The 64,933-nt window shown below is 31.8% G+C and overlaps 3 protein-coding genes across 3 annotated transcripts; all 3 read right to left on the reverse strand.

The window, feature by feature from the left end:
* Positions 1-19,217: 19,217 nt before the first annotated feature.
* LOC121209490 (transcription factor ORG2) lies at positions 19,218-20,937 on the reverse strand. Its single transcript, XM_041080204.1, has 2 exons — positions 20,414-20,937; positions 19,218-19,632 (listed from the first exon to the last, which is right to left on the reverse strand). Exons 1-2 carry the CDS (start codon positions 20,714-20,716, stop codon positions 19,249-19,251), a joined length of 687 nt encoding a protein of 228 aa, XP_040936138.1. The 5' UTR covers positions 20,717-20,937; the 3' UTR covers positions 19,218-19,248.
* A 3,592-nt stretch (positions 20,938-24,529) lies between these two features.
* LOC107925920 (kinesin-like protein KIN-7O) lies at positions 24,530-40,737 on the reverse strand. The gene is made up of 34 exons (XM_041080205.1): positions 40,493-40,737; positions 40,303-40,392; positions 39,142-39,260; positions 37,963-38,076; positions 37,802-37,883; positions 37,315-37,382; positions 37,154-37,234; positions 36,862-37,007; positions 36,680-36,782; positions 35,773-35,853; positions 35,524-35,592; positions 35,379-35,438; positions 35,138-35,299; positions 34,217-34,273; positions 32,629-32,874; positions 32,483-32,548; positions 32,210-32,401; positions 31,969-32,073; positions 31,280-31,366; positions 30,918-31,064; positions 30,638-30,751; positions 30,420-30,506; positions 30,123-30,326; positions 29,871-30,044; positions 29,167-29,373; positions 28,950-29,039; positions 28,721-28,861; positions 27,162-27,259; positions 26,255-26,333; positions 26,022-26,165; positions 25,783-25,905; positions 25,556-25,681; positions 25,402-25,473; positions 24,530-25,200 (listed from the first exon to the last, which is right to left on the reverse strand). Exons 1-34 carry the CDS (start codon positions 40,614-40,616, stop codon positions 24,970-24,972), a joined length of 4,089 nt encoding a protein of 1,362 aa, XP_040936139.1. The 5' UTR covers positions 40,617-40,737; the 3' UTR covers positions 24,530-24,969.
* Positions 40,738-42,484: 1,747 nt separating this feature from the next.
* Positions 42,485-46,524, reverse strand: LOC121203545 (haloacid dehalogenase-like hydrolase domain-containing protein 3). The gene is made up of 6 exons (XM_041080206.1): positions 46,055-46,524; positions 45,830-45,936; positions 44,313-44,421; positions 44,050-44,211; positions 43,426-43,599; positions 42,485-42,759 (listed from the first exon to the last, which is right to left on the reverse strand). Exons 1-6 carry the CDS (start codon positions 46,343-46,345, stop codon positions 42,730-42,732), a joined length of 873 nt encoding a protein of 290 aa, XP_040936140.1. The 5' UTR covers positions 46,346-46,524; the 3' UTR covers positions 42,485-42,729.
* Between the last annotated feature and the right edge of the window lie 18,409 nt (positions 46,525-64,933).

Here is a 64,933-nt window from a genome sequence, read left to right on the forward strand (position 1 = left end):
TTTGGGGCTTGTGAATTGGGCCCGGGCAATAATTGGGCTGTACAGTTTAACCTTTGAAAACAGATGTTCGATAGGCAAGGAGAGCAAATGATAATTTCTCATGCCAATCCTTGTAGGTTTCAGTCATTTTCCCCACAATCATTTTAATGTTTTTATTGGCCGCCTCCACTGCACCATTTATTTTTGGACGATACGGCGATGAGTTATGATGCTTAATTTTAAATTTGCTACAAACCTCAGCTATTGTGCTATTATTCAAGTTCATCGCATTGTCGGATATGATCCTCTCAGGCATTCCATATCGACAAATGATCTCCTTCTTCAAGAATTTGCTGACTACTGCTTTCGTGACATTTGCATATGAAGCAGCCTCCACCCACTTGGTAAAGTAATCAATTACTACGAAGATGAAGCGATGCCCATTAGAAGCCTTTGGTGATATTGACCCAATAACATCCATACCCCACATGGAAAACGGCCAAGGAGAGGTCATGACGTGAAGAGGTGAAGGAGGCGCGTGTATTTTGTCTCCGTAAATTTGGCATTTGTGGCACTTCCTGGCATGGTCAATACAATCTCCTTCCATGGTGGGCCAATAGTACCCAATCTCATGATTTGTCTGGCCATCGTGAAACCACTGGCGTGCGTCCCACAAATACCCTCATGGACTTCTTCCAAATTTTCTTGGCTTCCACAGCATCCACACATCTTAACAGTACTTGATCATTCCTTCTTTTACATAACACTTCTCCATCTAAGACATATTCAATGGCTATCTTTCTCAGAGTTCTCTTGTCATTCTCTGTTGCTTGATCAGGGTATTCCCGATTCTTCACATATTGTAGGATACTTTGATACCAAGGACAATCATCTTTTCCCTCCTCCTCAATATTGCAGCAATTAGCCGGGGTCTCAGAGATACTCATCTGAACAGGCCTCATTGCCTCAAGTCTATTCACCTGAATCATCGAAGCTAGAGTAGCTAATCCATCAGCCATTTGGTTTTCCTCTCGTGGGAGGTAATAGAAGGTGATATCGTGAAACTCCTCAGCCAATTCGAGAACTAGTTTTCTATAACGATTAGCTTAGGATCTCTAGTCTCCCACTCCCTTTGAGTTGGTATATCACCAACGCTGAATCCCCGTATACTCTCAGCACTTTGATGTTCCGTTCAATGGCTGCACGAATGCCCATAATACATGCTTCATATTCTGCCATGTTATTTGTACTATCGAAGTCCAACTTGCTAGCAACAGGATAATGATCTCCACTTGGGGATACCAATACTGCCCCAACTCCATTACCCGTAGCATTTGAAGCTCTATCAAAATTTAACTTCCATACGTGATCCATTTGAGGATTTTCTTCAGTATTCGCCACATACATCAAGTCCTTGTTTGGAAAATCAAAATTCAAAGATTCATAGTCCTCCAAGGCTCTACTAGCTAGGAAATCGGCTATTGCACTTCCCTTTATGGCCTTCTGACTGACATATACTATATCAAATTCTGATAGCAAGATCTGCCATCTAGCCATTCTCCCGTTCAAAGCAGTCGATTCCATCATATACTTTAAAGGATCTAACTTTGAAATCAGCCAAGTCGTGTGATACAACATATACTGCCTCAGTCTTCGGGTTGCCCAGATTAGAGCACAACACAACTTCTCAATTGATGAGTACCTCATTTCGCAATCGGTAAATTTCTTACTGAGGTAGTATATTACCCTTTCTTTCTTTCCCGTCTCATCATGTTGGCCCAATACGCATCCCATGGAATTCTCCAACACTGTTAGATACAATATCAATGGCCTATCTGGACTTTGAGGTGATAAGACTGGGGTATTAGCCAAGTGCTGCTTTATCTTATCGAAAGCCCTCTGACACTCTTCATCCCATTCACCCGGATTATGTTTCTTTAAGAGCCGGAATACTGGATCACATTTCTCTGTCAGTTGTGAGATGAACCGAGCAATGTAATTCAGCCTCCCTAGGAAACCTCGAACCTCCTTCTGAGTGCGCGGGGGAGGTAAATCTCGTATTGCCTTTACTTTGTCTGGGTCAACCTCGATCCCCTTTTTGCTAACTATGAAGCCTAATAACTTCCCTGATCTGGCTCCAAACGTGCATTTGGCCGGGTTAAGCTTGAGCTGAAATTTCTTTAATCTCAAAAATAACCTTTTCAAGACCTGAACATGCTCTTCTTCCGTTCTAGACTTCGCGATCATATCGTCAACATAGACTTCGATCTCCTTGTGCATCATGTCGTGAAACAAAGTCACCATAGCTCTTTGATATGTTGCTCCCGCATTCTTCAATCCGAAGGGCATTACCTTGTAACAGAATATTCCCCATAAGGTAATGAATGTGGTTTTCCTCATGTCTCCAGGATGCATCTTTATTTGATTGTATCCAGAGAAACCATCCATGAAAAAAAACAATGAATAGCCCGCCGTGTTATCTACCAAAGTATCAATGTGAGGCAGTGGAAAGTTGTCCTTTGGACTAGCCTTGTTCAAATCCCTATAATCCACACACATTCGTACCTTTCCATCTTTTTTGGGAACAGGGACGATGTTGGCTACCCAATCTGAATACTTGACCTCTTGTAAGAATCCAGCGTCGAATTATCTTTTGACTTCTTCTCTTATTTTCAACACAATGTCAGGTCTCATTCTCCTGAGCTTCTGTTGAACGGGTTTACAATCCTCCTTTATGGCAGACGATGCACCACAATGTTAGTACTTAGCCCAGGCATATCTTGGTACGACCACGCGAAAACATCCTTGAACTCTCGGAGCAAATTAATAAGGTCTTGCCTTGTCTTTGCGGTGATTTCAGTTCCAATTTTCACCTCCTTTCCATCCTCTAGGCTCACTATTTCTAACGATTCCCTATGAGGTAGGATATGTTTATCCTCTTGTTCCATCATTCTTAACAAGTCCGGAGATGCATCATAATCTTCGTCATTTTCAAAGTCGTGGGATCCCTCTGAACACACTTCTTGCTCAAAATAGGCTCCGTGTTTGAGGCAGCGTCACTCATGTCATTGATATCTGAAGACCTATGAGGGCATATCAAAGAATATACCAAGAATATAAATTTATGAATATGTTTGTGCAAAAGAATTACAAATGAAAGAATTATTTGTAAGACAATCAACCAAATGAAAAATATAAAAGGAAAAAAGTGACTGATCGAGATGAACGTAGACACGTATTTCATTAAAATAATGATATTTAGGCCCAATGCCTATTTCACAAAAGATTTCATATCGTTTCTAGGCCAACAAACAACAGGAATGTTTTGAGCATTACTCTGAATAAGCCCTAAAGACTACAGGGATTTCTTCAGCAGTCCAATTGTTTAGCTCGCTTCCAGGCTCATAAGGGCAGATCTCCAACAAGGCCCTCCTTTCCGTTGCTTCTATGGCGTTGGTATAAACGTTTTCCAACATTCCTCCCATGCCGCTACCGGACACTCCACATTCAGAATGAATAAATCCTCCCGACACAAAAGATGTAGATATGTGGGGAAAGGTTAAAGGCTCACACTTAGCTTCATGTCCATTCAAACGCGCCCTTCTTCTCTCTTGTCTCTTCTCTACTTCTTTCTTCTTCTGCTTCATGTCTGGCTTGTACCCTAAACCAAATCTATCAAACTTTTCCTTCGGCATTGGTGCCTCAATCCTTCCCTGAAGATATTTTCCCAATCCTTTCCGGGCAAGGCTCCTCTTCTTACCATCAATCGCAATCCCATCTCAGTGGTCCTGGATATTTTCGGTACTGGAATTCTATTTCCCTCCGCAATAAACATCGCGTTCACAAATTCTAACGACCGAAAAGAACATTCTAGTGCCTCATCGTTGATGTCCACATAAGGTACATCGCTAGTCATCATTGCGATAATATCCTCCTCTGCATCTATTGTTACCAACCGATCCTCCGATACCAACTTCACCTTCTGATGTAATGATGAAGGTACTGCCCCTGCTGAGTGTATCCACGGTCTCCCAATAGACAGTTGTAGGAGGGTTTAATATCCATTACCAAGAAATCCACCTCATAAGTGACTGGGCCAATCCTTAATGGTACCTCAATTCTCCCCATAACCTTCTTTTTTGTTCCATCAAATGCCTTTACTATGCTCTGGCATGCTTTAATGTGCGAATTGTCTATTGGTAATCGACTAAGAGTGGACAAAGGCAATACATTTAGTGCAGATCCATTATCAACCAAGGCCCCCGGGAGTGTGTACCCTTTGCATCGGACAGTAACATGCAGGGCTTTAGTAGAACCTCTTCCTCCGGATGGTATTTCATCATCATTGAAGAAGATAAAATTGTCAGCACCAATATTGTTGATCAACCGATCCAGCTTGTTTACCGAAATATCGTCAGCCACATATGTTTCGTTTAGCACCTTTAAAAGTGCATTCCGATGTACTTCTGAGCTTAAGAGTAAAGCTAATACAGAAATGCGGGCTGGCTGTTTGTGCAGTTGCTCCACAACACTGTATTCACTGTGTTTCAAAAACTTCAAAAACTCCTTTGCCTCTTCTTCTTTTATTGGTTCATTTACCAATGGCTCAACTTCTACTGCTTTCCCTTTCCTCTGTTCTTTCTTCCAATTCTCTTCCCTGGACAACTCTGCTTGAGCGTCATATCTTTTTCCATTGCGCGTGTAAGAACCTACTTCCTGATTTCTTTCTGCTTCTTTTCCCAAAATGGTCACATTACACCCGTAATTCCACGGCACCATTTTGTTATCCCTATAAGAGAAATTTTATAGTTTCTGGATTACAATTTTCGGTGTTACCTGAGCCCTAACCTCATTACCCTTAGGGCGTGAGATAATGACCACAGGATGATTTATTTTTGGAGCCTTTGTTCCCAACTCTGTCGCGCATATGCTCCTCATTTCTTTCGCATCTTCGTAAAACCTCATCTCCTTGTTATCCATCATGCTTTGAACCAAAGCCTTGAATCCTTCACATTCTTGGATTTCATGCCCTGTTTTATGGTGAAATTCACAATAATTTCCTATCTCATGCCCTTCCTCAGAATCTGAAATAACCAACCCTTTTTTCGCCATTTCTTTCTAAACACGTTTCAATGGAGTTTTTACTTCAGCAATGTCAGTCTTGACTTCTTCTCCCGTACCTTCGCTAACCATATTCACCCCCTTATCTGCGTGATTAGGTAACGGATTCTTTGCGTTAGGTGAGTCGTCAAGTTTGACAACACCTAAATTGATAAGTCCTTCTACTACCTTCTTGAAGGCCGTACAATTTTCTATTGAGTGCCCAGAAATTTCCGCATGATAATCACATTGCGCGTTCGTATCATACCATTTTGGATACGGGGGTTGTAGAGGACTCAAGTAACGAGGAGCAACAACATGTGCATCGAATAAAGTCTGATACAACTCCTTGTATGACATCGGGATTGGCGTGAATTGGGGCTTTTCAGTAGTTTGCCTAGCTCCCGACTCTTGTCTTGATGATCCCTGTTGATTAGCAACCACTTTCTTTGGTTGATTCACGGTAATTGACCTACCATAAGCATTCACATTATTCACTTCATTTTCTCTTTTCCTCGAGGGTGCCCTCCTATTATTTTCTCCTCCATCTATTTTTCCACTTTTAATGGCATGCTCAATCATTTCACCATTCATGATTATATCCGAGAAATTTTTTGAAGCGCTTCCCAACATGTGAGTGATGAACGGGGCTTTCAAAGTATTAATAAAAAGCGTCGTCATCTCTTTTTCCAAAAGCGGTGGTTGCACCTGAACCGCCACCTCTCGCCACCTCTGTGCATATTGTCTGAAGCTTTCGTTCGATTTCTTCTCTAAATTTTGCAGAGTTATCCTGTCAGGCATCATTTCTGAGACATGATTGTATTGTCTCAGGAAAGCCTGTGCTAAATCCCTCCAAGTAGCAATTTTAGCTTGGCTTAGCTGATTGTACCACTTTGACGCCGCTCCCGTAAGACTTTCCTGAAAGCAATGTATTAATAATTGATCATTATTAATATGCCCCGTCATTCTTCTACAAAACATAGTAATATGGGATCCTGGGCAACTAGTCCCGTTGTATTTTTCGAATTCCGGCATCTTAAATTTGTAAGGGAGCACCAAGTCCGGAACCAGGCTCAGATCCTTTGCATCTATTCCATAGCTTTCGATGCTTTCTATTGCCCTAAACTTCTCTTCTATCCATTTCCATTTCTCCTCAAATTGTTTTGGAAATTCCTCCTTCGCCTTGTCCTTTTCAACCATCTCGTCTAGATCTGGGATAGCAATATTATTCGGGCTATCACCGGGATTAAAGCCCGCTCCGGGTTGAAAATTTATTGGGATTGAAGCATTGCCTTGGAACTGCTGGGGCCTAACCGACACAGAGGGTCTCCGCGGATGCAGCTCAGTCTGTACTTGCGCATGCGGAGGCGTGAAACCTGGAGGATAAAGTGGTTCACCATTGTTTTCTTCTTCACTAACAATCACAGGACCTTTACCCTTATCTACTCCCTTCAATAATTGCGTCATCTTAGCCACCAGATCATTTTGGGACTCCTCCATCTTTTGCACCATGTCACGCTGAATCTTTTCTATTTGCTCTTTCATTTGCGCCTGCAACTGGTCTTGCATTTCTTTTTGAAGTCGCTCTAGCTTCTCCAACCTTTGGTCCATAATTTTTGCCTTAGCTCGGGTGCCGTAACTTTGTTGGTTTTCTAGGTTAACTGAAATGATTTTATTCGATTAGGTTTTTTTAATGGTCATTAATGCATATGATGTGATGCAATGTATGAAGAGAATGCAAAGAAAAAGAGGCACTGATTCTAATTCAACTTCATTAGAAAACTTTACTAGATAAAGAGTTTCTTTACATAAAATAGACTACATATATGGCTTTGCCCCTACACTCAAAGCCTTAACCTTTCTAAGAAGCCAAGCTAATTCTCGGCCCCTGTCCGACTCTGACTCATACTTCAAACTTAATAGATCAGCCTAAACCGCTAGAGTCTGCAGATGATCAGCTACTTCGCGCACTTGAGCCACCGCCTCTCCCATAATATAATCTCTTTCTCTAATCTGCTCTTGAGACCGACGGAATTGTCTTTGCCACTGCTCATTATTTTCTTCCAGAAGCTCTATCCGGATTTCACTATTTTGCAATGCATTCTCTAGCCCTCTTATTTGTCCTTTTAATTCTTCAATCTTGTCTAAGCTCGCCCTTAATTCCACCGTAGCATTACGATTACAGTACTGGTGAAGCGATCTTTCTAGTTCAGTTATCCGAACCTTCAACTCCGTCTTCTCATCTTGGCAAACTAGTAGACTCTTTCCCAATGCGACTTCTCGAGCCCAAGTATCCTGAAATTTCTTTTCCCATTGATTAGCTTTCGTCTTTTCCTCCTGAATTTCTTGTCGCCATTGCTCTGGCGTTTTACCCAAGCCAACAGCTCTTACCGACCTACGTAACTTCTTGTAATCTGTCTTCAGGCTGTCCAAATCTTCTTCTGCTTTGTTCTTTCCTTTTCTCAATTTATCGGCCTCTAATTTTTGAATGTCCACATCCAGTCCTAACTGTATTTTTTCTTCCTCTAGTTGTTCTATCTTCTTCCCCAATTCTAAACTCCTTTTTTCAAATTCTTGTTTGATGATTTCCATCTCAGAAGGCAAAACTTGTAAGCGTTCCTCTAAAGATCGAGCAGTTTCTGAATTTGACGCCGGGATGTTGTCGTTGATCCTTTGATCACGCCACTGACTATACTCGGGGGTAATTGTCGGACCTACGGCTATGATCTTCATTCGACGAGTCTGGTTCCAGGCACTAGATATTTCTCGAACCTTCTTCTTGTAATTGTCCTCCCTATAGGAAAAATCACAATAGGCCAACCCCTGCGTTGCTGGTATGAATTGTCATGATCTATACTGTCTTGATACGAGTAGAGGAGCATATCCGATAGCTCCCCATATCCCGAGTAGCGGAACCCAGTCGAAATCTCCACATCGGTACAATATCTTATCAGGAATTAACCAAGGAGCCCTCCATTCAATATCTTCATCCTGGAGATTCTGGAGTATCTCTATCCATTTTTCTTCTGAAATATCATCCCGTCTTGGCGTGGCCACCGATTCTCCTAGAGGGGAGTAGCTATCAGAGAATACCCGATAAGAGACCTTTTCGACTTTCCAGAAGTGGCTATGGAACCATGCCAATAAGAGCTGCGCGCATCCAATAAACCTTCCCTCCCCTGCTTTTCGACACGCATTCAAGGATCTAAAAGTTTCAGCGAGTATTGCCGGAACCGGTGTAACCCCTTTACTAAGCCGATCAAACAAATCAGATACAGTCTCGTCTATGTGTCCTAAAGCTTTGGGGAAAACCACTAGTCCATAGATACCTAAAGCGAAGACATCGACCCTTTTCTTTAAGTCAGGATGTACAAGCACCAACTCTCGCAAACTTTTCCAAGGAACACATTTACTGTCGCCCTTCTGTTGGATCCGGGCAGCGACCCACTGCTCGCTCATCCCAGTGATATTCATTAATTTCTTTAACAACGGAGGGACACAAGCAGCTCTGGAATAAGCCTTGTCGACTTGAATCTTTGGGCACCGAAACAAGGTCGTATACTCCTCCACAGTAGGCGTCAAGTCTACTTTCCCAAAAGTGAAACAACTGTAGGCAGGATTCCAAAACTGAGCAAGGGCTCGGAATAAATACTTGTCTACTTTGACACTAAGCAGATAAGGTAGGTCACCGTAGTTACAATAGAACAGCTGCTTGGCCTCGACATCCCATTGATCCCAGACTTCTTTCATTTCTCGAAGGTCATTCTGGATTACACTGATACGGGTAAAATCCCACAATTCTGACACGTACCCTTCGGTAAGACTATCGCCTTTCTCTCGTTGTGTCGTTTCAGCCCATATTCGCACAGCCGCATTATCCTCTACTTTATCAACAAACCCCTTTTCCATGATAAGCTTTCTACCAAGAAACTGAACGTAAATCGACACCTCTTTTAGAATGAAAATGCCATGCAATCACAAACAAAGTAAATTAGCATTAAACACAGAATAAGATTTAAAATAAGCGACAATAAATACAACATTCATTTAGGTAAGCACTAAAAATTTGGAGTAGCTCTACCTAGGTCAGTTCTTATGGCTCATTACATGTGGTTTGGTTCTAAAGTAGGGTACCTGAACCAGCAGATTCCTCGATCCTCACCCATTATAGGCTCATGCGGACCGAGTTCGATTCAGGGGGATACATTTCCCTATGGCCATGCGGAGATGAAAATCTCACGAAGACATAGGTACGGATATATCCCGAAAGCGATTCACTATCCCATGCGGAGGTGAAAACCTCACGAAGGCGTAGCTTCTCACTCCCACTTAAAAAGGTGTGACCAACGGTCATGCAATGCAATGCGGAAAGATACCAAAATTTAAACAAACAGAGCAATTGTAAACCCCAATGATGATGATTATGATAAAGACAGATAAAATGCGATGAAAGGATCGTAACTTTAAACCGAATTTTCAATTTTTGACAAAAGACAAAAAGTAATCACCACGTGGCTTGACCCTCTTATCGGTGTCCCCAGTGGAGTCGCCAAGCTGTTGACACCATTTTTTTGATTGAAAAGCGGGGTCGACTTGGGTTTTGAAAATGAAAAAGGGAGTCGCCACCAATCCTTTTTGAGGTGTGATTGGGTCACCTTGGAAAAAGGTTGTTTTTAATAAATAATTTGATTTTATTAAAACAACGGTTTTGGTCTACGAAATTTAGAAAATGGGTTCGGGAGTCGGTTACGTACGAGGAAGGATTAGCACCCTCGTAACGCCCAGAAATTGGTACCTAGTTGATTATCTAATGTCTTGATGTCGAAAATTGAGAACTAGAAAGAATTAAAAATACGATCCTTGTATTAAAATGAAAATTTTTGGAAAAAGAAATATATTTTACGTTAATCGAGAAAGAGAATCATATCTAGTAAGTTAGGACACAATGTCTCGAATTCTCGATACGCGAATGAAAAGTGCTTAAAAAAAGGGATCACGACCAGTAAGTTAGGACGCAATAGTTTTTAATTCCCAATGTTGTTTAAAACTTGAGTTTGAAAAGATTCGTGTAATAAAGTTTAAAAGAATATTCAATTGTTTAAATCAAATGAAGAAATCGCAACCCAATACGTTAGGGCACAATTTTTCAAAATATTAAACATTGAATATTGTATTTATTTCGAAAAATCCTCGTCTCGAGAAAACAACATGTCACATCCAATGCGTTAGGACACAACATATTGAATTCTCGATAACGAGCTTTTTATCATTTTTAAAAAGAGTAATCTCGATTATTTAAATTCAACGAAGAAAGTCGGAACCCAATACGTTAGCGCTCGATTCTCTCGAAGATCCAAAATACCGAATATTACTTATTTTTAAAATTTTTCATTTTTTGATAAATTCGAGTAAAAAATAGAAGCAAAATAATGATGATGATGATGACAATGTAAATGAGATAATACAAGCACAACTAAAATGAGCACCAAGTAAAATACGTAATAAACAAATCAAAGATACATGAAATAATAAATGAATAAAAAATCTAAAGCGTTCCATAAAAATAATAAACGCTTCAATAAATGAATAAATAAATATCAAACATAACAATGATAACAATACGAATTATAAAAATGAAATATTTATGTATGTGCATCTATATATTTAAATTATAAATTATATGAAGGTATATACATATATATACATAAAAAAAACAAATATGCATATCTATGTATATATATATATAAAAATTATAAAGCATAAAAAACATAAGTATATACATATATGTAAAAACGTATGTTAATGTATGTACATATATAATAAAATATGAAAAATGGTATAAATAAATAAATAAAATGTAATAATAATAATGATAATAATAATAATAATAAATTCAATAATAAATAAAATGACAGGATTAAACTGAAAACAAAACAAAATACCAGGGGAGAAATCAAAATAAAATAAGGCCAAAGATCGATTTGCGATGCGCGCAGAAGAAGGGGGATCGATTGAGCAATTTTCCCCAACCTTATGCGCAGTGCTCCACACTGGACTAAATCGAAACGCATAAAAAGCAAATAGCCAAATTTAAAATTTTGAATGGGACCAGATCGCGCCATATTGCATGAACGGAGGGACCGGATGTGCAAATAGTCCCTCCGAGCCAGAACGCGCGGATCTTAGACCCGTTCGGGACGGGTTTTCGGGTCTTATAAAAATAAAAGAAAGAAAAAAAAAACTAAATCATTCATCATTTAAAAAAAACAGAGACACCCTCTGGTTCTCTCTCCCTGCCTCAGCCCTTAAACCCAGGCCACCGTCTCCGCCTCCATGGCCAGTGGCCGGAGTTACACGAGAACGGCCCCTTTGCCTTCCCCTTTTGAAGCGTCCCCGAAGGTTAAGCCTTCTTAACCGCGAGACCAAAAAAAAGGGATGGAACGCCCCTTTTGCTCAACCTCGACGGCGATGAAGACGGGCTCCGACGCCGGCCTCTGAAGTAAACAGGTATTCCTCCTTTCCCTTTTTTGTTTTGTTTAAAAAATGTAGAAAAGAAAGCAGAAAGAAGAAGAAAATAAATAAGAAAAACGTAAGAACAGAGAAGAAAATAGACTAAGTTCAACCTTTAAATTTTTTGATCTGCTCTTTTTTTGCCTTCCAAACGTTGTCAAAAAAACATGTACAGAGATATTGTTTGGCTTTTATAGCCAATTTACATTGTATTTTGGTTGTATTCTATTGCTTTACACTATCAGTTGCGTGCTCCGGCTTTTTTCTGTCATTTTGCAGGTGTTGATGAAGCTAGGCACGGTGGGTGGCGATGGGACAGGGCGAACGGCAGAGGGGTGGGTGCGGCGCTAGGTTTGGCTAGGGTTTCATTTTTCTGAAACCCTAGTTGGATTTTTGGGGGGAATTGGGCTCCGAATTTGGGCCTCGGGTTTGGGTTGTAATTGGGCTTGTGAATTGGGCCCGGGCAATAATTGGGCTGTACAGCTGCCCCTCTTTGCTCGTTGTCGAGTAACGATAACAGAGCAAAGACTAAGAAAGACCAATTTTGCCCGGTCTCGTCGAGTCTTGACTTCTTAGTGCTTCTATTCAAGTAGCTTCACTCCAGTCCACTGTGCCTTATTGCTTCAATCCATTCCAGTGCATTTCAGAGAGATGCGTCCTGTAGCCTTTATCTTCTTCGCAGCAACTTCAGGGGGGCGAGGTTTGTGGTTTAGGTCTACTCCACTGTAACGTCAGGGAGATAAGACTAGCTATGATAGATTTAATCTGACCTACTGCAGCTTCAGAGGGGTGGGTGCGGCGCTAGGTTTGGCTAGGGTTTCATTTTTCTGAAACCCTAGTTGGATTTTTGGGGGGAATTGGGCTCCGAATTTGGGCCTCGGGTTTGGGTTGTAATTGGGCTTGTGAATTGGGCCCGGGCAATAATTGGGCTGTACAAGTTTAACCTTTGAAAAACCATGACATGAACCTTGATCATGAAATTCTTTTTCAAGTATCATGAATGTTGAATGGAGAATTTGCTAGGGATATTGGTTAAAATAAACAAACAAAATAATGGAGTTTATAGAGCTTCTTAGTCATCAATGGCGTTCAATATAGAAACAAAAAAGAAACAAAAAAGAAATGCTGTATACATACATCAAACGAAAGTGAAATCAATGTTGGGTTCCAACGACGGCGAAAACGCCAATGATAACAGCAGCGCCATGATCAACACCGGAACCAGCAGCAGCATCCACGGCGGCGGCGGCAACAGCGGCAGCAACAGCGGCAACACCAGTAAGGATAACGTTAAAAGAACCAAGATGATGACTGAAGTTACGGTGAAGAATTTGATGATCATCAATGAATAATTATAATAATGCAAAAAACCCCTTTTTTTCTCAGAAGCCAAACAAATTAATCAATGATCATACAATATATATATATTCAGCATTGACGTATCGTCTGCTTGATAATATTTTCTATGGGATTAAACAGGAAATTGAGAGGAGTTGAAGGGTAATTATGGGATTTAAGAACAAAAGGGGATGCTAGGGCTATAGGGTCACTATCAAATCCCTACTTTGTTAATGTCTCAATTCAATTAACCTTAACCTAAAATCATATTTTTCTAAGTCCTATTGGGTTAAAGAAAATTATAAATTTTGGTACAGCTATGGCTACTTGAATGTTTTATATTGTATTTACTTTTAAAAAATAATAATTAATTAAATTGTTTATTTGAATACATAATATAAATAATAATTATCCCATAGTTTTTATTTGAATTTTTTTAATTAAAAAATATTTACTAATGAAGTCTTAATTTAATGACCATACGAGGATTCGGAATAGATTTGAGTCTCAGCTATTACAAATCACTTGTAAATCCTATTTAAATTTATTCTAATTTAAGTATGAATATATTTTATTTATTAGTCCGGTTTAACATTGTAATGTTGATTCTAATTGTGATTATTGATGTATTGATTTGTAATTTTAATTATGTTTGCACTATTTTTATTCATATGTTACTCTCTTTTTTTCTTTGTGAAAGAAATAAAATACAATGTAAATAAACTAGACTCTCAATAGAGGATCTTCAAACAGTTTTAAGCTTATTCTCCTTGTTTGAATAGTTTTGGCAAGACTATCAACAATTAAGTTCTCTTCTCTAGGAACATGAATTTTCCTTTGCTTAAACCTTTTCAAAGTATGATGAATACTCCTAACTAAGGCATAATTTGAATTACTCGAAGAATCCTCCATGATGGCATTAATGGCTTCAATACAATAGGTTTGAATTAGAATATTCTCGTAACATCCATCCAAAATAAATTTCAATCCATTCAATATCTCCCAAAGCTCTGCCTCTAACACTGTACAATTCCCTAAATATCTGGAGAACTCAATGATCCACTCACCATTATGATTTCTCACATAACCTCCATCAGTTGCAAAACCCTCGTCAATCCTTATCGAATTGTCTGTATTCAAACACACCCAATTGCTAGATATGGACCCCCTTAATTCATATGTTACTTTTATATAACTCAAAAATATATTTTCTAGAGGTGTATTCAAATTCCAATAATTAAATAATTAATTTATATAATCTCTATTAATTTTATTTTTACAAGTATTTACATAATATTATTATTTTATGAAATTTAAAAGTTAGACCTAAGTTGTTGGGTTAATTTCCCCTTCAAATTAGAAATAATATATCTGAAATTCAAATAAATATATTTTGAATCTATTATTGTAATGTATTATAAACTAGTAATTAAAATAATTTTAAAAAAATTCTTACACCATGAAATTTAAATCAAAATGATGTTTATTGAATTGAATATATATTATATATAGCCAACTAAGTCCTTTACTGGTGTAATTCAATTCAAATTTTAGTTCACATAAAAAAATCCTAATAATCCCTTCAGTAGTGAAGTTAGGAGTGCTGGCAAGGTCTCAGTCTCCTAAAATGAAAAAAAAAATTATTTAAGCTGTTTTATAATTTATAAAATTTTAGGTTAGTAATGGTAAAATTATATTTTAGCTCCCAAAAATGGTAAAAACTTGATTTAATCCTTAAAAAGTTATAAAGATATAGGCTATTAAAAAGGTAAAATTGTATTTTTACTATCGTAAAAATATACAATTTATTTCCAACCTCCCTCCCAAAAAAAATTTCTAGCTTCGCTATGAATCCCTTCCTTCTCTTTAATAGATGACCAATAAAAAATATCTAGTTTTATCTTTTTCAACATAAAATTGCAAATTAGACCAAAATTCATTTATTGTTCTGAAATTTATCCTTTTCTTTAGGATCAAAGATAAGTTATATATTTCTACGAGAGTTAAAATACAATTTCACTATTGCATTAACTTATAATTTTATTGTTTTTGAAAGGAAAAAAAATAAATTTTTATCAATTTTAAGAATCAAAATAAAAATTTACCATATATTAACTTATACTTTTATCATTTTAAAGTGTCCAAGTTGCAAATTTCCCATTTTAGAGAATCAAAGCTTTTGCTTGAGATTAGAGGTGCTTATGGGCCGGGTCGGGTTAATTCTAAACATGATATTAAAATACTTTATGTTTGCCTAAGCTTGACCCAACCCAAAATATGGGCATAAAATTTTACCCAAACTCGTCCATATTTGCAAAAGACTAACCCAAGCCCATTTTAGGCTTGCCCATATTTTTTTTATTTTTTCTTAAAAAATTATTTTATTTTAATATTTAATAATTTTATACTTTTTTATTTATTAAAACTTTTTATATAGTCATCCTAACATTGTTTTAATGTTTATATAAGAGTAGTATTATATATTTAATATATGTTTATTTTTTAAACGTGTCCTAAATTACATAATATATATATAAAAATAATATAAAATATTATAAACTTAAAAATGAGTTGGGCTGGGCTGAAATTAGGTCTTGAATGTTCAAGCCAAGCCCAAACCATATTTTAAATAGGCCCATTTTTTGCCTAAACCTATTTTTCGAGTCTAATATTTTTTCTCAAACTTTCCCAAATTTTGAACGGACGTTCAGACCTGGACGAGTATCCCAACTCATGAATAGATCCACCTGAAATCAGCTTAAACAACAATATCCTAAACCATTGTTATTCATATATAACAATTCTATCACGTGTAATACTAATGCAATCAAATAAATCAATAATGCAAAATCCCTATTAACAAGACTTTTTAGGACAAGTTTTCTTAATCTTTTATCTTCTATGAACACATTAATGGCATTGCAGCCATTGTTGATATTTCATGGAGTTTTGCTTGTAATTACAGCCAGTAGACAACCAAATCTCTGTTAGGTTGACATTCCTTTTTTCTTTGGCAGCTAAAAAGTAGTGTCTTGAGAAATGCTTGCCTAGTTATAGAAATCCTAAAGCTGTTAATATCTGACAGGTTATTATATATATATATATATTCATAAAAAAAAGAGAGTGACTAAGTTAATCATAAAAAAAAAGAGTGACTAAGTTAATCCTTTAAAGCAGAGATGGTAAGTGAAAAAGTATTAATAAACAATATAATCTGCAAAAGAAGAGATGGTAAGTGAAAAAGTATTAATAAACAATATAATCTGCAAAAGAATATTCTCCATCTATGCAATATTTTTTTGTTCTTAAAAGAGAGAATAATTAGGTCTTAGAGAGAACAATGTATCAGCTCCATCATTTGCTTAAATCGTGGAAAAGAAAAAAAAGGGTTAATATATAATTTGATACTTATGATTAAATGTAGAATTGAAAGTTCCTCAAGTCTTCTCAAAGTTTAGATTTTAGATTTTCCTTTAGTCTTTTTTTATTGTACCGAAAAAAAATTCGGGTTTGAACTCTTAAAATAGGGTAAAACTCTTCTAATATTGTTTTTTTTTTAATTTCATAAAAAGTGGTGAAACTTGACATTATATTTTGGACTTGATTTAAAATTTTATAGATTTTGAGGTCTAATTAATTTTTAAATTTTTTGGGGGGGTTTTGAGAATTTTCAAAAAATATATCTAATTAAAAATTTTAAAAATTAATGAAAATTTTCAATAATTTAGAGGGTTGAGTTAAAAGTGAAATCACTCCGCAGAAGCAGTGTTAGTGTCGGCTGCTTTTGGGCTTATATTCCAGCACCGCCGGAATTGATGACAAAATGAGAAAAATATTGAAGCCCGTCAAGGGCGAGGAAATTGAATAAAATGATGGCAGTGGGTGTCAACTTCAATGGAAAATCAGAACTTCACATTAAATCAGCACCTAATCAGGAGGTGGCAGGTGCTCGACTTTCTTAAAATAGGAAAAAAATTTATCCAGTTTTCTTTAAATTTTATAAAAATTTAAATTAATAAAAATAACTTTTAAAATTATAAAAATTTGATTTATTTCTTAAAAAATTATAAAGATATAAAGATTAAAATGATAAAATTACATTTTTACTATTATAAAAATATACAATTTATTTTTTACACGTAAATATTTTTCTGACTTTGTCCCTGCATTAAATTAAAACCTTTTATAATTGAAGGGTTTATAAATCAATCACATCTTATGCAATCTTTATTTGGTTCAAATTTGTTTGAGGTTTTAATTGCTCATCTTTAAAGATTTTTGGTAACTCGTTATTGAAAATATGCTACGTAAGAATTAAATCAAGTAAAAATTGAATCAACATTTCAATATAATTGAAATTCTCATAAATAAAATATATTTTTGAAGGAGTTTAATTTTGAGAATATCTCTATCGAAATACTCTTTGATTGAAGACTTATTTGGCGGCTATTTGTGTAGAATTAGATATTCATATTGATTGTATTTTGATTAGGTGTTTTGGGCTTAATATATATGAATAAAGAGCACTTTATTTGTTCATAGAGGAACTAAGTTTTAGTGCATATGTGTTTAAGCCGTTCATCAGTTTACAACTAAGTTTCTAGGGGAGAGTGATCTAGATTACAGAAGTGATGTTGCAACTTGGTTAATGAATTGAACTTAAATCATGACTTGTACTTATTAGTTTATATTGGATTAATCTCGAGGTTTAGCCCCACAAACATAGGAAGTTCCAAATTGTATAATCAAACTATTTCATTCATCTCTATATCATAACTACTAGTAATTTTGTCTAGTTGCAATCGAACGAAAATTTATAACACAATTTTGACGAATTTACAATAAGTAAGTCAAATTCAATATACAATCCATCGAAATATTTAAGTGATGCTCAGCCTAAAATTTTTTGTTTAAAATGATTATTTAACGTGCCACATCAGCTTACTACTATTACATCGTTAACAACAATTAACGCTCAGTAACTAAAATATTACAACACGATAACGTAAGTGACTAAAATGTAACCTGAGAATAACAAAAGCCACTATTTTAATAGTTTACCCCAAATTTAATTCAATAATAAACTATGCTTCTAGAAATTTTTATACATGTTCATATATTAAAAAAGAAGAAGAAGAAGAAACTATCTAGCTAGGGACTATTCTGAAATTATAAAATAACAAAAAAAAAATTGCAATCAAGCTTTCCTTTTCTTATATAAGGACAAAAGCTTCTCATTCAAAAGCAAAAGCATTGCTTCCAAATTATACGTTGTTTCCACCTGCATTATCAATAAAGAAAATAACATCAATTTTTTTAGATTTTTACTTTAGAAAAATAATCCAATATTTTTTGGGGAAAAAAAAAAGGGAAAATAGCATTATTAGTGTATGTATTTGTGTATTGGTGATGTAAAATGTTAAAAAGTTTTATTAATTTTATTTAATTTTAAGATTGTTAGTATATGGATTTATATATTAACGGCATGATTGTAAAGAATAAAGGTTTAGTTGATATAATATTTCAATTATTTAAGTTGAATTCAACCCCGTGTGTTGGCTTGATGGTTAGGTTATTTATTATTTCAAGTGTGGTATGGGTTTAAATTGCGTTATTCGCGTTTATGTAAGTTAGAACTTAAAATCAGAGGACTAGTCAAAAAAGAAAAAAAGAAAAAGAAAAAAGGTTTTCAAAATCAGATTGGTGGTCTAACCAGTTAAGTCATCGGTTCGCCGATTTAGTTGATCCATTCAGTTCGATTAAATAAATTATTAAAATTTCATAAATATTAAAAATATTAAAAAAAACCGATTCAATTGATTTTTTGTCTAATTCAATTGGTTTGTATCAATTCCCTAATTAACCGATTCAATCCTTCTTCGAACCGATACCTTGACCAATTCCTAGTCCAATCAGTTTGACTAGCCAGTCAAATTTGGTTCAAACAATCATGAAAAAACCAATAAAGCTGAATTTTTTTTAGTATTATTTTAGGATATTTAACAGAAAAATGGCTTTTCATATGTTCTTATGGCAGCACAAAGGTGCAAGTAGGGCATTGACCTCAAAAATTATAAAATTCTATGTTTAGTCCCTTTAAAAATTATAAAGTCATAATTAAATGTAAGAATAAAATTGTATTTTGACTCCAAAATTTTATAATACAATTCTAGCCTCTTATATTTTATTGCTTTACCCCTGATTTTTATGTAAATATAAAATTTTAAAATTTTCGTCATTTTATATTTTTAAATAATCAAACGAAAAAATTAGAAGTTCGACTCAATGTATCAAATATAAACCTGAACTCGAAATGTATACCTAAAAATTCAAGTTATAGAACACTCTTCCACCAAAAGATTCAAAGCAAGAAGCATCCGTTAAAAAAAGACCATCTTCTTCTAATCCATACAATATAGGTGACAACGGCGGAATCCCTTGAGACGTCGGCCCGACCGTTGAGATCTGAATCGTCGCTTCTGTATCGCTAACCTTAGTACCGGAAACCGTGAATGGCGACACTTTAAACCCGTCCGATAATTTTGTTTTGTTTTGATGATGTTGATTAATAAGGTCATGATCATCTTGCTTGCAAATGGTTGAGAGAATTTGTTGTTTCTTTTGTAGCAGTATCTCCACTTGTGATTGTAACTCTGGCATGTATTTCAACATTCTTGAAACTGTGGCCGGAATACTCAACCTTTTCTGCATAAATTTGTATTCAAATTTGAAATTTTAGTTCGATTAAATTGAATATGATTTAATTGTGTTTGGTTATAAAAAGTTAATAATTTAAACTTATTCAATTCGAATTCAGTATTTATCAGAAATTAAAACTAACTCAAAAAGCCTTTAATTTGTAATAATCTAAACTCGAAATTACTTGAATCTAAAATATTTTAAACTGGAAGCGGAACATAATAGAAGCTAGAGGGTCTTGAATCCCTAAAAACTTAGGAAAATTTTCATTAAGCCGTTTGAAAGTTTTAAAAGTTTTAATTAGATACCCTAAGATTTTTAGAAATTTTAATTATGCCTTGTAAAAGTTTTAAAATTTTTAATTAGATCTTCCAAAATTTTTGGAAATTCTAATTAATCCTCTCAAAATTTCCTAAAAAGTTTGAAAATTTTCATTAAGCCCCTTAAAACTTTTGAAAGTTTAAATTAGACCCTAATTTTCTTTTGAAAATTTTAATTAGTTGTCTCAATTTTTTTTTGAAATTTTTAATCAAATCCCTTAAATGTTTGGAAATTCTCACTAAGCCCCTCAAAATTTCTTGAAAGTAACAAAAATAGTCCAAATCTAAAGCGACAAACCCCCTAAATACATTATCCAAAAAACCCAAATGAATTGAACCCAAAATAGTCAAAACTCAAAATGATTTGAACGTAAAATAACTTAAACCACAAATTAACTCGAAATCAAAATTTATCTAAACCGAAAAAACTTGACAATATAATATATATATATGATGGCAATTCATACCGTTTGTTCAGATGGTGGGAGCATTGAACGAAGTGACGAGTACAAGTCATTCATCTTTCGTCTCCGTACACGCTCACTCGCACTGTGGTTAAGCTTCTTGTCAACGGTGGTTGGGTTTTCATCACCGGTATCTCCGGCAGACAACATCGGTCGATTGAGCTGGATTCGAGGCATATCATCATGGAATGTAAAATGATGGAAATCATCAAAGCTTTCAAAGCCTGCAAGGGCACCACTGATGATATGTTGGTGGCCGATAGGAGCATCTAAGGGCCATTCACATACTGGAAACAAAGCACACATGCTTGATGGATTGTGCTATATAGTTTTTGTTTTTGTGTGTGTGTAAAATTTGAGGGTTTGTCGATTTATGATCGATATGGGATTTGAGTGTGTGTTTATATATATGTATGTTACACGGAAGGGTATATTTTGATGTTTTGGTATGTTCACACTGTGATAATGTTTAATTAATGGTTTGACAAATGACACATTACCTTCCCCCATAATCTTGTATGAAATTAATAATTTAGTTTATTTTAAAATTATATTTGAAAAAAAAATATAAGTAAATAAATTATGCTGTTTGTGGATAATAAATTATGAAAGGGTCCGTATCAAAAAAAACATTTATGAAAGGGTAAACTATTAAAATAGTCACTTTTGTTTGCTTCATGTTACATTTTAGTCACTTATGTTTGAAATGTTGTAACATTTTAGTCACTAAGTTAATTTCCGTTAACGGTGTAACATTAACCTGACGTGGTATGTTAAATCATCATTTCAAATAAAAAATTTAGGTTAAATTCTATAATTTGTCCCTATATTTTTCATTTTGAGCAATTTAAATTTTTTTTCTTTTATATTGTTTTAACTTTTTTCTTTTTTTCCATTCTCTTCTGCTTCTCCCTTTGTTTTCCTCCCTTCTTCATTTCTTTTAACGTAGTTTTTCTATATTTTCCGTTTATTAAAACTAGTCCATAAGCTCGTCTCACTCAAAAAAATTAAATTGTTCAAAAAAATAAAAATATAGGGACTAGTTTTAACAAATGGAAAATATAGAAAAACTACGTTAAAAGAAATGGAGGATGAAGGAAAACAAAGGTAGAAATAGAAGAGAATGAAAAATAAAATAAAATTTAAAATTTTTAAAAAAAGCATAAAAGAAAAAATTGTTTTTTTTAATATAATAAAGTGGTGTCAGCCACTTATCCCCCAACCAAATTTTTTTTCAAAAACTGGTATAAATATATACCAGTGTGATGTTGTATGAAAAAAAAATACCCAGGTGCCGGCCATTAAGTCCCCCAAGCCCAAAAATTAATTTTTCTAAGCCTAACATAATCATCAGGCAATGGTTGGGTCCAAAGTCAAGGTGGTGTCGTCATTAAGTCCCCCCAACCCTATTTTACTGTTCATTTCAAGTTATTTGGATGATTGTTTTTTAACATGGATCATTTTGTAATTATTTATTTTTTTGGGTCATTTTGGTAAAATAACCTAAAAGTGGAGATCATGAGTTTTAGAATTTTTAAGTTCGAGTCTTACTATACGTAATTGCGATATATGGATCTTCCATTTTACCGGGTGGGTATGCATGTGTAGGTTTTGTTCTATACTTAAATCGCATTTTTATTATTATAAAAATATATAATTTAATTCCGTCTCAAAAAAACTTTCTGGTTCTGCCACTATCTATACTTGTAAACAATTATAATGTAGAATCAAATTAATATAAAATACAATAGACGAAGAATAAAGAAGAATCGAACAAAACCCATTTATAACTTACGTACATAATAAAACTCGAACTTAAATATTCAAAAATCTACAACTTCTCATTAACAATTTAGTATTGTATTTTATATTACTAAGTATTCCTTAAAATATTATTATGATCATTTTAAAAAGGGTGATTCAAAAGATTGATGTTGGAATCCAACATTCTTTGATAACATGAATGACAACATAATAATAAAGTAAGTTACTATTTTTTAACTTAAATATGGGCTTATGAATTGCTCATGAGGTGAAATGCCATGCAGGAGGCTTAAGCAGGCTTTTTGCTTGCTTGCGCATGCCTAAACAACTACGCCACGTGCCTCATGAAAGCCGCTTATATGGATGGCAAGTTGGCAGCACACTCAGAGCAGCTCCATTTTTGCTTAAAAAAATTGTCTCACTTAGATATTGAAAAGGATCTTTTTTTTATGTAATATTAAGAGATATGATCATACCTGTTTAATGGACTTCGATTTGATATTGAAAAGATTTATTTAACTTGTTTCGAAATTTTACATTATATTTTATTATTAAATTAAATATAGATTAAAAATCTTATGAAATGAAACTATAGTTAATATATAAAATTAAAATATATACTATGAATTCTATTTTTCTAAAAATATATAAAAATAAAAATAATTAGAAAATATATTTTATAAATACTAGATTTTGATGATAAATTTCATATTAAAAGAGCATATCTATAAATATATATTAACAAATTATTACTAATAGAATGGCACCGATTTTTATATCAATTTATTACTTTTTTATTCAATTTTCAAATGGTAAGAAGATTATATAAAAATATAATAAAATAGAAATATATTTATAATAATATTAATTATGTTTTAAAATAAAAATATTTTAATGAAATTTATGATTAGAACTCAATCAACTACTTTTTATATAATATAACCATTTGTCAATCACTAATCACACAGTTGAACTGCTAAAACCTCTATCTAATATTATACATATAAGTATTATTTTATCCACTCTTCACAAACATAATTAAAAAAACTATAATGTGTCATTTATTTAACATATATTTACTTTGTTATTTATTTGGTCCACTTGTTCTAGATTTGCCAGTCGTGGTCATGCCGGTGACTTTTTTCCGTATTTTTTTTTAAATTTCAATTTCAACAAGATAGATTTGCTAAGTGGGCATAAACAGAGGAAAAAAATGGTTTATTCTATTGTAGATCTTGAACACTTTATTCAAAAAATTTGAAATTTATTTATATTGGTGTAAAATTAAAATAAATTTATATTTTTTTATAATTTTTTTAACAATTATCGTTTTAATGAACCAACCATCATAAATCATGTTCAATTCGTATAAATCATATATGTTAAATTTGACATAAATTAAAAATTTCTAACTATTTTTTCATGTAAAAAAAATTCAACAATTCAATAAATATTAATATATACACTTTTTTAAAGTAATATGATAAATATTAGATCAATTCAAAATTTTACATACATAACAAACATAATTATATAAATTTTAGATTATTAAAATATTAATTGTATAAAAAATTATGAAAAGATGTAAAATTACTTTAATTTATACAGACATAAATAGATACTTCCTCATTTTCATAATTTTTGATATTTTGTATAATACATGATTCATTTTCATTTAAGAAATAAAAAATTTTAATTTTCGAATTTTCAATCTTAAATGTACACACATCCACCACCATATCATCATCTAACAACAATGGCATAATTTCAAATTAAAAAGAAATTACTTTCCTTTTTTTTCTTCTGTTAGCAAAATATATATTATTGACCTTCATTAACAATATTAATAGGCAAGGTAATAAGTGAGGAAGATGAAAGTAAACTTTCAATGGTTCTAAAAATGATTATATCTCAAAGATGGAATGTACAAAAATCAGGTTAAACTAATTAAAATCCATCCAATCGATTGGTTTCGATTTAATTTAATCAGTTTTAGTCGGTTCGATTATAAACCGGTTTGAAAAGTCAGATAAAACGGTTGTATTTGGTCAGTTTCAGTTTTGAAAAACTAAAATCAAATTAATTGAATTTTAAAATATATAAACCCAAAAATTAAACTCAATTTAAATGTAAAAAATACATTTCACCTTTCAATAAAAAATTAAAAGGCTACATTTTAATCTATACTTAATTTATATTTTAACAAAATTTGAGATTAATCTATACTTAAAAATATTAAGTTCTTTTTTATTTAAAAATCTCAATCAAATCACTAAACTCTTGAGTATTTTCTGTCAAAATTTATCATTTTAAAATTTAGATTAAGCTATCTTTAAATGACATGACATATGATTGACAAAAAATGAATATAATAAATTGATAAATTTTGACAAAAATTATCAACTATACTTATTGGAATAGGATTTACAAATTAAAAGAGTAAAAAATTTAAATTACAGGGACTAACAACATATTTTAACCTTATAGCTTAATAGAATAAGTTTTTTAAAAAAAAGGGGGCTGCCCCTTTTCTATTTTAATTGCTATTTAGTGATTTATATAATTTTATTTTAAAAAAGAAAAATAATTTTATTAAATGTACTACTATATACTACTAGTTAACTTGGTGTTTGAATCAAAGACATTTTTTTGCCCCCGTGGTAAAAACTATCAACTACGCATTTCAAAAGGGCAAAAAGACAATCTAAAATGACCTATTAATCAGTGCAAAAAATAATGCAGTTCTAAAGTTATTAAATTTGAAACACTTACAAGGGAAGGGAGAGATGATTGGATTACTGGCTTGAGGCTGCAGAAGCAAGCTGCTTCTTAAGATTGAGTACCTCAATTGCCTTTGATGCTAACCTTTCCTTCAAGTTCGTCGAAGCTTCCTCGAAGTTCCGGTTCATGATATCCGACTCATCCATGGCTTTTTTGTATCGGTAACGGAAAGCGTCCAACTGCGCTTGCGTTCCACGAAGCCTCATTCTAAGTTTTGCCATTTCCTTACCATTGTTGACATGATCCTGTATAAAAACAAAAAGAATGTACTATAGTGTCAGAGATGGAGAACAGGGAAAATAATCGGAAACTACCTGGAAATGGTTTGAGTTACTCGCATGAAAGGATGACAAGAGAGTTCGTATTTAGCATCATCCATTCCATGTAATTATCAAATTGATGCGTGTCCGATAAATGAAAGTGTGTGCAGTTAGCCAGCTACTTACATTATGCATCTTGACTTCCATGCAAGATAATCTGCTAGCCAGTTCCTCGACTCGAACTTTAGCCTCCACTAACTGTCAAAAGAATCTCCCATGATATCAGATAATTCCTAACCTAGTTAGATTGAAAAAAAATGTCATTTTTTAAACAACCAACCATGTCATTAGAATCATTTTTAAGATATTCCGCTTCGACGCAGGATAATCTGCTAGTCAGTTCCTCGATTTGTGTCTTTAGTTTATCCCTTTCTCTTGAAATGTACAGAAGTTGATCTTTAAGATTCTGCAAAGAATGAAATAAACTTTTCAGTCTCTAAGAAATAAATTCCCAACCTAGTTAGATTGCTAGCAAGAAAAGAGTCATTTTTAAAAATAACCAACCACCTCATTAGAATCGTTTTTAAGATTTTCCTTTTCGAGGCAGGATAATTTGCTGGTCAGTTCCTCGATATGTGTCTTTAGTTCATCCCTTTCTGTTGAAATGTCCAGAAGTTGATTTTGAAGAATCTGCAAAGAATGAATTAAACTTTTCAGTCTCTAAGAAATAATTACCAGTTCTTAAAATGATGATTTCTTATGATTGTTTTTGATAGATTATTTTGCAATGTGCAGAAGACAAAAACCTGGAGCTCGTCCGAGAGCTGAGGCTCAGAGACCAACTGTTCAATTTTGGCTGATAAATTGTCTCGTTCTCTTTTGATAATACTCAGTTCCTCTTGCGCATGTTGAAGCTCCAAAGAAAGCTTTTCCACGTTTGACTTCAGTGTCTGCAATGAAAATTAGTGTTAACTGTGCATCCCTTAATGATATTATGTTGTGTTTTGATTATGAGCACATGATGAGATACAGAAATTACTTGCTGGGTTTGTTTGCTTTCGGCGTAAATGTTTTCTATGTCACTTTTAAGCTGGTCAATCTCCAAAGACTTCTCAATACTGCAATAATAGAAAGTGGCTTTTTAATTAACTTCACAACCATAATTTCAGGGTGTAAAAAGCTAGATACTCATAAATATAGCAAAAAAGGGCAATGTAAAAATGCTAGAACCTTAGGTACAATAATTTCAACTGGGGACAGTATTTCATATTTTTCTAAAGGGATAAAGCAACATTTAATACCTGAACCTGGAAACTTTTCCCGATGTTAATCCATGTGATGACATGGCCCTCTAATATTGTGCCACATCATCATAGGGACCAAAAAAAGTTCAGGGATCAAGTTAGGAAAAGTTGCCAAGTTCAAGGACTAAATGTTGCTTTATCCCTTCTCTAAACAAAATCAAATGCTCCATTTAGTGTAAAAAACAGAAATGAGGTGGCACAAGAGCCCTACTAGAAATTACTATCCTTCTATTAACTTTCTGTCAAACTCATATAGAAAGAAACAGATGCCGTATCATGCATTAAACCAGAAGAGTTGATAGAATAGAACAATGTATTCAGAGAGGTTTATACAAAAGGGATTATGCGTAATCTAACAAATATAGCACTAAACACCCACCAAAAACTCATATCCACTCAATTAGATATATAATCTAGCACAATATTTAAGTCTGTTAGACTTAGATCAATATTGCAGCAGATATCATTCCCCCCATCAACTTTGCCATTACACATCCCTCCAAGCACCTTTTCATTATTTTGAAAACTTCGGATTTGTTTAATTTAGCATCCAAAACAAAGTTTTCGTCTATTGTAGCTACCACATGTAATACAACCAAGTTTCCATTAAAAGCATACAATAAAGAAACCCAGGAGACAAACCTGCATTTTTTCTCCAGTTCTGCTCTTTCATCGCAGTCTGTTAATCTTTCCCTGAGGTCATTGCATTCTTTTCTGCACAACTCCAATTCTTCCGTCACCTATATAAAACAAAATCATAATCATGTTAACAAATGTTCGTTCTAGATTTTAACATCCAACACCATGATAACAAATGTACATGAAATATAAGTGCTCGCTTGAGTGAATCAAAGCAAAACATATATATTTGTGCATTGTCTTCCCTGTCTATACACATATAAATACAAAAAGTTTAAGACATATGATTTTGACAGTAAACTAAAAATTGGTTCGGTTTATCCTGCAAATATTTCTTTTCCTTTTGATGTTCAATATGCATCCTTTCTTCTTTTTCTTCTGCGGTTGAATATAGAGTTTGAAATCATCCTCTTTACTAGTCAATGTACATTTAATGAAAATAAAACAAATTAAAGATAACTTCCATCAAGAGTGCCTTTTATATGTATACTGCCTTACAAAAACGTATGCCTAGGTGCACCAAGCATGTGTCTGATTAAATTTGCCTCGCCCAAAAGGGTTGCAGGGCCTATGCACAAACAAAACTGGTTTTTACTAATACTCCATGTTCAGAATTACATCTTGCTTAATCAATTAGAACCAGAAATGACCCTACTGAGTCCCGTCTAATTTCCATCTATACACAAGACACTTCAATGAAGAAGCATCAACCAACGATGTCACCCAATAAAACCCATCCCTACCTACACGCAAAATACCATGAATGCAAGGATTGATCAATCCTATAGTTGCAATCAAAACGGCACTGAAGTAAAATATTACAATGGCACATGAAGAATTTTTTACTGTTTCTTATTCCAAATGATAGCTATGTGCCTCTGTTAATACAACATACAATAGTTATTCTGGAAAGAAATTAGGATCTAATAACAAAAATTAGCCTATCCCTACAAATCAGTCTATGACTACAAATCCAGAACAATTATAGCTAAATAATAGGAGATTTACAGCACTATCATATTTACATGTAAAGAATCCATAAGATTCTCCAACAGCAAAGATAGAATATCAAAAAACATTAATAGACGGATAAATAGTCAAACTAGTAGAGTTAGTATATGCATGTCATGCAGGTCTAAATGCTGAAGGAGCTCAACTTCCGCTGAGATGCATCTCCAGCAGCAAAACAACTAAGAATTAAACATTACCATAAAAAGAAATTGGATTGGCAAAGTGAGAGCACCTGATCAAAAAAGATAATGAATGAAAGAGACTGAGACCTTTGCAGTCTTCCACACAAGATAAGAAGTATTATAACAATTCCAGTTATGAAAGACACAAAATGAGATCGAAAAAGATATGGCAAATCACAAATTCCACAAGCAAGTTGTTAACTGCGGTGCAAGAAATAGCATGATGAAAGATCAAATAATATAGAAAAATACTACACAGAAAATAAATAAATTGCTAATCAACAAAAACTTGCAAAATTAAAAAGTAAGCCACTTTCAATAATTCAACTAAAGTTCTAAAATCTCCAATGATAAACTTAAGACTCTTACCTCAGACAATTTTTCTGATAACGATGTTATCTCAGAATTGTATAACTTTCTTTTCTCTTCAATAGCTTCAATTGAAGCCTTCTCTCTAGCACACTGTATTGCCTTTTCTTCCTCCATTTCCAATAGTGAATTAGTAAGTTGCTGCAATATCGAAGGCACGGTCAAACAAACACAATTAGACTACCAAAGACACAAAGCGTTCTTCATAACCAATGAGATATTAGACTACCATTGCCAATTCTTCCTTTTCTGCAAGCAAACTCTTAATGGAGGCTTCCATTCCTTGCTGGCTAGAATTAGATTGTTCCAAACTAAGTTTCTGTGCAGAAAGAGAACGTTGCATTTAATATTTAAACAAAAATAAGCATGCCACCATTTAACCTTCCAGAGGGATAAAAAAGTTGAGAAACCAAGGGGATATACTGAGGAAAGCACACGAAGCTCACAAGGCTAGAAAGTTCTTCTTGCAGAGCATTTATTTCTGAGCTTGATATATCCAATTTTTCTGTCAGGACCTCAAATTCTAAAGCCAAATCTTCACTTCTAGATATAGCCTCTTCCCTGTCCCTGCGTGCAGCTGCTAATTCCTCTTCCAAGGAAGCTATAGTTGTCTCCATTTCAAAAGCAAGAACCTCCAACTTTTTATAATCTTCCTAAGAGCAGAAAAATAAAAATAGGATTCACATTTTAAGTTGAGAAAAATAAAACTAGATAATAAGTAACAAACTGGATCTGTAAGCTATGGAAAGATGTCTGTTGATTTGTTCTTCATAGTTGAGAAAAAGTATCATAATTACTATGTAACAAAACCAAGCACATTAAACTCTTAAGACATTTTAGTTCATTCCATATTATACTAGAAATTTATGGCACTAAGTAAAACCACCCTGCAAGTTAGTTTCATGAAGAGATAGATATATTAAAATATCACATAGAAGTATATAAGGATTATACAAAAAAGAACTGCCTGGTTTCAGTTAGATCTTGTAACTTGGACTCACTGGAAAAATAAGTTCATTATTAGAAAAATGCAGAGAAAAGAAAAAGGCCAAATGTTTAATTTCCATTCAGAATTACCACATTTAATTACTTGCCTTTTGCAGTTAGATATTCATTACAGAACCAAGAAAAAAAGATGCATCTTCATCACCTGCATTATCTGTTCAGCTTTTGCCTTTTTTGGATCAAACACCTTTGCATTCCTATCAAAAACTGAATCACGCCTCCTACCAGCTAGTGATTCGCGTTTGTTGATGTCACGCTCAAGAAGAGTCTTTTGACCAAGCAATCGCTTGATCTCTCGTTCAGCAATTGCTTTCTCCCCCTAGAAATGAAAGCAGGTTAATATAGATTGTAACTTAGTCAAGTCAAACTTTAAAATTCAAAACAATTGGCATTGAACCTCAAGTTTTGTCTTCTCCTGGATGATATTCTTAAGCTTGGATTCGGTGTCTTTCAACTTCAATTTTGTTTTCTCAAGATCTTTACTCAAACTCTGATTTTCTCTTGCCATGGAACCTGATGAAAGATATGACATTTCCTTTTCAAGACTCTGAATATGAGAAAGATACTCCAATTTTTCCATGTCATGCTTTTCAAAGAGTTCCTGAAACAAGACTGCTCATGTCAGAGAATGGTATTCTCACTCATAGATGCTATGTATATTATAAAATTGTTAAATGAGACATAAAAATCTCACTGTTAAGGACGCTTCATGGTTTTTAGCCTTTTCTCTTAGTTCCTGCACTTGCTTCTGCAGATCAATGGATTGGTTGTGCAAGAGAAGCTGCAAACAAGGCATCAGCTTACATATTTTATCTTGGAATCCAGATATTGACAATGATTTCATATAATAGATAAGTTTTTATGCAATTCAGAGAATACACTGTTTGAGCATGTGAATGCAATGTGTCTCACCTTATCATTTTCAAGCTTCAAAGTCCTTTGATGTGTACGATTCTGTAATTCCTTGGTATTTGTAATAATTATTTTTTGTTGTTCAGAGCTCTGACACATCATATCCTTGAAATCCTGGATAAAATGCATAAAACTAAACAATGAGATGGAGATAGGATGCAAGTGCAAATAGTAAAAAAATTGACTTTAGCAGTTATCTTTCAAAGTTAGAATTATCATTCAAAAAACATTACTGCTGATAGGAAGGGAGGTTCTCCCAAGATGTTTCAGGATTACTCACAAGAAATTCCTTAATTGTAGCAGAAAAACTCTGAAAAGCCTCATCCACAAGGGATGATAGCTTTTGAGCTACTTCTTTTGACTCTTGAGCTTCAGAAATCAGATCTTCTACTTCCTTTGACAGCTCAATTACAAAATCGCAATCCCCCTAGAAAGCAAAGACCCAAAATCAACTTGATGCATTTGACATTAGATTATTCACACAAGATAAAGAACCTGTGTATCCGATGTTATTAACAAGAGAAAAGGAAAAATGCATGCAAAAATGAAGAAATGCATGCAAAAATGAAGACACGCATGCACACATTAAAGGTTGCATAAAATCTTACATAAACACACATGCACAATTTATAGAATACTTACATTCTTTCTTCCCCCAGATTCATTGTAGGCAAGTTCTTCACGAGCCACTCTAGTCTCCTCTCGTGCATTAAGAAGCTCTTTGCAAAGCTATAAAGTATTGCACCAAATAGAAACTGTTTTGAAACTAGATTGAAGAAAACAAACCATACCATAGCTTCATAAAAAGCAGAAGGTTCAACTGTTAAATGATAAAGGTGATACTGGCATACTCATTAGGATACATGCACATTTGACAAAGTCATTAATATCTAACAATCCACCCAATTAACTACAATAGATGCAAATGTACTAGATAACTTTGATACAACCACTAACGAGCAAAAGATGCTAATGAAGTCCATGATAGACATGTGTGCAGAACCTCTTTTAAAGATGATCTTTGGCATCATTGGAAGTTTCATGAAGAGACAAAAATCATTAAAGTTCAATGCCTTACATTTGATCTTGATAAAAACTCCAACTAGAAAATAAATTATTAATATACATATATCAACTCCATAACAAAAGCAGTCCACAAATTATACAGATACTTTCCTATCAATTTGCAACTAATACATGAAAAAGTTTCAGGAGTCCTTAAGTAATTCCAGCAGATTACAGACAGCAAAAATGAGTGAAGCAGATAATAGCTTGCCAGCTACCCACAGGATAAGCATATGATGGTCATAAATAATTGGTTAAATTATTACCTCATCAAACTTCTCCCTCGCACTTATATTCTGCTCTGTAGCAAGTTCGACAAGACAATTCAGATTTTCTTGGCTTGAAGACTTTTCTGTTTCCAATATCTCAATCTAAAAGGTAAAAAAATATACATAAATAGACAATAAATAAACCATCAATCTACAAATTCTTGACGATTGCAATGAAAGATGATTTAAGGGGACAAAAGGAGAGGGAGAGATAATTATTAAAAATAATAAAATAAACCTTCTCTTGAAGTTGCTTGATCACAAGAATAGCTTCAGATTCCCTCAACCCAATATTCTTGTCAGCATAATTTGTTTTGTTCGCGTGAAATGCAGAATGGTCACTAGACTCACTATGTTTCATATTGTGAAGGGATTCGGCCTCAACCAGCTTTCTCATTAAGCAATCAATTTGTATATCACTCATGGTTCTCTGCATAAAGAAAGGAATCAGAATACAGAATGACGACTTTGTGTGCAAATTCATTGCAAATTAACAAGTATAATGAGTAACCTGAGTTTCATATTTCAAAATCAAATCCTCATATTCTGTTTGCAGTTCCATTAATTCGCTGTCCTCCTGAACCAATAATACATATGAGGGTGAAAAGTTCAATTCAAGGACATCTATACAAAAATGCACAATACAAAGTTACAAACCACAAAGGAGCTTTTCTTTCTTGGTTGTCCTTTTCTCCTGTTTGTTACATGCAGTAACGCACATGGATCAGGAAGAGTACAATCTTCCAATACACTAGCCTTACAATCTTCATCTTGTTTGCATGGGTAGTCATCTTCAGTTTCATTTTCATTCACCAACTCCTCAAAAGCAAGAAGTGGTCCCATATAACGCTTAGATTCAGTTGGTTTAAGTGCGGATGAGTTTGATTGAACACTTGAGCAGGCCTAAAGCACAGAAAATTAATGTTAGCAGGCACCCAATGAGAAAAGATTGATTGTTAGCACAACAAGAATATTTTTCCAGCAAACAGAAACAGAGCGGGGCAGGCAGCCAGACACTGAAAGTCACTACTTGACAAAGGTCGCAGTTACTCTTCTCATCCCTGCCTATGGGGATAGAAACTTCCTCAATCCTACACACATGGAGTTCCGCATGAAAGAAGCCCATTTTTCCTTTAAAATACTTATTTTCTGTTACCATGCATCTTACAGAATAACAACTGATCAAAACATCAAGCCTTCTGATTCCAGGACAACAATTTAGATCCATGTCGCGGAATTCAATTCAACCAAAGCAATAAGCCACTAAAATAATAACATATCATAGATAATCAAAATGCATATACCATAGTATGATAGGAAGTAGGAACCAATATCAAACTAATGTACATCAACTCAACCCCTGTTTTATGAATATGTCTTGTAGAGCAGTGGTTAAGTTAGTCCAGTTTTATCAACATAGTGGACAAACAAGAAAGAGATGTCTCCAAAAAGCAATTTTCACCTTTTGGAACCGCCTTTCAAATTCGTTAATTAATACGGACTATCTAATGATACAAAAACTTTAACATACTATATTCAATTAGAATGTAGAATAACAAGTCTTCTCGTAAAATGTCTACCATTATCCTATACAGATTACAGCCAGTGTAGCTCCAGGTCTTCTTTTCCTTGAAGATAATATTTCTAGCACAGCTTAGAAAGGGAGATCCATCCCTCTAAATGTAATGAAAAACTTCAAAAATAAAGATTGACCATATTCATGTCAGACATACGCTGGTACCTGGCACTCACACTTGACCCGATTACCATAGTATGCAGAAGTTTCCTATAACCTATTTAGTTCTTTAAAACCATGAGTGGTTTTAAGAGGAGGATGAGGATAGAAACAAAAGTTCCATGTCATCCCAACAAATTTCCTACAGTGAACTTTTTCTCAAATACAACATTCTGGTCCCCCATACAGTAGATTTATCCAAAAACAACAAGAAGAAAAAAGAAGAAAATCTTGCAATCATCAATGTCCTCCACGTGCTTATATCATCATAAAATATTTCACACTTTTACCTATCAAAGGAATCCAACATCATAGCCTTTTGCACAAAAACACATTATTATGCACAATCAAACTAGCAAAACCCCTACATCAATTATCATGTATGTGAGGTACAATAAATTTCACATTGATCAGCTCAGACCCATAAGGAAATAAGAAATTTTAAAATTCAAGTATATTACAATGCCCAAGTTTTTTACCCAGATAGAAGCAAGAAACATAAAAAGTTACCTCCTTAACAGCCTCCCTTGCAAGATTTCCAGGGCACCATGTATCTCGCCTCTTTTCCTATAGCCCAAACAAATGACTCAATCAAGAATTAAGATGAATAGGCAAGATATGCATGTATGTATATGAGAGCAGACTAACTATGATATATGCAGAATACATCCAACAAAACCACGCAACAATGCTAAGATACTAAACTTTAAATCAAGTACAATATTTGGTAGTTGCAAGGTTTATCTGCAAACCCTTACTTGATGTACTCAAAGTACAACTCCATCAGAATTTAGATAGCAAAATTCATAATCCCAAAATTCTCTAGGTTGAACTGAAGAATTTAAATTTACAGTTGGATTTAAAATTTTTTTGCTTATAACTCTGAATTCTAAACCGTTCTTTTGGACTTTGGATAGATCTAGAAGTTGAAATTGAACTTTTAACTAATCTTAGATTTGATGAGAGAACTGCAATTTAGCTGAAATTGTAATACTAACTTAAAAAGATAAATTGAAATATGTGATTAGGGCCTTTTAAAATTTAGAATATATTTGACCTAAAATCAGATCCATTTAAAATCTAATCAAATTCAAACAAAAAATTGGGACTTCAAAAATCCAAACTAACCCCTCAAAAAATACAGTTCATCATGTTGAAATCTACAAACCAATTTAAATCATGCTTGTCACACAAAACTAATGATTCTCCAATTCAGGTTTCCATTATAGATGACCTAATCCTTTACATTCCACATTTTATATATTAAAACACAATTAGCTCATCTGATTGCTCTAGCATGAGCTTATGATAGCAGGATTAGATAAACTAGCAAAACTTGAGAGCTTATGTAAAAAGCAAATAACATGCAGAATGAAAGAGAAAGAGAGTTAACTATCCAAAATAGAAAAAGGTACAGTTATTTAGACAAACCTTTTTAACCTGATTTCGACTCTCATCTCTACTTGAGTACAAGACCATAGAGCTCAAGTTTTTTATTTTCTTAGCTTGCTCTTGCAACACCCTTTCACGTTCTACTTGTGCTTTCTTTTCCTCCTCTAGTTCCAAAGCTATCCGCTCTCTCTCCACTTCAGACTGTCAAATGAGCTTAGCAACTTCCATAACATAAACATTCTTTGAAATATAAATAAATCATCAGGTGAAAACTAAATACCTGCAATAATGTGTTTCGCAAATTGAGTATCTCTTCTTCCAAATGTTCTGAGCGAGAACCCTGGAACAAACAAAACACTCAATGAGTCACTATTCCAGAAAATTTCTTTTCAGACATCAAGGAAATCACAAACATAGTTGCAAACCTGCAATTTGGCTCGAAGCTCCTCTATCTCTTTCTTTTGCCGCTTTAGCAGAGCAGCATCAGTTAATATCTAACACACCAAAAAACAAGTAGCGGTAAGATTCAAGTTAACATACATGTTAGACTTGAATTAAGAACTTGGTCCATAACAACACACAAAGATCCAGTGATTTGACAATCCACTGAGTTCTAAGAAATACCATCAAAGCCAGCAGCAAGAATAAATGTGAAAAGGAAAATCAAAATAAACCTCATTCACACGAGCACAATTTGTAACACGCAATGCCCTGCTTGCAAACTGAAGACTGCTCTTAGTTTCATCTGCATGAATCTGCCGTCACAAGAGATTGATGAAAATGCAGCATTGCAAGTAAACATAAACTAAAAATGACATTGTAAGTAGCAAAAAATGTTGACAAAGTTCAAATTCATAATAATAAAATGATGACAGCCAGGCACAGCAGAACAGTTTTTTGCTCGCCCCAACCATCCGAACCCGCCCCACCCTAAGTTTTATCCAATACCCCCCAACCCCAACTCTGGAAAGAGTTTTTGATGCCAACCCGACTCATCCCAAAATTTTAAACAATGTTTTATAATTAAATAAAAATAAACCAAATTTATGTTACAAAATCTTATTAGATTAGGAAATTGTAATTAAAATATATGAAAAATATTTATAAATTTAAAATAAAAAAACAAGAAATTATAATTTATGAAAAGAAATTAAAACTAAAAGAAGAGCATTTCACTAAAACCTATCCCGAACCAAATTTGAAAAAATGAAAAATCCCTTATAGTGCCGGGGGTTGTCAAAACCCAGCTGGTACAGGGTTTTGTCACCCTAAAATGGGTATGTTATAAGCATAATAAATTTAAAAGTAAAAAGTCTTTTGTACTATTTAAACCTTCTATCAGAATCATATGTCAAAATTATGGAACTGAACAGACATTTTTACTTCTTTCCCACTTTATCCTTCTTTTTTTCAGGTTTTATAACTCCTTGACTCTATGAAAACTCAGCAAGTGACAACGTCCAGCTGTCCACTTAAATTAGTCTTCGCCTCTTAATAATGCATATAAAGAGAAACGTATGAAGCTCTGGTGAAACATACACAAAGATGATATCAACTACAAACGATTTTAATGATTACTACCTGTGCAAGTGTGATATTGCATATTATAGCTGTATTTGCATTGCCTCCTAAAGCAGGTTGCAATATACGTGTAAGTTTGCTATCTCGATATGGAACGTGACCCCTGCAAAATGTTCTTAATGTCATTAATATTTGAAAATAATAGCACTTCAATTTATTTCTCAAATTCTAGAAGAACATACCCTTGACTTTCAGCACCTTCACTCAATTTTTTAATCACAGTTCCCAATGTCATCAAGCTTTTATTAATATGGGAACCTTCCTTTAGTCGAACACCTTCTGCACCAGTTTTAGCAGCACGTTCTGATCCAGCAAGGTCTACTAAATTCTACAAGAAAAAGAACAAAAAAAATTGAAAACAAATGTTATTAGCATAAATAAGACTAAACAAGATACTCATTGACAACTAGCAAAACATTTTATCAATTTATTAGTCATAAAAGAAGAAATATGTTTTTCATTTTAGTAACATACCAACACTGATACTCGAACAGCATCGCAAGAACTAACTGAATCTCCACCTCCGTCTTCAGTTCTATCCCGACTCTCAATGATCTATATATGGCTACTACGGTAAGACAAATATGCAAGTGTAATCGTATTACAATTAAGATGACAGAATACTAATAACTTACCATGCGAAAAATGGTATGTGATCGACTACTGTGTAAGTTCATGTTTGTCTCGCCAATATGCCTGTGGGCTGAATTTTGGAACACAAAAATAAATAAATAAAAAGAATGTAATCAAAGGAGAGAAATTAAAATTTATAAGCTGCCAATTGATCAATAGTTCAATTGGCGCTGTTGCTATTGCAACAATTAGGATGATATGAGTTCCAGCGCGCTTGAACACGTTTATCCTCTGATTTAAGGGTTGGAGAGGGAATATGGGTAGAAGTGAGCATTGTATAAAAAAAAATTACAATCTAACTCTTCCTTTTTCTTTTTCTTTTTTTTGCTTTGTCACAATTTCCTCCGTTTCTATTTCAAATACAATCATCATAAAATATCTTTTATTAGAACACCAATCACAATTTAACTCAAAAAGTATAAACTAAATGCAGAAGTTCAAAAAAAAAGCATGCAAAAGTGAAGTTCATCAAAAAGATGAAAGAAATACATTCTCCAAACTCCATCAAGTCAAGCACTTGCTGAGGAGAGGCAACAATCTCTTCTCGTAAGCCAGCAACATATATTCCCCTCTACATTTATGAAAAGAAAATTATTCACTACTAAGAAATAGGAAATTATGTAGAAAACACGAACTGTGAATTTTAATACCTCTATACTTTCATGAATCTGTAATTTTCGATGCTCAGGGGCTAACAAGTCATTTATTTCTTCATTATATATTTCCATATAAGACATTCGAAGAAGAAACTCTCGATCCACATCCTGAAACAAAAGAATAAAAGAAACACCTTCATATGAACACAGTTTTAAAATATTTTAAGAAAATTCTGCTTAACATAGAAAGTCAGTTACTAAATAGTCAATCTAAAATTTAAAGAAATTTGTATTTGTATGTTTACATGATATCACTTCCCTTGCTTATTTTATGTCTGCAAACCGAAACTTCATCATTTGAATACAAAATAGCTTAAGATTTTCATAATGTTATAAAAAATCAAAATTTATGAAATCATCATTAGCTTTCCCAAATAGCTGAGGAAAAGCCAAACAATTTAACCACAAGAATAATTACAAAGCACCAAGCTATTCCCATTCTTAATTGCGTTGTTGTTTTTCATTGCTTTTCGAAAGTATTGTAAAGAAGTGCTTTTGAAAATTTTAGTTTAAGTTTTAAGTGTTTAGTATTGTTGTCAAAAAATGTTTTTGAAAAATAAAATTTCTATTTTACACATAATGTTGTAAAATAAAAAATATGCATCTAAATGATGTTAAAGTTCATTAATATTATGATATATCAATAAAAATATAAATTTTAAATATTTTTTAAACAATTAATATGAATTGTTTGTAAAATTTAATTTGAATATATAAACTATATTTTAAATATTAAAAAATAATTAAAAAAAATACAATATATAATATTATAATTTGAAATAAATCTCAATAGCAAAATAATTGTATACCCAATATAAATATTATAAAGATACATTGGATTATAAATGAGGGTTTAAAATGTTATTTGAGTCTAAAAAGTGTTTTTTCTAAATGCGAAAGCTAGAAATTCTAGCTTTTACATTTGGGTTGAAATGCATTTTTAACCACCTTTTTCTTTATTGCTTATGGTGCCAAAAGCGTTTTGGCTCCAAAAACATTTTCGTGTGAAGAAAAAAAATCAAAATATTACTTACCATTGCAATAATTAGAACAGTAGCATATATTCTTCTAATTTCATTTTCTTCCATTCAAATTTTCCAAATAGATTATTCAAGTTCCAAACGCATGCATAACACAATATTTTGATAGCTAATGAGTGCTGGTATGCCTTACCTGTTGTATTATGTCAAATAAATCATGCACAGCACGAGGAATGACCCCGGGTTCAGCAGCCGAACCCCGCATTGTATGGGTCTTTCCACTGTTAGTTTGTCCATATGCAAACACTGTACCTGAAATAAAAACAATTAACTTGAGAAACTACAAGAGGCGCATATCATGAGTACAACGCAAATTTTCATGCAATCAGACTAACTTCAACTAATTAGACTTATTAAATCACAGGACAAGGCATAAGACAGCACTTTTTTCTTTTCTTTTCTTTTGCTTTTTCTTTTACCTAATTCAAGAAAAAGCATTTCAAGAAAAGAAATCTAACTGAAAACTCTATAATACATGACACCGATTCAGCATTAGAAAAGGCTCCTTAATATTTGGCGGCTCATGCTAAAAAGCTTCTAATACTTAGAGTGAGTAACGGTAAGCATGCACCCAAAACCAACCAAAGACAAGGCCTTAGCAAATTCTAAACTTAACAAATGTGAGACAAAACCATTCAGGGGTAACAAATAACAAAAGCCACGGTAACAAGTTATTGTGACTGTGATACCATATTAAGCATTGCCTACAACAAATTGGCGATAAGTGACTGTAATACCAGAGCAAATTGTAAGTCTGTAACCATAGCCTACATGGGATAACACCACAACTACAAGCACTCGCTCCAATACAGAATTAGGAGACTATAGATGGCTCAAAGATAATGTAATAAATACTAGTAACCTGGATTCAAGCTGCATCGTTTGATGCCAAGTTTCCAACCAATGTTTTTGGAACTGGACCAGTGGTTGAACAATTCTAACCACTGGTTCCCGGTTCAACCAGTCCATCCAGTTCAAATCAAATAAATTATTAAGAAATTCATAAAATTATAAAATCCAGTTCAACCAGTTTTTTTGCCTTGTTTCGGATCAGTGTACCAGCCGGTTCCCAGTCCAACTGGCAGATCCAGTTTGGTTCCTATAGGATTTAGTTAGAAAATAAGCATTTCCCACCTCAACCCCCCCCCCCGGGATCCCCAGAATAGCCAAATTATATGTTCAAAACCCAAATTCGAACAACTTGTTGGAACCTAATATTATTATTAAAACACATAAAGAAAGTCTTCCAGTATTCGTACTTTCAAACTTCAAAATCAAATAAATTAAACGGTACCATTGAATCCACGAACAGCGGCCGCCACAATCTCTTTGGTACGAGCTTCGTAAACCTCTCCAGTCTTACAATCCTCACCAAATATCCGATCTAGATTTTCAAAAAAAATGCAAAAATGCCAAAAAAACAAGAAAAATGAACTTGAAAAATAGAATTCAACAATTGATTGTTTAGAAAGTAAATTTAGTACCAAATTCGAACTTGGTGGAGTGATTGGGGATGAAAATGGAATTGGCTGAGATTCTCCAAGGGCTTGTCTTTGCGTCCTCTGAAGATAGCGGTCTCGACCGTACGGTCACATGAATTCTCTCCATTTCCAATTTCACGGTTTATCAGTTCAGAGAGGAAAATTGCTGCTAAAGAATTTGAAATTTTCCCTATTTGGGACTTTTGCTTTTATTTTCCCGCCTTGGAGATTTTCCGCCTAGTCTGGGAGTGCCGAAATTACCGTAATGGTTCTATGCTTTATATTTTTCTTTTGGGATAAAGCAATCTCTAGTCCTTGAATTTGACAACTTTTCTCAACTTGGTCCCTACGCTTTTTTCCACAAGAGTCTTGGAACTTAGAAATATTTTCTAATTAGGTCCCTGAACTTAAATTAACACTTTCAAATTGTGTCATGTGATCACTTAAAATTTTTATATAAAATCTATTTTTTTAAATAAAAAATTAGATGGTGACGTGATACAATTTCAATCATCATCCCATAACAAAATCCAAGTTTATGTACCAATTTGAGAAAAACTATCAAATTTCGTGGCTAATGTGGACCAAAAAAGTGCAATGACTAAAGGTTACTTTATTCTTTTTTATAATTAATATTTAAAAAATTGTTTTTTGCCAATAAATTTTATAAATTATATTAATAATCTAATCTTTAATAAAATTTTATTTAATTGTTTATTTAATAACTCGACCTTCTTTTTTTGTTATTAGTGTTTTAGTTACTTCCTTTAATTTATTTTTTTCTCTTTTTTATTTATTATATAAATAATTATTTCTTTATTTCTTTATTATTTTCATTGTGCATAAGACTATTACTTAAATAATATTCGATATTTTCTTCTTTTTTAAGAAGTTCCTATCATTTTATTGCAGGGAATTAAGAAGTTAAATTTATTATTTATGTTAAAATAAAATTTTATATTATATCAAAGATGGTGTTAAACTAATCACCGACTTAGTCCATTTACTTTTGTTTATTGGGATTTAATCTTTTTACTTTTTCATATTTCAAATCTTTTTTTTTTGTATTTCGTTACATTTTCTTTTTACAAATGTACAATTATTATTATTAAATAAATTGGTAATGGAGTTTCTTAATTACAGCAGAAATTATTACATATCAAAGAAATGAAAAGAAAATTAATAGCATTAAAAAATACCGTTTATATATCAAATAATAATTTTTATCTTATTACTGTTGAACCAATGAATATAACGTTTTTGTTACACCAAATACTAATATACAACAATATCAATGTCTTTCCAAAAATGACTTATTACTTATAGTTATTATCTAATTTCTAGTTTGGCATTGAAATATGCCCAAATTATATGCATATTTATATGTTAAAACATAAATATCAATTTTTAAAATGTTAAACTGACTTCAAATATCAAAATAATATATCAAAAGATGTCAAAATATATGAAAATAGTTTAAACAAGTTGTACGTTTCTAAATATTATTTGAAATCGATTTATGACCGAAACAATATATATTCCTACAATCGTGGTTCAATCTCGATGGATTTTCACAATTCAGGTGGTAAAAATATTATAAAGGTTATTATATTACGAATCGAATTGTATTTTGCTCTTTCTATTTCAATTGTTAATTACTTATTGTACATTAGATTAAAAAGTAAACCGATTTTTCTGTTAAAGATTCCATCAATTTGTATTGTTAAAACTTATCCATGCTTCTTAGCATGAAATACATGTGACATAATTATTCTGTCAACCACGTCAGTTGTTATTAGTACAAATAGTTAAAATTTTTAACAAAAATGATTAATTTATGCTTTGATCTAACACGCAGAGACTAATTTACCTATTTTTTTTTAGTAAATGGAACAAAATACCCTAATATAAGTGTCTCTATAATACTTTTACCCAATTTAGGCACGTACCAATATTTGCAAGCAAGTATAGATCAAATGATGAACAAAAACTGTGTTCTGGTAATTTAGTAACTTTATATTATATGTTCTCGACCTGAACTATGCTAGCTACCTCATACAACAAAATGTATGTATAGCCTCAACATCTTATACATTTTCCACACACTACATGAAACAGAAAATTTGTAAAAAGCCTGTATCTCATAACAACTGCAAAACAAAGCTGTACAGTGTACATGCATGCATATATACATACATACATATATGCAGCAAGAGCTTCCAAGTACTGATGATTATTCTCTAGACCTGGACTCCTATCCGTTGAGCAACCTGCCATAAAATTTGATGGTCATCTAAATGTTTTATCAAAATAAATGAAAGAGGAAAAGTAGATTTGTTTAAGGGTCAAGTTATTGATTGGCCTAGTAGACTCGACTTAACTCGAGCTTGAAAAGGTCAAATTTTAATTCGGGTTGGATTGAGCTGGTTCAAATTAAAGTTTTAATAATAAAACTAATTTTGCTTATTTAAATTTTATTGTAAGAATATAAAAACAATTAAATGGGTTATTTAGATCTATTGGTGCTTAGCTCAAATAAACTTAGTGAAATAAATTAAAAAAACTTAAAGACACATAGGGAGGATTTGATATTGTTAAATTAAAGGCTTAAATATAAAATTCACTTTCAAACTATACCTTTTTTTTTTGCTACCTACATATTTCTTTGATCAAAAGTGATAATTGAACTATTAATTTGTCTCATTTTACCTAAAACACTGTACTAATACTAGTGAATAAGAACATGATATGTGACACGTTTCTATTGTACGATGTACACTTTTTGAGTAAAAAATAGACAAAATCGATAGTTTAAGCATTACTTTTGTTTAAAAAAAAAACTTTTAAACACGCATGTGAGAAAATGGGTATAAATTGAGGGTCTATTTTGTAGTTAAGCCTAAACTAAAAGAATGAATTATGGGATTGGGAGATACCTCTTTAAAGGAGTAAACATCAGAACCCCAAAGCCAAGCATCACAACCGGCATCTCTGGCACCCCATACATCATTCCTACGGTCATCCCCTACATGAACTGCTTCCTCTGGTTTTATGCCCAACAGCTCACAAGCTTTTACAAATATTGTTGGATTTGGCTTCTCTGCTTCTACCTGTTAAATTTTTAATCAAATACGTAAACAAAGTTTTATTTTTGGTAACACCCCAACCCAAATCCAATATCTATGATATATGATGATTAATATTTAGAGACTCAATTTTATATTTATAAGATGGTTTTTTGTGGGACAAAACTGCAATGTTTGGGGGGCTAGAATAACAATACTTCAGAAGTTTGATTCTAGCCTCCAAAAAAAGGTAAAACTTTTAGGCCGAAATGATAATATCTCAAAATGATCTTGAATGGACCTAAACCTGAAATGATACCCAACTGACATATCCAAACGATCTGAATTGACCTAAACCCGAAATAAAATTATCTAAACACAAAATGATATGAAACATTTAAAACTCGAATCGACCCTATCCATATTGATCCAACTCGACAAATTTAATCATAACATTAACTCGTTGGAAAGAGAGAAACAGGGAGTGCCACTTACTTCAGCTGACACAGCAACAGCATCGAACCAGTGTTCACAATTCAGAGCCCTCAACAATGGTCTTAACCGAGTATCAAAGTTCGAGACAACGGCTAACTTTACACCAGCTCTTCTAAGAGCCAAGAATACTTTCTCAGCCTCAGGATCACATAGATGCCAAGCCTTTACAAAAACCAATTAATTGGGTAAATATATATATTCATAAACTTAATTAATCATTATACTTGCAAATTATAAATAATAATCAATAGTTAATTTCCAACCTTGTCAGTGGTATAGTAGTTATAAACTTCTTCGAAGTACTGAGCATCTGAGCAGCCTGTGGAAGAACTCACAATGTATTGCCAGAAGGGCCTCCCATCATTCACATATCTGCAATAAAACAAAATTATGTTTCTCGAATTTAGGTGCGTGTTAGATATGATTCAATACGAGTATGTTTTTTTTTTTATTGTATTTAAAAATTACTAAAATATTTTTATATTTAAATATATTAGATTATAGCATACTCACAAATCTTAAGTTAATATATGCTAAAATTATAGTTTGCTTCCTTTAAAATGCTAGAATTTCGATTTAATCCTTTTAAAATTACCAAGATATAAATCACTACAATAGTGAAATTACATTTTAACTCGCATAAAAATCTATAATTAATCTTGGTCCCCTTAAAAAGATTTCTGACTTCATCCCTAATGTGGACAGAAAATTTTATATAACAAATTTATAAGAAATTAACATAAAAAACAAATGTCGCTTATAGTGAATATTATGAATTTTAGGGTTTATATCCCTTCATGCTTATGTATTTTTTTAGATTTTACATAAAAGGCAAAAAAAAGCTTCTCAAAATAATATTTGTTGCTGGTAAAATTAAAAAATATATTAGTAATTTCACAACTAGTTGTGATCTTATTGATGGGTGGAAATGAAAATAATTCAATCAAAGTTTTAAATAATAATATATATCCCAAATAAAAATAAATAAATGGTTAGATACAGTTTTTTTAAAAAAGAAAAAAAAACAGTTTATGACCAATCTATGAACATAACAAACAAGTCAATTGATGAAAACGAACTTAACAAAGAACTTATCAGATTATATCATATCACGTAGTAATATTATTAAAATTTTAATTTTGTTGAGGTTATAAGTATAATTTTTAATTATTAATTCAACCACAATTATAATTAATACAATCCAAATAATTATATATATTATATGCTCGGATTAATAGTCAAAATGTATTTGAATTAAATTAAAATAAATTTAAATAGAGCACATACATAATAGATTTTAATTAAAATAAATCTAAAGAAAATCCACGGTAGTTTAGATACAATAAGATCTGAACATGGGATTTCAAAAATTGAGGACCTCATTTACCAAAAAAAAAAATGAGGACCTCAACTTTGTCGTTAAATTAAAACATTATAGGCATAATTCTTTTATTATTTAACTATCACAAATTATATAATAAATAATAATTAAATCCTAATAATTCACTTAACTTTTTTAGGAAATGACAAATAAGAAATAACAGTGTATAAAATTATGTGCTAAGTATTATTTCTTAAAAATATTTTTTTAAAGAAAAAACACTTCTAAAAGAAAAGATTGACGCACGGTAACTGTCCATTCTTGAGAAAGTGACATGCCGGCATGAATAAGAAAATCAAAGAAATTAACATTTATTTTTTTACCTTTTTAGTATGAGAACCATCCAAAAGGGAAACGCAAAGAAGAAGAGAAACGAAAGTAACAAAGAAAGCAATATACCTGAGACGAGATTTACCCCATGGTTGAGCATAAGCCCTTCGATATCTATTCAATATCTCAGCTTCAGAGTACTGAACTCCATATTTCTCACCAATCTCTCTATAAATCTACAACCAAAACCAAAATTTAAACAAATTTTTATATGAACATCAATAGATCACGGATATACACAGCAAATTCGCAATGAATTAAAATATAATGGAAGTGATTAAGTAAAAAAAGGACCTGAGCCATAGGCTGAGACGGAGCTAAGAGGGTTCCAGCAGCATCAACAAGGAGAGCTTTATGAGTGATGTCTCCGTAAAGAGATCGTCTATAATCCTCATATTCTTTAACTCCCATCGGCTCTCTTTGAGGCACCACCGCTGCGGCTGCGGCGGAGGAGGAGAAGTTGCGGTGAAGCGGTGGTGCATCTGGCCGCCGAATCGAGCCGTTGAAGGCTATAAATCCCGGTCGTGTTAGTGTCCGGGTTAAGAACCTAGATAATTGGGTTCGTGTAGTTGCCATTAACGCCATTTTTGAAGCTTCATTTAACTATTTTTTGATTTTTGATTTTTTTTTTCACTTACAAAGGTTCAAAGCAGAGAGAGCTATTAGCAGAAGAAGAACCTGAAAGAAGGTTTTTGAATGAAACAAATAAATTTGTTTTTCGAGGTCACTTGATTTAAATGCCAATCTGATTCATTAATATTACTATGTTATCCTTTGTTCACTTTTAACTAACTAGAAATGTTTTATTTAATTAAATCCTTTGGGACAATGAATTTAATTATGGATGGTAATTGCGTAATTGGCAAAATGGTGTTTTTATTATTATTATTATTTACATATTTAATGGCATAATGATAAATTTAGTTCTTAATGTTTATATCGTTTGTCAATTTGGCCCTTATTCTTCTTCTTTTTTAACTAAGTTTCACGTGCAAACTTTTAAATAATTAAATTTGACCATTAACTTTTCAAAAAAGTTTAAATGTTGTTTTTTAATAGAAAAATAGACTAAAATGTTAATTTTTTAAATGTGATGATTTGCATGGCAACTCACATGTACTTCATACTATTTTTTAATTTTTTGTTTAATTTTTTATATTTTTTAAATTATTTGTTTATGTGAGATGTAAGAATAATATCGTATCAATGTGAAGTACACGTTGACATTCACGTAGGTTGCCAATAAAATTTATTAAAAAATTAACGTCTTAATTAGCATTTTCGTTTAAAAAAAGTAATATGACTTTTTTTAAAAGGTTAACGGTTAGAATTAGTTAAAAGTTTGGGGTCAGTCTAAAAAAACATGTAAATGTTGAGGATAAAATTTATCATTTAAATTTATTCTATTTCGAATTTTATTTACTATTTTTATCTTGATCTCGATCTCAAAATAACTTTTTTGATATCGTTTTGATTTGTCCTAAAATTTTAGATAATGTTTTGCAATTAATTAAATTTTACAAAATTAAATCAAGTATATAATATAATGATATATAAAATTTATTTAAAAATTTAAAATATGTTGCAAAAACATTTTAAAAATAATTATAAAATTTAAAAAGGGACATTTTAGTAAATATATCAAGACAGGTAGAGCAAATTTCACCTAAACCAAGCTCTAAGTCTATCTTAAAATTTTTAATGGCGAAACCGCCCCCTCGAAACTTAATTTCCCAAAAATAAAGGAACTTGCATGTATAAGATCGAGGTCGATCAACATTAACCGTTTTTGTTATTTTTGTCACCCCTAACTTTAATTTTAAATAAAATACCAATTTATGGTAAAAATATTGTCACTTTGCTTAAATTTGAGTCTAGTTTGGAATTTTTTATTCAAATTAATTAGTCAAATTAAATAATACATTTAATTATTTTAATTAAAATGTTAATATTTTTTTCTTAAAAAATCTTTTAAATTCATTTATCCTTTATTTTTAAGAAAAATATATCTTAATATATTAATCGAAATAATTAATAATATTACCTATTTGATCAGAAATTAAAATATACAAATTAAATCTTAAATTTCAGCGATTTTAATTTAAATTAAAAAATGTTTTTGCCAAATCTTATGCATAAAAATCACATGTATATCCATGGAATAATTATAATTTAATGCAGTATTGTTATTTGTTAAATATATTTAAGAGTTCATTAAATTTATTCTTCATATGCTCTATTAAATATAATTTATGGGCTTTTATTTCTTCTCATTAAATACTTTTTTTTTAGGGATAAATTTCGAAATTATACATAAATTTTGATTTTTTGTAATTTATACATGAAATTTTGATTTGATCAGATTCTTATAAATTATTAATACATTAATATAACATTATTTTATGTTTATATATTGCATACAAAAATAATTATATTTATCCAATATAAAAAATTAATGTATTTATCTCTTTAAATGTGTATGATTAAATTAAAATTAATGTTTTAAGTATGCATTTGAACCGTAATTAGAATTTTCATGTGTGTAATTACACCAAATTAAAGTTCATATATACAATTACAAATTAAATCAAAATTGATATATAATTTTGAAATTTATCTCTTTTTTCGACTTTCAATTAATTTTTTATATAAATTCGTGGCCTTAATTTAATAGCAAAAAGAATTGCTAATTTGCTTTTGAATTTTTTTTATGTATTAACTTTTGATAAATTATTAAAAAATTATGAAAAATATTTAATACACTACAAATAAAATTTAAAATTTACATTATTATATTATTATTTTGTAATATATCACTATGTTGCAAATATTTTTAAATGGTTATAAAATTAAAAGAGGGACAATTTAATAAATATATCAAAATAGGTGGAGCAAATTTCACTAAAACCAAACTCTTAACTCGATTTTGAATTTTTTAATGGATAAATCATCCTACCTTGAAATTCGATTTTCCAAAAAGAAAGGAGCTTATTCGTATAACATCAAGGTGGAATGAGATTCAACGCGTTTAGTGATTTTTGTCGCCCCTGATACTATTTTTAATAAAACTGTAAAATTATGGTAATGATCCCATTATCTTGCTCAAATTTGAGATTTAGACCTTGTAATTTATTTTGACATAATTTATTGCCTCCATTTTTTAGTAATTAGTCCAAATTGGTAGGTAACACAATCAACTATTTCAATTACAATGTTGATATGTTTTTTCCCCCTTAAAAGCATTCTTTCTAATTCATGGTGGTGATAACATTTTAACCAAAATAATTAACAAGGTTACCTACTTGCACGGGCAATGGAAGAGAGGGGTAGACAGGGCCTTACCCCTAAATTTTATAAATTAATAAATGGTAAACTTATAGTTTGACCCTAAAATAATAAAATTAAATTGTATTTAAGCTCCCATATAAATATATAACAATCTCAACTCCCTCGGAAAAATTGTTGACTTCACCCCTGCCTACAATCACAGAGGCGAGTCTGGGGGGGGCTGGCAGGCCCTGGCCCCCCTAAAATGGAAAATTACCATATTTTAAAAAAAATTAAATTAATAAAAGTAAAATTGTATTTTGGTCTCCCTAAAATTATAAAAAATTGATTTAATCATTTAAAAATTATAAATATATAGACTATAATAAATTAAAATTTCATTCGGCCCCCTCTAAAAAATTATTCTAACTTCACCCCTATACAATCATGTCAAATTAGTGTACGTGGATTAAATCTCGGTTTTAAGAGTAACAAAGACACCAAAATTATCATTTGTCATAAATTAAAAAAAAAGGAGTTTTATACCTAATCTTATACACACAAATCACATGTATCCATGGAATAATTATAATTAAATGAAATATTGTTATCTGTTAAATATATTTAAGAGTTCATTAAATTTATTCTTCATATGCTCTATTAAATATTAATTCATTGAACTTTAGTTATTCTCATTAAATACTTTTTTTTTGTTATTTTTTATAGACCTTCAATTAAGTCTTCTTCTTCATTTTTTGACAAAGTCCTGGTCTTAATTTAATACCAAAAGAAAAGCTAATTAAGTTTAATACATCACTTTGTAATTAGATAAGGTTTTATTAAAAAAAAATTCAATTAAGTTTTAGATTGATTGGAATGAATATTGTTATCAATGCACAACGATGTGGGTTCGAGTGTGTTGAAATGCATTATCCTTCTATTTATGAGTTTGAAATAAAATTGGTTATGGTAAAATTTTAAACCCATTTTTTAAGTCCGAACAAAAAATTAGGCCTAAAATTTTATTTAAGCTCGAACCGAATATAAATGTCAAAACCTAAGTCTAGTCTGGACCAACCATGTTAAATTTTGATTTTAACTTTTACATATTAATGCAATGGTTATAAATTTGTAAATTTTTTAATTATAAATTAACTTAACAATTTTTTTTATTTTGATTAATTCAACACACAATCTCATGACTTATTAAAATTTATCTTGATTTTTTTGTAATGTTTAGTTGAGAATCTCCTTAGGTAGGTGTGAAACCATACAGGGTCTTTTGATTTTGTTCTTTTTATTCTTTTTATAAATGTTGCAAGAATAATTTTGTATAGAATAAAATTTGGAACATTATCTGTGTGAGTGTTAAATAATACAAAATTATCTAAAAATAATAGAATTATAAGATAAGTGTATGTATTATTTATGGATTTAGAATTTAGTCAATTTACATTTTATTTTAATGAATTTAATTTTTTTATTTAAAACAGTATGTTTAATAATCAACGCTGTTAAATTTCTTTTTGTTTAATTAAGGTTCATTATTTGCTATCAGGTGAGGTTTTTTTTTAAATGTCAAACCAACAAATTTAGCAATGGAAAGTAGATTAAATTCTTAAAATTTAAAGTTGATTAATTGAATTCGAAATGTACAAAATGTAAAGGAACTTTGAATATACTTTAACTTGAGATTTTTAAGTGGGTAATGTAATTCTATATATTTCGAGCAAGAGGGGGCTACGGGATATGCGGTCGTAGTTCGGGACTCTACGAGCTATGTGCTTAAAAGTTTTTTTTTAGGTTTTATTTATGCTCATTTTAGTATTTCCACCGTTGAAGCTTTTGCCATTGGGGAGGCCCTGTCACGGTTAAAATCTTTGACATTCGATAGTATTACAGTTGAGTCAGATTGCCTGCTTGTAATTCCAGCTTTATCACGCCCATCATACGGTTTTTCTAAATCAAGTGTGTTGTTACGTGATTGTTTACCGATGAAGAATCAGTTTCAACACCTGTCCTTCTGTTGTACTCATCGATGTATCAACAAGGCAACTCATTCATTAGCTCCAGCTGCTTTGTTACATGCAAACCACATGGAATAGGGTGATTTTTCCGTCATTTCTTTTAATAAGAATGTTTCATCTGTGACTAGGTAGTATGGTTGGAGAGTGCAGATGATAGGTTAAGGTAAATGAAGTGAACCTAATGACTTGGGTTTTAGTTTGTTTGTTTCTTATTGCTTTTTCTTATTTATGGATTTCATTTTTTTTCTTAAAAAAAAACATTATACACTATGTGTAATTATATTATTACCCTTATTTTTGTTTATAAGTTTTTTTTTTATTAATTTTTTAAAAAATCACCAATTAAATTGACCTTACTTGGTTGGTAAGGTAAAACTCATTCCAATGCATTATAATAATATAAATTAAAAAAATAGAAGTCTTCAAGGCAAACAATTATTAGAAGTTTAATTAACTTGTCCATTAGTTTCATGGAATGATGCAAGTCAATATTTTATTTGTTTTAAATTTGTTAATGGTACACGACTGTTATCATTACCAATATTTTATTGTAGTAAATCTTAATTTATATGCATCACGTTGATTCCATATTAGAACATGGAGGGCATAGAAAATTAAATATATAGAATTATATCCCATTTATAAGCTAATTCAGAGGAATTAAAAAGTTTGTATTCGTTTTACAACGAAGTTGTAGATTTTATAATTAAGTACACTGTTACAGAATTCACAAATATCTAACTGTTCTTCAAATCTTCTTAAGTTGTGTGGGATTTAGTTCAAAAAAATATTAGAAAATTTTGATTTTATGCTTGCTATTATAATCGCTTTGTGCTCTTTTATTTACCAAGGGTAATTATTTGATGTATTGATATTTGGGGTTTTTAATTGATTAAATTACGTTCTACTTTTCGAATTAGTTAATTTTAATTTCTGTATTTTTTAAAATTTAAAATTTTAATCTTAATTTAAATTGTAGTGGTTAAATTTAATTATTAGTTCTGTACTATATATACAGTTGTATATTTTTTAAATAATATAACTTAACTTAATAAATTTAATAATTATTGTTTGATGAGTATTGAATTTTTAAATTTTAAAAAATACAAGGACTAATTTTGATCAGATAAAAGTATAAGAATTAAAACCATAACTTTCGCAATGTGTAGGGACTAATAGAAAATTTTAACCTTTTTAATTTCACGTTTGGGATTAAATTTTTAAAAAATAATTTAAAGATACGTCATGGTTACTCTATTTGTGGAGAAAAAAAGTATACTTGATAATAATATATAAAATTAGAAAAAGATGAAAAGATGGAAATTCATTTATTTTGGCATGCTTGTAAAGCAATAAAAAAGTTGTAAAGTCTAATACGGAAATAGAAAGAAAAAAAAAAGTTATTTTTTTATTATATTTTTTATGGTATCTGTATCGAAACGAGTTCAGTAACTAATCATTCGCATTCAGTAATACATTTATTTCTATTTGCTTATGGTGGGCTTGGGGCGGCGGTGCGGTGCGATGAGTTTAGCTTACTTTTTGTCTCACGCCACAGTATCGCTGCAGTATCCAATCTCACTGCCATCGCTATTTTTACACTAACTGCAAGTAAACGCACCGCCTATCCAAACTCATCCTTATTAGTTTAGATCTAATAATTGTAAATAGAATATAAATTGTTCCGGAAGTTCGATATTTTTGGACAATTCATTGAAATGTTGTTTGTCAGGAGTTGACAATTCCCTTAATGGATTGATATTATCCCTAATGGTGGTTTTTTTCTCTCAGTATTGTCAAGAGCTTAAATGAATTCATAGAGTAATTTTGTTGAGAGTCCAAACACCTTAAGGAAATGGTAGGTTTACAAAACAGGAACATCTCATTGGATAGATCAATAGTAGCATACTTGCCTAGCAATGACATGTAAGGGTATTGATTCAAATCCTACAAAGTGCAAAATGTTGAGATTTTTTTTGCGTACACACGATTTGCCTTCTCAAGCATTGGACATCGGACGAGATGCTCCTGCTCTATGCACTCATCATACACTCAAAGTGCTCGACCCTTCACGTTGTCCTTATAAAGTCTTAGTGAAGATGTCTCTTTTCAAAGTTTGCTGACTTGAGATTTGCGAATTAATCTCAAGTTCACAGTATTATCGATTCCATTGAGAGATACATGTTTAGTTTTCTATGAGTACGTTATAGGGTTCGTAAAATTCGTTACATAAAGTATAACAAAACTAAATTCATTTTTGTTGACTTTTTATATAAAATTATATTTTAAAATCTAATATTTAAGAAAAAGCCTAATCATTTATCATAGTAACAATGAATGCAATTATTGGTTAAATAACAAGCTTTTTTGATCTTATCTTATCCATGATTATCAAATATCATCTCATATTTACATTGAATAGTCAATCATTGAAATGGGCATAAGTTTGTCTGCCCTTGCTTAGTAAAAAACTAGAGGAAGAGAGGGCATTCCGGTCATATAATTCAGGGAAGAATCTCATATCAGACGATGATGTGGCGGGCATGCAATGCAAATACTGTTGGGATCCACGTCATCTAATTACTAAAATGTCAAAAACCCTAAAAACCCCATATTGAAGGTGGGACCCGTTGTCGTGAATCACCCCCTCTACCTCACGTGGGCCTCACATGTCTCTCTCCTTCAATTATAGCTAGCCTCAATTCTTAATTTATTTAGATAATTATTGAGTTGAGATTTAATATAATAATATTTAATTTGAATAATTATTTTGATTTTTAAATTAATTTAAAAGAACAAATTGCTTTCAAATTTATTACAAAATACATTTTAATCCGACTCAAAATTCGTCCCGCTTTAGTGGCTTGGAATTCAACTCAAAAAACTATTTATATACATTTCTAAAGACCCTCTTGAAGGGGTTGTTGAGATGATACCCTTTAACCCGCTTCATCACCAGAGCATCTTCTCCTCTCTTTCCTCTTGACATCTGTTAATACTGTGTATCAACAAGATTAATTTTTTGAATTATTTTTTTAACCCACATATTGATTAAAATATTTTTCGCTTTTGAAGAATCGCATTTAGATATGAAATTATAAATTTATTATAATAATCAATTATACAATGCAAACAATTATGCTATTGTCATATGCACCCTCAACCCGTTTGTGGAGTCTAAAAAATTTCACAAACGGTGTATGACTATATGAGATAATTTCTTATAGAAAAGGGTAATTATTTGTTACACTAGATGCGAAATCCAAAAGACTCCATCACGAGTTAAAGATGTATGAAAATTGCAGAATGTAAGAGAAATGAATAATATTTGATACATTGTTAATGAATTTTTAAACTTCACAAGTAGGGCTAGAGAATTGACAAGTGTTTACAATGATATAATAAATATTTAAAAAAAGGCACTGGAAATTTTTTTTAAAGCTACTTGTGAAATAAATAAAAGGTACACTGCCGACCAATGTAATAAAAAATAAATATGACACATGTCAAACCCTCAACTCACAACTTAATAAGCAATTGTATAAAATGATTATTTTTTTAAATTTCTATTTATACTCAAAACTCGTCTTCTCCTCAACCCTTAAACTATCGTTGTAATAGTAATGATGACGACTGAGTCAAAATTTAATAGATAAAATAATTTAAATTTAAATTAACACGAAAATTCCAAAACTTCAAGAGTGTGTTTGAGTGAGAAATTTATAATATATATTTTATTTGTATCAAGATTTTTTAAATTCTAAAAACAAAATTACATGTTCAAGTAAATATAAAGGATATTTTTAAATTTTGTGAGTAATTTCAATCAGGGATTTTAATAGTTGAATTTACTTTTTCTTTTTAAATTCCATGTAAATAAATGATTTTTCAAAACTATTTATAAATTTATTTGATTTAAGAGAAATAGTCCTACTACAAGATAAAAAAAACTTCAAAATTCTTTGCAATTTTATTTAAATTTAATATATATTTAATTTTATTTTATTAATACTAGTTATAATTTTTTTTATAAATATAACCATATCCATATGGTTTTTATATTATAATTATTTTTAAAATTTTAAATTTACAATAACTTATTTTTTTACTAAATCAATTACTTGTGTAATAATTTTTAACAATTAATATGATAGATTTTGATTTATAATTTATTAAATTTTATATTAGATATTATTTTACGATTCTAACACTCAATATATGTAAATTGATGTTATTTAATTAGAAAAAAAAGTGATAAATGAAATTAAAAAGGAAAAAAAAAGAAGTAAAGAGAAATTGTATAAAGCTGACAATGATATTTGAAAGAGCAGAGAAAGGAGAAATCATGATTGTGGGGGTGGAAATGAAATAGAATAGTAACCACAGCTTTGTACTTTACCTGCTCTGATTGATTTGCAATTCAAACTTGAAAAAGAAGAAAAGGAGTGGTGGAGTGGAAGCGGTCCATCGCTTTGCATGTGGTTAATGCTAACTCATTTTCGTAACGCTTTGAAAAAATATACATCGACATTGCTTCGAAGAGATACGGCCACACAAAAAAAAAAAAACTGCGTGGGTCCACACCACCATTGCCTATTGCGTTCTCTTTCAAATATACATTGGATACGCCACGTTAACCTCTTTGTGATGATTTAAGGAATTTTCGTTTTCAGGTCTTCACAATGTGTGTTGGAATAAATTAGATTATTGACTTTTTAAAATAATTTAATTTAATTAATTAATTACCAAAATGATTAAAGTGAAAAATTATATATGAACATGATCTAAAATTTATAGTGTTCGTAGATGCAATCTAGCACACTAGCAACACTAGGCCTGACCTTTTTAAAATAAAAAATTTTCTATTTAGACATTTTTTAATTTATTAAATTTTAAATTAATGATAGTAAAATTGAATTTTACTCTAAAAAAATATTTAATCCTTTGAAAAATATAAAAATATAGACTATTAAAATAGTAAAATTATGTTTTTACTATCATAAAAATATAAAATTTAATTCCGGTCCCCCTCAAATTTTTTTTGGCTTCGCTACTGACCGCCCCCAATGAAAAGCCACTGATCAGCTTTTTTTTTTTAAATTCTTTTTAGGTGTCACCTGACATATGTATTTTTAAAATTTATTTTTATATAAAAATAATATAAAATTTTTAATACGAGTGGCCGGACTCGGATTTTAGCATTTTTTATCTAGATCGGGCTTGGGCAAGATTTTAGGCCGGTTTTCAGGCTGATTCGAGCCTGAGCCTAGAGTTTTGCCTCAACCGACCCATGATCAGTTCTAATTTGAATTAATTAGATTATTGATTTAATTGGTTCGATTAAAAAATTATTAGAATAAAAAAAATTCGATTCAATCAAATTTTAGTTAGTTCAATCAGTCCATACCTATTTTTTATCCAACCGGTTTAATGTCATTATCTAGACTAATATCCTAGTCGATTATTAGTCCAACCGGTTCAATCCAAACATTGTTGGCTAATTGTCCTAATGTATTGATTTTTAATTTGATAATAGGTATGAAAGGATTACAGTAATTACTCCCTAATTTGCACTATTTTATTATATGAAATTACTATTTTATGTATATATAACACTATTAAAATGGTTAAAATATGGTAATGTATTGTAGAAAAAACTCATATGTTTTTAAGATAATTTCAAGAATTTCCGTTAAAGATATCAGTTTTATCTTGTTTCGTTTTAACTTTCCACAACAAATTTTTACAATAATACTAACATGTTATAGCCAGAGATAATAATAATAAAAAACTAAATTCCAAAGATTTCAACACGATTCTATTTTATAATTTTTTTTAAATCGAGTTTTTTTTGGTGAATTATAAGAGTAGGGTGAACACCCTAATTATAAGACCAGCACAAGAGGTTTTTTTTTAATTGAGTTTTGAGATAGATTAACAACTAATCAAGTTGGGTTTAAAAAATATATAAAACACATATTATTTTCAATAATTATCAAAATATTATATATTATTATTATTATTATTATTCGTAAACTACATCCAATATTATTAAATTATTAGTAAATATATGTTTTGGTCACTTAATTTTTAAAAAGTTATAAAATGGTTATTTAATTACCAGAGGTGAATTCAAAAGTTTTTTTAGGAGGCCAAAATTTAATTATAAATAATTGAAAGGTCAAAATATAACTAATGATTTATGATTTCATTATTTTTAAAAGGGACTTAATAGAAATTTTTTTATTTTGGGGGGGGGCAAAGTGCAAATTGGCTATATATTAATTTTTAATTTAAACATTTTTAAGGGGCTTGCATAGCAATTTTTCAATTGGGGGGACAAGGCCCCTGTCTACCCCTCTAAAGTTGTCTATGTTAACTATTCAAAAGTTTTCATTTAATACATTGGGTTGTCAAATTTTCTTTTTTTCAAGTCCAACTAGTGAATGCTAAGGGACGATTTGACAACCGATACGATAAATTAGTATCAACTGATGAGTAGAAGAGCATACCTTATATCCAAGTTAAATTGACAATTAATGTTGAAGATTGAAGAAAAATGCTATTTGGATTTAGTTCGTAGATTCATAATGTTTAAAGTTGTTTTGTGAATAAATAAACTGAATTGTAGAAGAGAAAGGCTTAAGAGTTTTTTATTGGTGTATATTGTGTGAAAAAAGAAGACTATACAACAACAATTTTAACAAACTACTGATTTAAATGAAAACTTTTAAGTAGATTGGTGACTATTTTGCAACCTTTTTAAAATTAAGTGACTAAAATACAAATTTACTAATAGTTTAATAAATGTAGTTTACCCTTATATTAATACTAGTTGTATGACATATCTATGTCACAAGTGAAAAAAAAATTATTTCAAATATATATTAAAGTCAAGTGAGACCCTCCATGAAATGATTACGTTAAAAGTTTAAGATTAATGTGTCCTAAGTTTAAATTTGAACATGGTATTATTTTTCTAAAAAAAATATGAAAAGATAAAAATAACCTTATATTAATATTTGATGATTTATAAAAGTAATGGTATGTTAGTATTTTTCTTAAATTGAATAGAGTATTTTAATAATTTTTTAATTGAATAGGTTTCTAGTTCACTAATCACACCAATTCAGGTAGAATCATAATATAAGTATAGATTTACTATAACATAATTATAAAGATAATTAATAATGTTATTAAATAATAAAATATAAACAATATTATTCTATTTAGTAGAAAAATTTGTAAATTTTGATTAGGTAAATTCCATTGAAAGTCATTATATTATTAATAAATTTACGTTTTAATCACTCAATTTCAAAATTATTCGAAAATTTTTATTTAAGTCACCGACCCGTTCAAAACCTTTTTATTTAAATTACTGGGTTGTTAAGTTTTTTTTTTCTAAGTCCAACAAGTGAGCTCCAAACAACGATTCAACAATCAGTATGGTGAATCAATAACCATCGATGAGTAGAAGAACATATATTAGACCCAATGATTAGTGTTAGAGATAAGAGAAAAAAGTTAATGAGATTTTAGTTCGCAGATTTATGGCATTCAAAATCGTTTCATGAAAAAAGACTGAACTGTAAAAGTGAAGAGAAATGAATGCTTTGGATTAACGCAGACAATGCGAATGCAAGAGTTGACTGACAAAGGTTTTGTGAGACCAAGTTTTTCACCTTGGGGTACTCCCGTTTTATTTTTGAAAAAGAAGGATGGTTCTATGAGATTGTGTGTTGACTATCGGTAATTAAACAAAGTGACAATCAAGAACAAGTATCCGTTGCCGAGAATTGATGATTTGTTTGATCAGCTGAAAGGAGCAACATGGTTTTCAAAGATTGACTTGAGATCTGGATACTACCAGCTGCGAATAAAAGAGTCAGATGTGCCTAAAACTGCTTTTAGAACAAGGTATGGTCATTATGAATTCTTAGTTATGTCGTTCGGGTTGACAAATGCTTCTGCTGTGTTTATGGATTTGATGAATCGTATATTTCGGCCATACTTGGACAAATTTGTTGTGGTATTTATAGATGATATCTTAATATATTCGAAAGATGAGACAGCGCATGCCGAACACTTGAGGATAGTTTTGCAAACTTTAAGAAATAAGCAGTTATATGCTAAGTTCAGTAAAAGTGAGTTTTGGCTTCGAGAAGTCGAATTTTTGGGTTATATTGTTTCAGGTGATGGTATACGGGTTGATCCTAGTAAAATTTCGGCCATTGTTGACTGGAAACCACTGAAAAATATAACCGAGGTTAGAAGTTTATTGGGCTAGCTGGGTATTATCGACGGTTTGTAAATGTATTTTCTATAATTGCTGCTCTTATGACTAGACTACTCCAAAAAGATGTTAAATTTGCGTGGATGGAAGAATGTCAACAGAGTTTTGAAGAATTGAAAAAATTATTAACTGAAGCACCAGTGTTGGTACAACCCGAATCAGGTAAATAATTTGTAGTGTATAGTGATGCTTCTCGAAATGGCTTAGGATGTGTACTTATGCAATAAGGAAAAGTGGTGGCTTGTGCTTCAAGACAGTTAAAATCTCACGAAAGGAATTATCCGACTCATGATTTGGAATTGGCTGCTATAGTGTTTGCTTTGAAAATTTGGCGACATTATCTGTATGATGAAAAGTGCCAAGTACATACCGATCACAAAAGTCTTAAGTACTTGATGTCACAAAAAAGACTTAATTTGAGACAACAAATATGGTTGGATTTATTGAAAGATTACGAGCTTGTTATTGATTACCATCCGGGAAAAGCGAATGTGGTTGCCGATGCTTTGAGCAGAAAGTTGCCATTTGCTTTGAGAGCTATGAATACTCAATTAAAGGTATTAGATGATGGTTCGATTCTAGCAGAGTTAAGAGTAAGACTGATGTTTTTACAAGAGATTTGTGAAGCTCAGAAAAATGACCAAGATTTGCAAGCCAAGAGAAAGTAGTGTGAAGCTGATACAAGATCAGATTTCAGAATCGGTTTTGATGGTTGCTTGATGTTTAAAAAACCGGATTTGTGTACCAAAAAATGATAAGTTGATTCAAAAGATTTTGCATGAAGCACATAATGGTTGTTTGGCGGTTCACCTGGGCAGTACGAAAATGTATAATGAAAAAAGATATCTCCGAGTTTGTATCAAAGTGCTTAATTTGTCAACAAGTGAAAGCTGAACACCAAGTACCTTCGTGACTACTCCAGCCTATCATGGTTCCTGAATGGAAATAGGATCAGATTACTATGGATTTTGTATCAGGGTTGCCGTTAACTCCAGGGAAGAAAAATGTCATCTGGGTAATAGTTGACAGATTGACTAAATCGGCTCATTTTATTCCAGTACGTACAGATTATTCTCTTAATAAGTTGGTTGAATTGTATATCAGTGAGATTGTTAGACTACACGGAATACCTTTGTCAATCATTTCGGATATAGATTTGAGATTTACTTCACGGTTTTGGCAAAAGTTGTAAGAGGCATTACGTACGAAGTTAAATTTTAGTACTGCCTTTCATCCACAAACTGATGGACAGTCAGAGAGAGTGATTCAGATTCTTGAAGACATGCTCAGATGTTGTGTATTGGAATTTCAAGGTAGTTGGGAAATGTACTTACCATTGGTAGAATTTGCTTATAATAATAGTTATCAGACGAGTTTGAAGATGGCACCTTATGAAGCATTCTATGGTCGTAAATGTCAGACGCCATTGTATTGGGCTAAACTCAAGGAAAATCAGATTAATGGAGTTGATCTAATAAAAGAAACTGAAGAAAAAGTGAAAGTGATTCGAGATTGTTTGAAAGCTGATTCGGATAGACAGAAATCTTATGCAGATTTGAAACGAAAGGAAATCGAGTTTCAAGTTGGTGATAAGGTGTAACATCCTTAACCCGTACCCGTCGCCGGAGGGTTAAAGAGTATTATCATATACAAAAGAGTCATATCAAGATAATTAGGTATAACGATTTATTCTTAAGTTCAATTCAATTAGACATTGAAAACATTAAGCAAATCTCAACCATGCATTCACATTAACCATTTGGAACACATATAGTAACTTATCAAGCCATTTTCGCATGGATACCCATATATATACATCATAAAAAAGATAGTTATTTAACAACAAAAAGTCAAGTCTATACATGCCATTATCGAAATTTAACTACTAGAGTACCAAGAAGCTTAGATAGTGTGGTCGACTTCGACTTTGGGATCCCCGAGACAGTAGCTGACGAACAAAATCTACAAAACAGAGAATTAAGGTAACGAAGTAAGCATTACTATGCTTAGTAAGTTTTAAGCAATGCAAACAATTAATTTACTTATAGATCGATTATTCAAATTTTCAAGAAATCATTCCTAGATAATTTCCATTTTGGCCAAGTATCCATGAACATAATGCATATGTAGCAAATTCACCTCACTTGAATCTAAACTGAATTAAACCAAATATTGAAATCAAAAATAAGATCATAAGAACTCAAAAAGCATCTCATTAACAAGTTTTAACCATGTTTGCAACAAAATCACAAATTCACTGCAAGTTGTCTTCCTGAGCAGCAGTCACTAAATTATTTATAACTGGAGCTAAGAAACTCCAAATCAAGTGCCGTTAATTTTTCCTGAAAATAGACTCATATATCTTCCATCCATAAAATTTTCAGAATTTTTGGTTTGACCAATCAATACCAGAGTTTTCTTGAAGTTTTCCCCTATTTCACTGTTTGACTATTCTGACCACTCTTCACTACGAATCAAATTTCTCATTATACAGAATTCAAAATATGTTATCGTTTATTTCATTTGAAACTAGACTCATTAAGGAGTCTAAGAATATAAATTTTATCTCTTAACAATTTTTGTACCATTTAAAATGATTTTCTGAAAACAGAACAGGGGACCTTGAAGTCATTTTGACTCTGTTCCATGCCACTTCAAATATCTCATTATTGGCAATTCTTTTGCTTACACGGTTTCTTTTATAAAAAACTAGACTCATTAAGATTTCATGACATAATTTATTCAGCCTCTAACTCAACTCCCACAATTTATGGTGATTTTCCGAAATCACGTTACTGCTGCTGTCCCAAGCAGATTTATTACACATTCTTTGCATTCATATTATTTAACATGTATATCACCAAATCAATCTCATGTAACCTTTCACCATAACCGAATACACACATACACATATGAGATTTTCACATATACTTCTCATTTCGCATTCATGATTCAATTCCGATCAATCTAACATATAAAAGTATATAATACATACCTGACCAACTTAATGCATTGAACAAATTCAATGGTGGTTTCCTCCGAACATTCGAAATCACAATCTTACTCAAATCACCGGCATTAAGTCTGCTAGGTTTTTAAAACCCGAGTCCAATTTCTAGCACAAAGCCTGCGGGATTTAACCCGAATATCTATTACCAGCACAAAGCCTGCGGGATTTAACCCGGATATCTATTACCAGCACAAAACCTGCGGGATTTAACCCGGCGGACATCTATTATCAGCACAAGCCTACGGGATTTAACCCCGATATCTATTGCCAGCACAAAGCCTGCGGACTATAAGTCCGGATATATTCCTTCAATGAGCACCATACATATTTATTTACAATGAATTCAATTCACATAACATCTTAAAATTTTGGTTTATTTACTCATTCGAATAATGATATGCCATGCACCAACTATATCATTTTTTTGCTATAAGCTTGAAGCATAATTTATTCATCATACAACTATATTCAAAAGAATCAATTAAGCATAGTACAGTTATTATTCACATATCAAGACATTATCAAGATGCACTAAATGTGACTATCCGAACTTACCTCGGTATATTGGGACGGTTGTGGATTGACTACTCTATAGCTTTCTCTTTTCCCTTATCCAACTTTGATCCCCCTTGCGCTTGAGCTAAATAAGTATAAATAGAGATGTTTAATATTTTAATCAATAGTGTTTACTTATTATTCACATTCGGTAATCAAATATTCAAACTCATTTTATAATATATTATCATTACCACAATTAGTCTTAAACCTACCGATTTTATAACTAATACATGTTCATACACAAATGCTACTTTCGCCAAATGCTCATGTAATTAAGGTAATAATTTATCATTCAACTTTCAAAACCAAACGCCATTATATTACTAAATATACATGCACCCACATACATAAGCTCAATAATCATAATATAACATCATGTACTTATATTACTTATGTGGCCGAATATACTTGGTCATACATACACATAAAAAGATCAATTCCAAATTTTCATTTCATTTACTCACTAAGCCGAATACACTTACCATGTTCACATACATTCTTCAACAAACTCCTCTTTAAATTAAGCACATATTCGACAAAAATAATGGTAATTTAGCAACTTTAATTTAACACTTATTTGCTTATAACACATTTTAAGCATTCTTTTTATTCTATCAACTCAAAACACACACATTATTCAATTATAAACAATTTTATGTTCGGCAATGGCATCAAACATGATAGCCGATTCTTCCCACTTAGCATCTAATGCATGCATATGATCATTTGTTTAGTTCAAACACCTATCTACCATTATTCATCTAAATTAGCATGAAACAATAACCATATCTTTTATTAACTATCATGGCCGAAAGTTCTACTCATTCCTAAAATCAAAATTTTAACATGGGTTACCTAAAGAACTTGGTAACTAACTCAAAATTAACTTAAATTTCAAGAATTTAACTTAAACTTCTTACCTTAATGAAAACCTAAGGTGGCCGAATGGTTCTTCTCCCCAACTCTTGTTTACATTCGGCTAGAAAGAACAAGATGAACACCCTTTTTTTTTTCCACCCACTTTCTACTTTTAATTATTATAATTCCATGATATTAAGCCATTTAACTAAAATAATGTTAATATAAAATTCATATATTATATTTTAACTAGTAACATGGCCGGCCACTATCTAAAATGGGTAATTTAACATGCAAAACCATCATTTTCAACACATGCATTAATAAGCCATTTTAAAATTAACCTATCACATTTCAAAAGTGTCTCACATAAGTCCTATTAAATAAATTCACATGCAAATGACCAAATCAAAGCTTGAATCTTTCACACATGCATGTTCACATATAATAAGCATCGAATATGATGGTTAATTATTTTTATGACTCAGTTTTGTGGTCCCGAAACCACTTTCCGGCTAGGGTCAATTTAGGGCTGTCACATAAGGTATTTTTAAAAGTGTCTCCATGGAATAAAGTTCTTAGATTTGGACGGAAGGGCAAGTTAAGTCCGCGTTTTATTGGACCGTATGAGGTAATTGAAAGAATTGGACCAGAAGCTTATCGGTTAGCATTGCCATCTGAATTACAGAAGATGCATAATGTGTTCCACGTATCTATCCTACGTCAGTATTGTTTGGATCCTTCACACATAATTTCACCGACAGAAATTGAGTTACGTCCGGATATGACTTACGAAGAAGAACCGATTAAGATTTTAGCTCGAGAGGTCAAGCAACTAAGAAATAAAAGTGTCGCTCTCGTGAAAGTATTGTGGCAAAAGCACGGAGTAGAAGAAACTACATGGGAACCTGAGGAAACCATAAGAAATCAATACCCACGCCTGTTTACCGGTAAGATTTTTGAGGACGAAAATCATTAAAATGGGGGAGAGTTGTAATATCCCGAATTAGGGCCTAATCGAAATAGTAGTTTCGTGACCATAAATCTGAGATAGAAACGATTATTTTATAATTATTTTGAGGTTCATGATATGATTGCATGATTGTGTAAAAATTTCGTGATGAAATTCTATGCATAGTGTGCTTAAGTTGATATTA

The sequence above is a fragment of the Gossypium hirsutum genome, chromosome A11, assembly GCF_007990345.1.
Source record: "Gossypium hirsutum isolate 1008001.06 chromosome A11, Gossypium_hirsutum_v2.1, whole genome shotgun sequence".
Classification (NCBI taxonomy): Eukaryota; Viridiplantae; Streptophyta; class Magnoliopsida; order Malvales; family Malvaceae; genus Gossypium; species Gossypium hirsutum.

Bases quoted from the DNA above. Each gene is read 5' to 3' on its own strand.
- LOC121209490 (XM_041080204.1), bottom strand. From the start codon at position 20,716: ATGTGTGCTTTGTTTCCAGTATGTGAATGGCCCTTAGATGCTCCTATC. The intron at 19,633-20,413 runs GTATGAATTGCC...AAATTTATGCAG, and splicing joins TCCCACCATCTGAACAAACG to AAAAGGTTGAGTATTCCGGC.
- LOC107925920 (XM_041080205.1), bottom strand. From the start codon at position 40,616: ATGGAGAGAATTCATGTGACCGTACGGTCGAGACCGCTATCTTCAGAG. The intron at 39,261-40,302 runs GTACCGTTTAAT...TTTTTATTTCAG, and splicing joins CGCTGTTCGTGGATTCAATG to GTACAGTGTTTGCATATGGA. The intron at 29,374-29,870 runs GTGATGAAGATG...TTCTGCTCTTAG, and splicing joins AAGCTGAACAGATAATGCAG to GAAGATTATAAAAAGTTGGA.
- LOC121203545 (XM_041080206.1), bottom strand. From the start codon at position 46,345: ATGGCGTTAATGGCAACTACACGAACCCAATTATCTAGGTTCTTAACC. The intron at 44,422-45,829 runs GTATATTGCTTT...GTTTTATTGCAG, and splicing joins TGGGGTAAATCTCGTCTCAG to ATATGTGAATGATGGGAGGC. The intron at 44,212-44,312 runs GTTGGAAATTAA...GTTTTTGTAAAG, and splicing joins ACTACTATACCACTGACAAG to GCTTGGCATCTATGTGATCC.